General features: G+C 44.9%; 1 protein-coding gene across 1 annotated transcript; it reads left to right on the top strand.

The window, feature by feature from the left end:
• Positions 1–44,927: 44,927 nt before the first annotated feature.
• On the top strand, positions 44,928–59,810 carry LOC123059413 (uncharacterized). The gene is made up of 3 exons (XM_044481992.1): positions 44,928–45,158; positions 56,851–58,456; positions 58,583–59,810. Exons 1-3 carry the CDS (start codon positions 45,028–45,030, stop codon positions 59,117–59,119), a joined length of 2,274 nt encoding a protein of 757 aa, XP_044337927.1. The 5' UTR covers positions 44,928–45,027; the 3' UTR covers positions 59,120–59,810.
• Positions 59,811–72,089: the final 12,279 nt, after the last annotated feature.

The following is a 72,089-nucleotide window of genomic DNA, read 5'->3' as shown; positions in this document are numbered from 1 at the left end:
GAGTGGGAGCTCTGTAGCATTTCTCATATTATATGTAGATGACATACTCCTGATGGGAAATAATATAGAATTTCTGGACAGCATTAAGGCCTACTTGAATAAGTGTTTTTCAATGAAGGACCTTGGAGAAGCTGCTTATATATTAGGCATCAAGATCTATAGAGATAGATCGAGACGCCTCATAGGTCTTTCACAAAGTACATACCTTGATAAGATTTTGAAGAGATTCAGAATGGATCAGTCCAAGAAGGGGTTCTTGCCTATGTTACAAGGTATGAGACTGAGCTCAGCTCAGTCACCGACCACGGCAAAAGATAAAGAAGAGATGAGTGTCATCCCCTATGCTTCAGCCATAGGATCTATTATGTATGCCATGCTGTGTACCAGACCCGATGTAAACCTTGCCGTAAGTTTGGTAGCAAGATACCAAAGTAATCCCGGCAAGGAACACTGGACAGCGGTCAAGAATATCCTGAAGTACCTGAAAAGGACAAAGGACATGTTTCTCGTTTATGGAGGAGACGAAGAGCTCGTCGTAAAGGGTTACGTCGACGCTAGCTTCGACTCAGATCCGGATGACTCTAAGTCACAAACCGGATACGTGTATATGTTGAATGGTGGAGCAGTAAGCTGGTGCAGCTGCAAGCAGAGCGTCGTGGCGGGATCTACGTGTGAAGCGGAGTACATGGCAGCCTCGGAGGCAGCACATGAAGCGATTTGGTGAAGGAGTTCATCACCGACCTAGGAGTCATACCCAATGCGTCGGGGCCGATCAAACTCTTCTGTGACAACACTGGAGCTATTGCCCTCGCAAAGGAGCCCAGGTTTCACAAGAAGACCAGGCACATCAAGCGTCGTTTCAACTCCATCCGTGAAAATGTTCAAGATGGAGACATAGAGATTTGCAAAGTGCACACGGATCTGAATGTCGCAGATCCGCTGACTAAACCTCTCTCGCGTGCAAAACATGATCAACACCAGAACTCTATGGGTGTTCGATTCATCACAATGTAACTAGATTAGTGACTCTAGTGCAAGTGGGAGACTGTTGGAAATATGCCCTAGAGGCAATAATAAAAGTATTATTATATTTCATTGTTCATGATAATTGTCTTGTATTCATGCTATAACTGTATTATCCGGAAATCGTAATACACGTGTGAATACTTAGACCACACTATGTCCCTGGTAAGCCTCTAGTTGACCAGCTCGTTGTGATCAACAGATAGTCATGGTTTCCTGACTATGGACATTGGATGTAGTTGATAACGGGATCACATCATTAGGAGAATGATGTGATGGACAAGACCCAATCCTAAGCATAGCATAAAAGATCGTGTAGTTCGTTTTGCTAGAGCTTTGCAAGTGTCAAGTATCTCTTCCTTCGACCATGAGATCGTGTAACTCCCGGATACCGTAAGAATGCCTTGGGTGTACCAAACGTCACAACGTAACTGGGTGACTATAAAGGTACATTACAGGTATCTCCGAAAGTAGCTGTTGGGTTGACACGGATCGAGACTGGGGTTTGTCACTCCGTATGACGGAGAGGTATCTCTGGGCCCACTCGGTAATGCATCATCATATTGAGCTCAATGTGACCAAGGTGTTGGACACGGGATCATGCATTACGGTACGAGTAAAGTGACTTGTCGGTAACGAGACTGAACAAGGTATTGGGATACCGACGATCGAGTCTCGGGCAAGTAACGTACCGATTGACAAAGGGAATTGCATACAGGGTTTGATCGAATCCTCGACATAGTGGTTCATCCGATGACAACATCGAGGAGCATGTGGGAGCCATCATGGGTATCCAGATCCCGCTGATGGTTATTGACTAAGAGAGTCTCGGTCATGTCTGCATGTCTCCCGAACCCGTAGGGTCTACACACTTAAGGTTCAGTTATGCTAGGGTTATAGGGATATGTATATGCAGTAACCCGAATGTTGTTCGGAGTCCCGGATGAGATCCCGGACGTCACGAGGAGTTCCGGAATGGTCCGGAGGTAAAGATTTATATATGGGAAGTCCTGTTTCGGGCATCGGGACAAGTTTCAGGGTTATCGGTATTGTACCGGGACCACCGGAAAGGTCCCGGGGGTCCACCGGGTGGGTCCACCTGTCCCGGGGGGGCCACATGGGCTGAAAGGGGGTGCGCCTTGGCCTAATGGGCCAAGGGCACCAGCCCCACATAGGCCCATGCGCCTAGGGTTCAAGGGGGGCAAGAGTCCTAGGAGGGTAAGGCACCTCCTAGGTTCCTTGGGGGGAGGGAAAACCCCCCTTGGCCGCCGCACCCCGTAGGAGATTTGATCTCCTAGGGCCGGCCACCCCCCCTTGGCACCCCTATATATAGTGGGGGAGAGGAGGGACTTCATACCTGAACGCCCTGGCCTTTGGTTGCCTCCTTCTCCCTCCCCAACACCTCCTCCACCTCCATAGTGCTTAGCGAAGCTCTGCCGGAGTACTGCAGCTCCACCAACACCACGCCGTCGTGCTGCTGCTGGTGCCATCTCCCTCAACCTCTCCTCCCTTCCTTTCTGGATCAAGAAGGAGGAGACGTGGTTGTTCCGTACGTGTGTTGAACGCGGAGGTGTCGTCCGTTCGGCGCAGGTTATCGGTGATTTGGATCACGTCGAGTACGACTACATCATCACCTTGCAAGCTTCCGCACGCGATCTACAAGTGGTATGTAGATGCAAACTCTCTCCCTAGACTCGTTGCTTAGATGAACTCATAGATGGATCTTGGTGAAACCGTAGGAAAAATTTTAATTTTCTGCAACGTTCCCCAACACCAAGATCACATAAAGCAGTTTTAATATAATTTCTTTTAATGGAGCAAGGTATAGTAGGTACTCCGGGGTCTCCAAGTTTCTTTGGTATTCCACCCTTAAAAGTATAATTAGCAAGAATGGTGGAAATTTCAGCTTCCGGTATCTTTCTTTTATTAGTAATGATATCCTTCATATATTTAGCATAAGGATTTGTTTTGAGCACATCAGTTAATCTCATACGCAAAAAGATAGGCCTAATCATTTCAGGAAAGCGCTCAAAATCCTCATCATCCTTTTTCTTGGATGGTTTCGAAGGAAAAGGCATGGGTTTCTGAACCCAAGGTTCCCTTTCTTTACCATGTTTCCTAGCAACAAAGTCTCTTTTATCATAACATTGATTCTTTGATTGTGGGTTATAAAGATCAACAGTAGGTTCAACTTCTACATCATTGTCATTACTAGGTTGAGCATCATCATTAATATTTTCATTAGGTTCATGTTCATTACCAGATTGTGTTTCAGCATCAGACATAGAAATATCATTTGGATTATGAGGTGGTTCAACAATAAGTTCACTAGAAGTTTGCACAGTTCTATCATTTTTCTTTTTCTTCTTTTTAGAAGAACTAGGAACATCAATATTATTTCTTTGAGAATCTTGCTCGATTCTTTTAGGGTGGCCTTCAGGATACAAAGGTTCCTGAGTCATTCTACCAGTTCTAGTAGCCACTCTAACATCATAATCATTTTTCTTACTATTCATTTCATCAAGCACTTCTTTTCGAGCCTTAAGTACTTGTTCTACTTGAGTGGTAACCATAGAAGCATGTTTGCTAACAAGTTTAAGTTCACCTTTAGTATTAGCCATATAATCACCCAAGCGTCTAATCATATAAGCATTTTCTTTTAATTGTCTACCAAAATAAGCATTGAAGTCGTCTTGCTTAAACATAAAGTTATCAAACTCATCCAAGCACTGACTAGCAATTTTAGTAGGAGGGACTTCAGCTTTATCATATCTATAGAGAGAATTTACCTTTACTACCTGTGTCGGGATATCGGGATCAGGAGGTTCTTCAATAAATAAAGAATTAAGATCATATGTTTCTTCAACAGGCGGTGAATTAGGACCATGTATTTCTTCAATAGGAGGTAAATTATTAACGTCTTCAGCTTTAATACCTTATTCTTTCATAGATTTCTTTGCCTCTTGCATATCTTCGAGACTGAGGAATAGAACACCTCTCTTCTTCGGAGTTGGTTTAGGAATAGACTCAGTAATTGGAGCAGGAGCTGGCTCAGGAGGTGCCCAATTATTTTCATTTGTCAACATATTATTCAATAGAATTTTAGCTTCATCCGGTGTTCTTTCCCTGAAAAGAGAACCAGCACAACTATCCAGGTAATCTCTGGAAGCATCGGTTAGTCCATTATAAAAGATATCAAGTATTTCAGGTTTCTTAAGAGGATGATCAGGCAAAGCATTAAGTAACTTGAGAAGCCTCCCCCAAGCTTGTGGGATACTCTCTTCTTTAATTTGCACGAAGTTGTATATTTCCCTCAAAGCAGTTTGTTTCTTATGAGCAGGGAAATATTTAACAGAGAAGTAATAAATCATATCCTGGGGACTACGCACACAACCAGGATCAAGAGAATTAAACCATATCTTAGCATCACCCTTTAATGAGAACGGAAATATTTTGAGTATATAGAAGTAACGCGATCTCTCATCATTAGTGAACAGGGCAGCTATATCATTTAACTTAGTAAGATGTGCCACCACAGTTTCAGATTCATAGCCATAAAACGGATCAGATTCAACCAAAGTAATTATATCAGGATCAACAGAGAATTCATAATCCTTATCAGGAACACAAATAGGTGAAGTAGCAAAAGCAGGGCCGGGTTTCATTTTATCTCTAAGTGATTCTTTGTTCCATTTAACTAATAACCTCTTAAGCTCATATCTATCTTTGCAAGCTAAAATAGCGGCAGAAGATTCCATATCAAAAAGATAGCCCTCAGGAATAATAGGCATATTTTCATCATCACTATCATCATCGTATTCAGATTCAATAATTTCTTTTTCTCTAGCCGTAGCAATTTTTTCATCAAGAAATTCACCAAGGGGCACAGTAGTATCAGGCATAGAAGCAGTTTTATCATAAGTATCATGCATAGCAGAAGTGGCATCATCAATAACATGCGACATATCAGAACGAATAGCAGAAGCAGGTGTAGGTGTCGCTAACTTACTCATAACAGAAGGTGAATCAAGTGCAGAGCTAGATGGCAGTTCCTTACCTCCCCTCGTAGTTGAGGGATAGATCTTGGTTTTTGGATCTCTCAAGTTCTTCATAGTGATAAGCAGATATAAATCCCAAGTGACTCAAAGAATAGAGCTATGCTCCCCGGCAACGGCGCCAGAAATTAGTCTTGATAACCCACAAGTATAGGAGATCGCAACAACTTTCGAGGGTAGAGTATTCAACCCAAATTTATTGATTCGACACAAGGGGAGCCAAAGAATATTCTCAAGTATTAGCAGCTGAGTTGTCAATTCAACCTTTCCTGGAAACTTAGTATCTGCAGCAAAGTGTTTAGTAGCAAAGTAATATGATAGTGGTGGTAGCGGCAACAAAAGTAAAGACAGCAAAAGTAATGTTTTTGGCATTTTGTAGTGATTGTAACACTAGCAGCGGGAAAGTAAATAAGCGTAAACCAGTATATGGAGAACTCGTAGGCACCGGATCAGTGATGGATAATTATGCCCGATGCGGTTCATCATGTAACAGTCATAACATAGGGTGACATAGAACTAGCTCCAATTCATCAATGTAATGTAGGCATGTATTCCGTATATAGTCATACGTGCTTATGGAAAAGAACTTGCATGACATCTTTTGTCCTACCCTCCCGTGGCAGCGGGGTCCTATCGGAAACTAAGGGATATTAGGGCCTCCTTTTAATAGAGAACCGGAACAAAGCATTAGCACATAGTGAATACATGAACTCCTCAAACTATGGTCATCACTGGGAGTGGTCCCGATTATTGTCACTTCGGGGTTGTCGGATCATAACACATAGTAGGTGACTATAGACTTGCAAGATAGGATCAAGAACTCACATATATTCATGAAAACATAATAGATTCAGATCTGAAATCATGGCACTCGGGCCCTAGTTACAAGCATTAAGCATAGCAAAGTCATAGCAACATCAATCTCAGAACATAGTGGATACTAGGGATCAAACCCTAACAAAACTAACTCGATTACATGATAAATCTCATCCAACCCATCACCGTCCAGCAAGCCTACGATGGAATTGCCAACGCACAGCGGTGAGCATCATGAAATTGGTGATGGAGGATGGTTGATGATGACGACGGCGACGAATCCCCCTCTCCGGAGCCCCGAACAGACTCCAGATCAGCCCTCCCGAGAGGTTTTAGGGCTTGGCAGCGGCTCTGTATCATAAAACGCGATGATTTCTTCTCCCTGATTTTTTTCTCTCCGAAAGCAAATATATAGAGTTGGAGTTGGCGTCGGAGGGCATCCAGGGGGCGTGCCCTAGGGGGGGCGCCCCCAACCCTCGTGAGAAGGGTGTGGGCCCCCTGGTCTTCATCTTTGGCGAGGATTTTTTATTATTTTTTCTAAGATGTTCCGTGGAGTTCAGGTCATTCCGAGAATATTTGTTTTCTGCACATAAAACAACACCATGGCAATTCTGCTGAAAACAGCGTCAGTCCGGGTTAGTTCCATTCAAATCATACAAGTTAGAGTCCAAAACAAGGGCAAAAGTGTTTGGAAAAGTAGATACGACGGAGACGTATCAGGCGGCCAACGCGTCGCTAAACTTTCTCATGGTATGTTTGTTTATCTTCTTCATTGCCGGGTCCTTATCTGGATCTTTATAATCCTTTTCATTCTGGCCCGGGAACAAGAATATCTGGTGCGGCTTCTTTAGGAGGGCGGGCCTCATATTATCTACCTTGTTTAGTTTCTCATCGTTGATGGTGGCGGTTGTCCGTATGATGTAGCCAATTTGATTGTCGTAGCACGCGCGTGCTTCCTCGGGCGTGTTTGGCTCAAAATTGCCGTCATCCACCTCCGTGACCACCAGTCTAGTAGTCCTGAGCTTGTTAGTGTTGGAAATATGCCCTAGAGGCAATAATAAATTAGTTATTATTATATTTCCTTGTTCATGATAATTGTTTATTATCCATGCTAGAATTGTATTGATAGGAAACTCAGATACATGTGTGGATACATAGACAACACCATGTCCCTAGTAAGCCTCTAGTTGACTAGCTCGTTGATCAATAGATGGTTACGGTTTCCTGACCATGGACATTGGATGTCATTGATAACGGGATCACATCATTAGGAGAATGATGTGATGGACAAAGACCCAATCCTAAGCCTAGCACAAGATCATGTAGTTCGTATGCTAAAGCTTTTCTAATGTCAAGTATCATTTCCTTAGACCATGAGATTGTGCAACTCCCAAATACCGTAGGAGTGCTTTGGGTGTGCCAAACGTCACAATGTAACTGGGTGGCCATAAAGGTACACTACAGGTATCTCCGAAAGTGTCTGTTGGGTTGGCACGAATCGAGACTGGGATTTGTCACTCCGTGTAAACGGAGAGGTATCTTTGGGCCCACTCGGTAGGACATCATCATAATGTGCACAATGTGATCAAGGAGTTGATCACGGGATGATGTGTTACGGAACGAGTAAAGAGACTTGCCGGTAACGAGATTGAACAAGGTATCGGGATACCGACGATCGAATCTCGGGCAAGTATCATACTGATAGACAAAGGGAATTGTATACGGGATTGATTAAGTCCTTGACATCGTGGTTCATCCGATGAGATCATCGTGGAACATGTGGGAGCCAACATGGGTATCCAGATCCCGCTGTTGGTTATTGACCGGAGAGTCATCTCGGTCATGTCTGCATGTCTCCCGAACCCGTAGGGTCTACACACTTAAGGTTCGGTGACGCTAGGGTTATAGAGATATTAGTATGCGGTAACCCGAAAGTTGTTCGGAGTCCCGGATGAGATCCCGGACGTCACGAGGAGTTCCGGAATGGTCCGGAGGTAAAGAATTATATATAGGAAGTGCTATTTAGGCCATCGGGACAAGTTTCAGGGTCACCGGTATTGTACGGGGACCACCGGAAGGGTCCCGGGGGTCCACCGGGTGGGGCCACCTACCCCGGGGGCCACATGGGCTATAGGGGTGTGCGCCTTGGCCTGTATGGGCCAAGGGCACCAGCCCCAAGAGGCCCATGCGCCAAGAGATAAGGAAAGGAAGAGTCCTAAAAGGGGAAGGCACCTCCGAGGTGCCTTGGGGAGGATGGACTCCTCCCTGGCCGCACCCTTCCTTGGAGGAAGGGCCAAGGCTGCGCCCCCCTCTCCCTTGGCCCTATATATAGTGGGGGGAAGGGAGGGCAACCATACCTAAGCCCTGGCGCCTCCCTCTCCCTCCCATGACACATCTCCTGAAGGAAATATGCCCTAGAGGCAATAATAAAGTTATTATTTATTTCCTTATTTCATGATAAATTTTTATTATTCATGCTATAATTGTATTAACCGGAAACATAATACATGTGTGAATACATAGACAAACAGAGTGTCACTAGTATGCCTCTACTTGACTAGCTCGTTAATCAAAAGATGGTTATGTTTCCTAACCATAAACAAAGAGTTGTTATTTGATTAATGGGATCACATCATTAGGTGAATGATCTGATTGACATGACCCATTCCATTAGCTTAGCACCCGAACGTTTAGTATGTTGCTATTGCTTTCTTCATGACTTATACATGTTCCTATAACTATGAGATTATGCAACTCCCGTTTACCGGAGGAACACTTTGGGTGCTACCAAACGTCACAACGTAACTGGGTGATTATAAAGGAGTACTACAGGTTTCTCCAAAGGTACATGTTGGGTTGGCGTATTTCGAGATTAGGATTTGTCACTCCGATTGTCGGAGAGGTATCTCTGGGCCCTCTCGGTAATGCACATCACTTAAGCCTTGCAAGTATTACAACTAATATGTTAGTTGTGAGATGATGTAATTACGGAACCAGTAAAGAGACTTGCCGGCAACGAGATTGAACTAGGTATTGGAATACCGACGATCGAATCTCGGGCAAGTAACATACCGATGACAAAGGGACTGACGTATGTTGTTATGCGGTCTGACCGATAAAGATCTTCGTAGAATATGTAGGAGCCAATATGGGCATCCAGGTCCCGCTATTGGTTATTGACCAGAGACGTGTCTCGGTCATGTCTACATTGTTCTCGAACCGTAGGGTCCGTACGCTTAAAGTTACGATGACAATTATTATGAGTTTATGCATTTTGATGTACCGAAGTTAGTTCGGAGTCCCAGATGTGATCACGGACATGACGAGGAGTCTCGGAATGGTCGAGACATAAAGATTGATATATTGGATGACTATATTCGGACACCGGAAGGGTTCCGGAGAAGTTTCGGATAAAACCGGGGTACCGGAGGGGTTACCGGAACCCCCCCCTCCCCCGGGGGGGTTAATGGGCCTTATGGGCCTAATGTGGAGAAGAGGAAGGGGCTGCCAGGGCAGGCCGCGCGCCCCCTCTCCCCCTAGTCTGAATTGGACAAGGAGGGAGGGGCGGCGCCCCCCCTTTCCTATTCTCCCTCCACATCTCCTAGTTGGACAAGGAACGGGGAGGGGAGTCCTACTCCCGGTAGGAGTAGGACTCCTCCTGCGCCCTCCTCTAGGCCGGCGCACCACCCTCCCTTGGATCCTTTATATACGGAGGCAGGGGGCACCCTAGGACACACAAGTTGATCCTCGTGATCGTTCCTTAGCCGTGTGCGGTGCCCCTTGCCACCATATTCCACCTCGATCATACCGTTGTAGTGCTTAGGCGAAGCCCTGCGTCGGTAGAACATCATCATCGTCACCACGCCATTGTGCTGACGGAACTCATCCCCGAAGCTTTGCTGGATCGGAGCCCGGGGAGCGTCATCGAGCTATACGTGTGCTAAGAACTCGGAGGTGCCAGAGTAACGGTGCTTGGATCGGTCGGATCGGGAAGAAGACGTACGACTACTTCCACTACGTTGTGTTAACGCTTCCGTTGCGATCTACAAGGGTACGTAGATCATACTCTCCCCTCTCGTTGCTGTGCATCACCATGATCTTGCGTGTGCGTAGGAAAATTTTGAAATTACTACGTTCCCCAACAGTGGCATCCGAGCCTAGGTTTTATGGTTTGATGTTATTTGCACGAGTAGAACACAAGTGAGTTGTGGGCGATATAAGTCATACTGCCTACCAGCATGTCATACTTTGGTTCGGCAGTATTGTTGGACGAGACGACCCGGACCAACATTACGCGTACGCTTACGCGAGACCGGTTCTCCCGACGTGCTTTGCACATAGGTGGCTTGCGGGCGACTGTCTCTCCAACTTTAGTTGAACCAAGTGTGGCTACGCCGGGTCCTTGCGAAGGTTAAAACAGAGTCACATTGACAAACTATCTTTGTGGTTTTGATGCGTAGGTGAGATTGGTTCTTGCTTAAGCCCGTAGCAGCCACGTAAAACTTGCAACAACAAAGTAGAGGACGTCTAACTTGTTTTTGCAGGGCATGTTGTGATGTGATATGGTCAAGACATGATGCTAAATTTTGTTGTATGAGATGTTCATGTTTTGTAACCGAGTTATCGGCAACTGGCAGGAGCCATATGGTTGTCGCTTTATTGTATGCAATGCAATCGCGATGTAATGCTTTACTTTATCACTAAATGGTAGCGATAGTCGTGGAAGCATAAGATTGGCGAGACGACAACGATGCTACGATGGAGATCAAGGTGTCGCGCCGGTGACGATGGTGATCATGACGGTGCTTCGGAGATGGAGATCACAGGCACAAGATGATGATGGCCATATCATATCACTTATATTGATTGCATGTGATGTTTATCCTTTATGCATCTTATCTTGCTTTGATTGACGGTAGCATTATAAGATGATCTCTCACTAATTATCAAGAAGTGTTCTCCCTGAGTATGCACCGTTGCGAAAGTTCTTCGTGCTGAGACACCACGTGATGATCGGGTGTGATAGGTTCTATGTTCAAATACAACGGGTGCAAAACAGTTGCACACGCGGAATACTCAGGTTATACTTGACGAGCCAAGCATATACAAATATGGCCTCGGAACACGGAGACCGAAAGGTCGAGCGTTAATCATATAGTAGATATGATCAACATAGTGATGTTCACCAATGAAACTACTCCATCTCACGTGATGATCGGACATGGTTTAGTTGATTTGGATCACGTGATCACTTAGAGGATTAGAGGGATGTCTATCTAAGTGGGAGTTCTTAAGTAATATGATTAAATTGAACTTAAATTTATCATGAACTTAGTCCTGGTAGTATTTTGCAAATTATGTTGTAGATCAATAGCTCGCGTTGTTGCTTCCTTGTGTTTATTTTGATATGTTCCTCGAGAAAATTGTGTTGAAAGATGTTAGTAGCAATGATGCGGATTGGATCCGTGATCTGAGGTTTATCCTCATTGCTGCACAGACAAATTATGTTCTTGATGCACCGCTAGGTGACGGACCTATTGCAGGAGCAGATGCAGACGTTATGAACGTTTGGCTAGCTCAATATGATGACTGCTTGATAGTTTAGTGCACCATGCTTAATGGCTTAGAATCAGGACTTCAAAGACGTTTTGAACGTCATGGATCATATGAGATGTTCCAGGAGTTGAAGTTAATATTTCAAGCAAATACCTGAGTTGAGAGATATGAAGTCTCCAACAAGTTCTATAGCTAAAAGATGGAGGAGAATCGCTCAATTAGTGAGCATATGCCCAGATTGTCTGAGTACTACAATTGCTTGAATCAAGTGGGAGTTAATCTTCCAGATAAGATAGTGATTGACAGAATTCTCTAGTCACCATCACCAAGTTAGTAGAACTTCGTGATGAACTATAATATGCAAGGGATGACAAAAATAATTCCCAAGCTCTTCGTGATGCTGAAATCGACGAAGGTAGAAATCAAGAAAAACATCAAGTGTTGATGGTTAACAAGACCACTAGTTTCAAGAAAAGGGCAAAGGGAAGAAGGGGAACTTCAAGAAGAACGGCAAGCAAGTTGATGCTCAAGTGAAGAAGCCCAAGTCTGGTCCTAAGCCTGAGACTAAGTGCTTCTACTGCAAAGGGACTGGTCACTAGAAGCGGAACTACCCCAAGTGATTGGCGGATAAGAAGGATGGCAAAGTGAACATAAGTATATTTGATATACATCTTATTGATGTGTACTTTACTAGTGTTTATAGCAACCCCTCGGTATTTGATACTAGTTCAGTTGCTAAGATTAGTAACTCGAAACGGGAGTTGCAGAATAAACAGAGACTAGTTAAGGGTGAAGTGACGATGTGTGTTGGAAGTGGTTCCAAGATTGATATGATCATCATCGCACACTCCCTATAATTTCGGGATTAATGTTGAACCTAAATAAGTGTTATTTGGTGTTTGCGTTCAGCATGAATATGATTTGATCATGTTTATTGTAATACGGTTATTCATTTAAGTAAGAGAATAAATTGTTGTTCTGTGTACATGAATAAAACCTTATATGGTTACACACCCAATGAAAATAGTTCGTTGGATCTCGATCGTAATGATACACATAATCATAATATTGAAACCAAAAGATGCAAAGTTAATAATGATAGTGCAACTTATTTGTGGCACTGTCGTTTAGGTCATATTGGTGTAAAGCGCATGAAGAAACTCCATGCTGATGGGCTTTTGGAATCACTTGATTATGAATCAGTTGATGCTTGTGAACCATGCCTCATGGGCAAGATGACTAAGACTCCATTCTTCGGAACAATGGAGCGAGCAACAGATTTGTTGGAAATCATACATACTGATGTATGTGGTTCGATGAACATTGAGGCACGCGACAGGTATCATTATTGTCTGATCTTCACAGATGATTTGAGCAGATATGAGTATATCTACTTGATGAAACATAAGTCTGAAACATTTGAAAAGTTCAAAGAATTTCAGAGTGAAGTGAAAAATCATCGTAACAAGAAAATAAAGTTTCTATGATCTGATCGTAGAGAAGAGTATTTGAGTTACGAGTTTGGCTTTCAGTTAAAAACAATGTGAAATAGTTTCACTACTCACGCCACCTGGAACACCACAATGTAATGGTGTGTCCGAACGTCATAACCGTACTTTATTAGATATGGTGCGATCTATGATGTCTCTTACTGATATACCACTATCGTTTTGGGGTTATGCATTAGAGACAACTGCATTCACGTTAAATAGGGCACCATCTAAATCCGTTGAGACGACACCATATGAACTATGGTTTGGCAAGAAACCCAAGCTGTTGTTTCTTAAAGTTTGAGGTTGCAATTCTTATGTGAAAAAGTTTCAACCTGATAAGCTCAAACCCAAATCGGAGAAATGTGTCTTCATAGGATATCCAAAGGAAACTATTGGATACACCTTCTATCACAGATCCGAAGGCAAGACTTTTTTTGCTAAATTCGGAAACTTTCTAGAGAAGGAGTTTCTCTCGAAAGAAGTGAGTGGGAGGAAAGTAGAAAACTTGATAAGGTAATTGTACCTTCTCCCTTATTGGAAAGTAGTTCATCACAGAAATCTGTTCTTGTGACTACTACACCAATTAGTGAGGAAGATAATGATGATGATCATGTAACTTCAGATCAAGTTACTACCGAATCTCATAGGTAAACCAGAGTAAGATCCGCACTAGAGTGGTACGGTAATCCTGTTCTGGAAGTCATGTTACTAGACCATGACGAACTTGCGAACTATGAGGAAGCGATGATGAGCCCAGATTCCGCGAAATGGTTTGAGGCCATGAAATCTGAGATATGATCCATGTATGAGAATAAAGTATGGACTTTGATGGATTTGCCCGATGATCGGCAAGCCATAAAAATAAATGGATCTTCAAGAGGAAGACAGACGCTGATAGTAGTGTTATTATCTACAAAGCTAGAATTGTCGCAAAAGGTTTTTCGACAAAGTTCAAGGTGTTGACTACGATGAGAGATTCTCACTCGTATCTATGCTTAAGTCTGTCCGAATCATGTTAGCAATTGCCGCATTTTATGAAATCTAGCAAATGGATAACAAAACTGAATTCCTTAATGGATTTATTGAAGAAGAGTTGTATACGATGCAACTAGAAGGTTTTGTCAATCCGAAAGGTACTAACAAAATGTGCAAGCTCCAGCGATCCATCTATGGACTGGTGCAATGAAAGTGCAACTATCCCTAGGTGGTTTTGGTAATTCATAACAACATATAGCTCATTGAGCTAATGCTATTCCAAGATGACTATTTCAGGAAAGCTCAATGATTGGCATGGCATGGATGTGAAAGTGGAACCCTCAAAATGCTAAGAACAAGAATTGGCTAAAGCTCAAAGCTTCAAGGACTCTTCATTTTATATTTTAGTGATCCAAGATCACATTGAGTCTTTAGGAAAAGCCAATACTATCAAGGAGGGATGAGGTGTTGCTTAATGAGCCTCTTGCTCCATGTGCTTAGTGATATGCTCCAAAACCCTCAACTACTTTCCCATATCCACATATGACCTAAACTCTAAGCCAAACTCGGTCCTACCGATTTTCCTATCCGGCGCCACCGAGTTTCACTTGTCATTAGCCACTGCCAAACCCTAGCAATTCGGTTCTACCGATAAGGTTCTCGGTCCCACCGAGATGGGGTTGCAAACTCTCTGTTTCCCTTTCGTAACTTTTCGGTCCCACCGAAAGAGCGAATCGGTCCCACCGAGATTGCAATGTAAACTCAGTGTTTCCCCTTTGTAACTTTTCGGTCTCACCGAGTTCCACTCGGTCTCACCGAAAGAGCAAATCGGTCCCACCGAGTTTGCCTGACCAACTCTCTGGTTAGCTAGTTACCAAATTCGGTCTCACCGAGTTTGTGTAATCGGTCTCACCGAGATTACGTTATGCCCAAACCCTAACCGAATCGGTCCTACCGAGTTGCATGTCAGTCCCACCGAAATTCCTAACGGTCACTAGGTTTACATTTTCGGTCAGACCGAGTTTATTTATTCGGTCCCACCGAGATTGGAAAACTGTGTAACGGTTGGATTTTGTGTGGAGGCTATATATACCCCTCCACCTCTTTCTCATTAAGTGAGAGAGCCATCAGAACACACACATCATTCCAACTCATATGTTCTGAGAGAGAACCACCTACTCATGTGTTGAGATCAAGACATTCCATTCCTACCATATGAATCTTGATCTCTAGCCTTCCCAAGTTGCTTTCCACTCAAATCTTCTTTCCACCAAATCCAAATCCTATGAGAGAGAGTTGAGTGTTGGGGAGACTATCATTTGAAGCACAAGAGCAAGGAGTTCATTACCTACACACCATTTGTTACTTCTTGGAGAGTGGTGTCTCCTAGATTGGCTAGGTGTCACTTGGGAGCCTCCGACAAGATTGTGGAGTTGAACCAAGGAGTTTGTAAGGGCAAGGAGATCGCCTACTTCGTGAAGATCTACCGCTAGTGAGGCAAGTCCTTCGTGGGCGATGGCCATGGTGGGATAGACAAGGTTGCTTCTTCGTGGACCCTTTGTGGGTGGTTGCTTCTTCGTGGACCCTTCGTGGGTGGAGCCCTCCGTGGACTCGCGCAACCGTTGCCCTTGGGTGGAGCCCTGTGTGGACTCGCGCAACCGTTACCCTTCGTGGGTTGAAGTCTCCATCAACGTGGATGTAGGATAGCACCACCTATCCGAACCACGGGAAAAACATCCGTGTCTCCAATAGCGTTTGAATTCTCCAAACCCTTCCCTTTATATTCTTGCAAGTTGCATGCTTTACTTTCCGCTGCCAATATACTCTTTGCATGCTTGCTTGAATTGTGTGATGATTGCTTGACTTGTCCTAAAATAGCTAAAATCTGCCAAGAACTAAAATTGGGAAAAGGTTAAGTTTTTATTTGGTCAAGTAGTCTAATCACCCCCCCTCTAGACATACTTTCGATCCTACAAGTGGTATCAGAGCTTTGGTCTCCATTTGCTTGATCTCCATAGCTTTTGGTGGTCATAGCCTTGGTTTCACAACCTAGGAGAGTATGGCGTCTAGCGAGGGAAATTATCACCGTAGAGGTCCTTACTTTGATGGTACTAATTTTGCTAGTTGGAAGCATAAAATGAAAATGCATATTCTTGGACATAACCCCGCCGTTTGGGCTATTGTGTGTGTTGGTTTGCAAGGTGACTTCTTTGATGGGAGAGAACCAAACCGTGAAGCTACCGCGGATGAGTTGAAGATGTTGCAATACAATGCTCAAGCTTGTGATATTCTCTTCAACGGATTATGCCCCGAAGAATTCAACAAAATCAGCCGCCTTGAGAATGCAAAGGAAATTTGGGACACTTTGATTGATATGCACGAAGGTACCGACTCCGTCAAGGAATCCAAGTTGGATGTGCTTCAAAGCCAACTTGACAAGTTCAAGATGAAGGATGGTGAAGGTGTCGCTGAAATGTACTCTAGGCTTGCTCTCATCACAAATGAGATTGCCGGCTTAGGAAGTGAAGAGATGACCGATAGATTCATCATCAAGAAGATCCTAAGAGCCTTGGATGGAAAATATGATACCGTGTGCACATTGATCCAAATGATGCCCAATTACAAAGATCTCAAGCCAACGGAAGTGATTGGAAGGATTGTTGCTCATGAGATGTCACTTAAGGATAAAGAGGAACTTCACAACAAGTCAAGTGGTGCCTATAAAGCCTCATGTGAAGCCCCTACATCATCAAGTGAGAAACAAGACTTCAATGAAGAATTGAGCTTAATGGTGAAGAACTTCAACAAGTTCTACAAGAGTAGAAGCAAAGATAGAAGCTCCAAGTCAAGGTCCTACAATGACAAAAGATCTTCTAGTTGAGAGAGAAACTGTTACAATTGTGGAAGACCCGGACACTATTCCAATGAGTGTACAGCTCCCTACAAGAGAAGAGAAGATTCTCCAAAAAGAAGAAGCAAAGGATCACCACCAAGAGAGAGAAGGAGTAGAGATGATCGTTATGAACGAAGATACTCACGGAGAAGCAAGGATTCGGAAAGGAAGGAAAAATCATCAAGGAGCTACACAAGACGAAGACATCAAGCTCATGTTGGTGAATGGGTATCCGGCTCCGACTCCGACAGCCACTCCGAGAGAAGTTATCACTCCGACTCCGAAGATACTCAAGATGAAGGTGTTGCCGGTCTAGCACTTGTGTCAACCGACTCCTACGACATATTTGACTCTCCAAATGAAGGAATTGGAAGATGCTTCATGGCCAAAGGTCCTAAGGTAACACACCCCGAGTATGTTGATTTCAATAGTGATGAAGATGACTTGTTAGGTGATGATTTGCTTGGTGACAACTCTAGTGATGAATACTATGATGAAAAACCAATTAATCATGCTAATCAAGATAAAACGAATGACAATGATAAGGAGAAGATTGAGGCTCTAACTAAAGAACTAAAAACTCTTAAGTTAGCTCATGACACTATCTTCGAAGATCATCGAGAACTTTTAAGAGCTCATGAGAAACTACGCTTTGAAAAGCTCAATCTTGAGCAAGAGCATGAGTTCTTAAAGGCAATCAATGATGATCTCCGCAAGAAAAGTTCTTCTTACATTGCCAAGCGTTTACTCTTATCCACTTACATGCCTCAAGTCAAATCTAACAAGAAAGATTCTTCCTCTAGTAGTAACAATGATCATGCTAAATCCAATATTGTTGCTTCTAGTAGTTCTCTTGATTCCACTAATGATTCTCTTAGCCAAGTTACACTTGAGCAAGAAAATAGCTTATTGAAGGGAATTATAGAGAAAGGAGTGTACAAGAGCCTTGCCGGGAGTAAGCAATTCGAGGAAATTGTGCGCAAGCAAGGAATGCACCGGAAGAATCAAGGTATTGGTTTTGAACGAAAGTTCAATGCCAATGGAGTTGAATGGGAAGAAGATCAATACCCCAAGACGAAGTTTGTCCCTCAACAAGAGAAGTATACTTCTTTCAAGGGGACACAAGCTCAAGATGATCTTCCACCACAAGACTACGAGCAAAAAGGCAAGGACAAGCTTCAAGAGGAAATTGATGCATTTGAAGAAGCTCCTAAGACCTTAGTCAAGTGGATTCCCAAGACTACTTCAAGTTCCACTTCATCAAGTACGACTACAACTCCAAGGATTCCCATCAAGATGATGTGGATCCAAAAGAAGAAGAACTAGAGAGTTCTTGAGGGTGACTCCGCCAACATACTTCACTCTTATCATTTTGGCAAGAACAAGTGCAATCAACTTCCACATCTTGCACTAGTTCAAGGAGTCACAAACCCTCTTGTTGGTAAGACAAGGGACAAGGTAACCTAAAAGATTTCATGGACATCATCTTTTGTGTGCATCACTCTATGTCTATGGATATCCTTGTTTGTTACTTGTGGGACTAACCCATGTAGGTATTGAAAGTGCAATTCACTCAAATGGATAGCTCCAAGAGATCTACATCAACATTGAGCATCCACATCTTCAATATCTACATGAAGTCATCATCGACAAAACCCAAGGTTAGTTCATCCCTCTTAGGGGGGATATCACATCTAGGGGGAGCTTTACTCTAACACTTGAGCTAAAGCAACTCTAAAGATGTGAACAAATCAATGCTTTATGTAAAAGTGGTAACCCCACTTGAGCTTAAACGATGAGTATGACCTACGATCAAGTGTTCTCACTTGACTCCTAAGTCACTATACTCATATATAGATGACCTAGTCATCGCAAATTGCTCGATAGATGCTAGAATTGGTTGTGCATGCTTTGCCACATATTTCATTTGCTATCTTATTGTGTGAGCATGTTGATTGCATATTTTACTCATTCGGGAACATCCACTTGTTGCTTTGATCGTTCGGCTTTATCTTCCTTTGCCAACTAGATGGACAAGAATGCCTAAGAACCTCCTCTAGCTATCTATGCTTTTCTCGTCTCAAACTCTATTCATGCTGCATCACAAAACTTGATCAAGTCAGATTCGAACCACTCTGTGTGAGGAGCGCTCGGAGTCCCCGATTCGTCATAGACTTAAACTTCCAAAACCTCTTTATGATTCTCGGTCTGACCGATACTCCACTTTCGGTCCTACCGAGTTCATTAAGTTGATCTAGGTTTTCGATCTCGGTGCAACCGATTTGAACTTTTCGGTCACACCGAGTTGCAATAACTGCACACAGTTTTGCATCTCGGTGCCACCGAGTCGTTCCACTCGGTCACACCGACAGGGTCGGGCTATATATAGTGACGGGCAGAATTTTGGAAATTTCTCCGAAACCTCCTCGCCCGCGCGATAGCCTGCTCTGCCTTCGTGGTCTCCGGATCGTCTCCTCGCCGCCAGCAGCCTCCAGTCGCTGGTCTTCGTCGCCGTCAACGGATTTCTGCCCCGCCGTTGCCGCCGTAGCAAGTCCACGCCAAACTAGGGTATGGACTTGATCTTTGTGCTATTCCTCAATCTGATTCCTAGCACATTGTGATCACATTGATTCTTGCCACGATTGAAACACTTCTATCCAGTCAAAACGCTCGTAGATTAGGTTTAATTCGAAAATTTTAGGGTTAGGTTTCCGCCGAAACCATCTCGGACCCACCGAGTTGAAAAACTCGGTCCCACCGATCTGGCTTTTGCCATTGCACAAGTGAAACTCGGTCTGACCGAGAATAACTTATCGGTGCGACCGATTTTGGAATTCTGTGAAACCCTAGCAGTCTCGGTGCCACCGAACTGTGACTCGGTCTGACCGAGTTCACCAGTTCTGGTGCCAAAACTGCTTCGGTGTCACCGAGTTTGAAAATCGGTAGATCCGAGATGCTTTCTGTGGAAAACTAAAACTAAGTTTTTGAATTAATCTTTTGCAAAAATCTCTGCTTTTTGTGATGCTCATCCACTCTATCTCTTCTATAATCTATTCACAGGGTCAGCAGTCAGTTTGCAACATGTCTGATCAAAGTGACAGCCAGAACCTCTCAGAGCAGCAAGTTGTGATGAGTGAGGGCACTAGCCCCTCAAGTTCTTCTGATGGTGGCAGCAGGAGCACCCCAGCAATCTGCCTAAGGCTGCCACACGACAAAGGAAGAAGAGAACGTCTGATTCTGAGGATGAAGACTATGTGGCAGAGGAAGAGGCCACCTCCAAGAGAGTTGAGCCAGCTCAAGGCTCAAAGCCAGGCCTGAAAGTCAAGAGGCCAGCAGGCAGGCAGCCAATGTCAAAGGCTAGAGCCTCAACTGAGAAGCCTGCACCTGCTCCCATTGAGCCCATTGCTGCTGAGGGCAAGAAGAGGAAGGAGAGAGTAAAGAAGACTGTAGCCAAAGTGCTTGGGAGAGCCTCCATCATGGTAGAAGAGGAGGAGGAAGAAGAGGTTGCTGCACCAGCACCCAAGGCAGCCAAACTTATGGGAGATGCCATAAGGTCAGGAACAGCTGCATCCAAGCCCAAGGAAGCACCCAAGGCTGCATCTAAGCCTAAGACAACTCCAAAGAGAAACACAAGGAGTATACCTACTGCAGAAAAGAACAAGGCCCCAGTGCCTGGAGCTATTGAAGAAGAAGAAGAGAGTGTCCTTAGGAAGCTCAAGCCCAAGATCCCAGACCACAACGATGCTCATCCTGTGGCTGAGGATATGAAGCTCAGGAGCGACTCAGGGCTCAGGAAATGGTGAGAAGCAGATCCATATGCTTCTAGGAGAAGGACTGCCGTGGATTACAGATTTCATACCAAGGAGCAACAAGATTTTTATGAGACTGTTTGCTTGACAAGAAGCCAATCGTTTGTGACATGCGATGGGTCGACTGGACCTATATCAAGGAGAATGAAGAGCACTACCAGGAGTTCAGGACAGCTTCAGAGCTTGTGGAGTAGAGGACTTTGTTGGGCAGAAGCTCACAAAGTGGAACGAGGAACTCATCATGCAGTTCTACTCCACAGCTCACTTTTATCCAGATGGGAGGATTACATGGATGTCAGAGGGTACAAGGTACCAATCTACAGTGGCTGAGTGGGCACAGATCATTAATGCCCCAGAAGAGCAAGATGAGGACTTGGATATCTATGCCAAGAAGAAGATGGACCATAACTCAATGTCCAACATGTACAAGGAAATTCCCAATGAAGCTCTTGACACATTCAAGTTTGGCTCAGTGCATTATCTGCTATCAGGATTGCCTACTATCAATTGGATACTAAGGCACACTCTGTTGCCTAAGTCTGGAGATCACAAGATGATCAGAGGTCACGCGATCAATTTGCTACATGTGTTTGATGTGCCTCAGAAATTCAAGGTCATGAGTCTCATTGTGGAAACCATTAAGAGGACAGCTGCAGATCAGAAGAGGAGCTGTGGATATGCCCCTCAGATTCAGGAGCTCATCAACTCCAAGATGGGCACGGGCGTATATTTGTTGGATAAGGAACACCTGCCCATCCGTCCAGATTTCGAGGACAATGAAGTTGTGATGACAGAGAATGAGCCATCGTCTGCACAAGCATATGCAAAGAAGGAGAAGGCGAAGAAGGAAAAAGCTGCCAGGATGCCTACTCAAGAGGAGGCATCTGACTATTTCTTGAAGACCAAGCAAGAGCAGCTCAGTTACTTGATTGCATCCACGCTGAGAATTGAGCAAAGTCTGGCCAACCTCACTAAAAATCAGCAGAGCCTAGAGAGGATCATGGAACAGAAGTTCTATGACTTGGATGTCAAGGTAACAGAAGTTCAGTCTGTAGTGGAGCAGCTCCAAGAGGACATGAATGAGAGGAGAGGCAGGACCACGACTCATGCGTTTGCGAGGGTGCCACGAGGTCCGAGGTCGTCTGCACTGCCAGTTGCTGACACCAGAGCTACAACGTCTGCACCAGCTACAGCCTCAGCTCCAGCGTCTACTTCAGCTCCAACTCCAGTGACTACTTCAACATCTACAGAAGCCTTCGTCCTTCGAGTGATCCGGACTCCACCACCACCTAAAGATCAAGCCTGAGCGTCGATCTAGTGCTATGCATTTTCTAGGAACTTTTTGGTAACTTGTTGCCAAAGGGGGAGAAGATGTATAGATCATAGGCTTCGAGAGAGAATGTTGCTTTTCTCTCTTGTTTTATTTGGTGGTTTCTTCGAACTTTGTTTGCTTTTGAGTGCTTGATACTACGTCTTTATGTTTGTGAGACATCGATGATCATGTGTTTGATCATAAGCTACACTTAATGCTTGCTTAAATATTATCATTCTATCTATCATTTGTGATCATTCACTACTCTTGGTGATGAGTGCATGCATTTCAATCTTATCATTTTGAGCGCTCCACCAAGATGTATGTGACATGGAAGAGTAACCCATGACTCTAACTCTTTGTGCATTTGTAGTCCAAAGCAAATTTTAAAATATGCACAAATTTAGGGGGAGCTCTTACTTATCACATACTTCTCAAAGCAACGATATATTTCATGCTTATTATCTTTTGTCGAAGCTTTGATCTATATGTTGTCATCAATTACCAAAAAGGGGGAGATTGAAAGTGCAACTATCCCTAGGTGGTTTTGGTAATTCATAACAACATATAGCTCATTGAGCTAATGCTATTCCAAGATGATTATTTCAGGAAAGCTCAATGATTGGCATGGCATGGATGTGAAAGTGGAACCCTCAAAATGCTAAGGACAATGGATTGGCTTTTCCCCGGCAAGGTCACTATTCACGGCGGCAAGCTTTCCCCGGCAAGGTTACTGTCACGGCGGCAAGCTTTCCCCGGCAAGGTTACTGTCACGGCGGCAAGCTTTCCCCGGCAGGTTACTGTCACGGCGGCAAGCTTTCCCCGGCAAGGTTACTGTTCACGGCGGCAAGCTCTTCCCCGGCACTGTTCACGGCGGCAAGCTTTCCCCGGTCATTGAGTCCATAGGAAAAGCCAATACTATCAAGGAGGGATGAGGTGTTGCTTAATGAGCCTCTTGCTCCATGTGCTTAGTGATATGCTCCAAAACCCTCAACTACTTTCCCATATCCACATATGACCTAAACTCTAAGCCAAACTCGGTCCTACCGATTTTTCCTATCCGGCGCCACCGAGTTTCACTTGTCATTAGCCACTGCCAAACCCTAGCAATTCGGTTCTACCGATAAGGTTCTCGGTCCCACCGAGATGGGGTTGCAAACTCTCTGTTTCCCTTTCGTAACTTTTCGGTCCCACCAAAAGAGCGAATCGGTCCCACCGAGATTGCAATGTAAACTCAGTGTTTCCCCTTTGTAACTTTTCGGTCTCACCGAGTTCCACTCGGTCTCACCGAAAGAGCAAATCGGTCCCACCGAGTTTGCCTGACCAACTCTCTGGTTAGCTAGTTACCAAATTCGGTCTCACCGAGTTTGTGTAATCGGTCTCACCGAGATTACGTTATGCCCAAACCCTAACCGAATCGGTCCTACCGAGTTGCATGTCGGTCCCACCGAAATTCCTAACGGTCACTAGGTTTACATTTTCGGTCAGACCGAGTTTATTTATTCGGTCCCACCGAGATTGGAAAACTGTGTAACGGTTGGATTTTGTGTGGAGGCTATATATACCCCTCCACCTCTTTCTCATTAAGTGAGAGAGCCATCAGAACACACACATCATTCCAACTCATATGTTCTGAGAGAGAACCACCTACTCATGTGTTGAGATCAAGACATTCCATTCCTACCATATGAATCTTGATCTCTAGCCTTCCCAAGTTGCTTTCCACTCAAATCTTCTTTCCACCAAATCCAAATCCTATGAGAGAGAGTTGAGTGTTGGGGAGACTATCATTTGAAGCACAAGAGCAAGGAGTTCATTACCTACACACCATTTGTTACTTCTTGGAGAGTGGTGTCTCCTAGATTGGCTAGGTGTCACTTGGGAGCCTCCGACAAGATTGTGGAGTTGAACCAAGGAGTTTGTAAGGGCAAGGAGATCGCCTACTTCGTGAAGATCTACCGCTAGTGAGGCAAGTCCTTCGTGGGCGATGGCCATGGTGGGATAGACAAGGTTGCTTCTTCGTGGACCCTTTGTGGGTGGTTGCTTCTTCGTGGACCCTTCGTGGGTGGAGCCCTCCGTGGACTCGCGCAACCGTTGCCCTTGGGTGGAGCCCTGTGTGGACTCGCGCAACCGTTACCCTTCGTGGGTTGAAGTCTCCATCAACGTGGATGTAGGATAGCACCACCTATCCGAACCACGGGAAAAACATCCGTGTCTCCAATAGCGTTTGAATCTTCCAAACCCTTCCCTTTATATTCTTGCAAGTTGCATGCTTTACTTTCCGCTGCCAATATACTCTTTGCATGCTTGCTTGAATTGTGTGATGATTGCTTGACTTGTCCTACAATAGCTAAAATCTGCCAAGAACTAAAATTGGGAAAAGGTTAAGTTTTTATTCGGTCAAGTAGTCTAATCACCCCCCCCTCTAGACATACTTTCGATCCTACATGCAAGAATCTCGGAGTTGGAATATACGCTTTGATAAGTTGATCAAAGCATATAGTTTTATACAGACTTGCGGTGAAGCCTGTATTTACAAGAAAGTGAGTGGGAGCACTACATCATTTCTGATAAGTATATGTGTATGACATATTGTTGATCGGAAATAATGTAGAATTATTCTGCAAAGCATAAAGGAGTGTTTGAAAGGAGTTTTTCAAAGAAAGACCTCGGTAAAGCTGCTTACATATTGAGCATCAAGATCTATAGAGATAGATCAAGACGCTTGATAAGTTTTTTCAATGAGTACATACCTTGACAAGATTTTGAAGTAGTTCAAAATGGAACAGTCAAAGAAAGATTTCTTGCCTGTGTTGCAAGGTGTGAAATTGAGTAAGACTCAAAGCCCGACCCGGCAGAAGATAGAAATAGAATGAAAGTCATTCCCTATGCCTCAGCCATAGGTTCTATAAAGTATGCTATGCTGTGTACCAGATCTATTGTATACCCTACACTGTGTTAAGCAAGGGAGTACAATAGTGATCTAAGAGTAGATCACTGGACAGCAGTCAAAATTATCCTTAGTGGAATAAGGAAATATTTCTCAATTATGGAGGTGACAAAAAGGTTCGTCGTAAAAAGTTACGTCGATGCAAGTTTTGACACAGATCTGGATGACTCTAAGTCTCGATCTAGATACATATTGAAAGTGGGAGCAATAAGCTAGAGTAGCTCCGTGCAGAGCATTGTTGACATAGAAATTCGCAAAATACTTACGGATCTGAATGTAACAGACCCGTTGACTAAAATTATCTCACAAGCAAAACATGATCACACCTTAGTACTCTTTGGGTGTTAATCACATAGCGATGTGAACTAGATTACTGACTCTAGTAAACCCTTTGGGTGTTGATCACATATCGATGTGAACTATGGGTGTTACTCACATGGTGATGTGAACTATTGCTGTTAAATCACATGGCGATGTGAACTAGATTATTGACTCTAGTGCAAGTGGGAGACTGAAGGAAATATGCCCTAGAGGCAATAATAAAGTTATTATTTATTTCCTTATTTCATGATAAATGTTTATTATTCATGCTATAATTGTATTAACCGGAAACATAATACATGTGTGAATACATAGACAAACAGAGTGTCACTAGTATGCCTCTACTTGACTAGCTCGTTAATCAAAAGATGGTTATGTTTCCTAACCATAAACAAAGAGTTGTTATTTGATTAACGGGATCACATCATTAGGTGAATGATCTGATTGACATGACCCATTCCATTAGCTTAGCACCCGATCGTTTAGTATGTTGCTATTGCTTTCTTCATGACTTATACATGTTCCTATAACTATGAGATTATGCAACTCCCGTTTACTGGAGGAACACTTTGGGTGCTACCAAACGTCACAACGTAACTGGGTGATTATAAAGGAGTACTACAAGTGTCTCCAAAGGTACATGTTGGGTTGGCGTATTTCGAGATTAGGATTTGTCACTCCGATTGTCGGAGAGGTATCTCTGGGCCCTCTCGGTAATGCACATCATATAAGCCTTGCAAGCATTACAACTAATATGTTAGTTGTGAGATGATGTATTACGGAACGAGTAAAGAGACTTGCCGGCAACAAGATTGAACTAGGTATTGGAATACCGACGATCGAATCTCGGGCAAGTAACATACCGATGACAAAGGGAACGACGTATGTTGTTATGCGGTCTGACCGATAAAGATCTTTGTAGAATATGTAGGAGCCAATATGGGCATCCAGGTCCCGCTATTGGTTATTGACCAGAGACGTGTCTCGGTCATGTCTACATTGTTCTCGAACCGTAGGGTCCGCACGCTTAAAGTTACGATGACAGTTATTATGAGTTTATGCATTTTGATGTACCGAAGTTAGTTCGGAGTCTCGGATATGATCACGGACATGACGAGGAGTCTCAGAATGGTCGAGACATAAAGATTGATATATTGGATGACTATATTCGGACACTGGAAGGGTTCCGGAGAAGTTTCGGATAAAACCGGAGTACCGGAGGGGTTACCGGAACCCCCCCCCCCCCCCCCCGGGGGGGGGGGTTAATGGGCCTTATGGGCCTAATGTGGAGAAGAGGAAGGGGCTGCCAGGGCAGGCCGCGCGCCCCCTCTCCCCCTAGTCCAAATTGGACAAGGAGGGAGGGGCGCCGCCCCCCCTTTGCTATTCTCCCTCCACATCTCCTAGTTGGACAAGGAACGGGGAGAGGAGTCCTACTCCCAGTAGGAGTAGGACTCCTCCTGCGCCCTCCTCTAGGCCGGCGCACCCCCCCCCCTTGGATCCTTTATATACGGAGGCAGGGGGCACCCTAGGACACACAAGTTGATCCTCGTGATCGTTCCTTAGCCGTGTGCGGTGCCCCCTGCCGCCATATTCCACCTTGATCATACCGTTGTAGTGCTTAGGCGAAGCCCTGCGTCGGTAGAACATCATCATCGTCACCACGCCATTGTGTTGACAGAACTCATCCCCGAAGCTTTGCTGGATCGGAGCCCGGGGAGCGTCATCGAGCTGTACGTGTGCTAAGAACTCGGAGGTGCCGGAGTAACGGTGCTTGGATCGGTCGGATCGGGAAGAAGACGTACGACTACTTCCACTACGTTGTGTCAATGCTTCTGTTGCGATCTACAAGGGTACATAGATCATACTCTCCCCTCTCGTTGCTATGCATCACCATGATCTTGCGTGTGCGTAGGAAAATATTGAAATTACTACGTTCCCCAACATCTCCCTCCTCCCGCAGCGCTTGGCGAAGCCCTGTTGGAATCCCGCTACTTCCACCACCACGTCGTGCTACTGGATCTCCATCAACCTCTCCTTCCCCCTTGCTGGATCAAGAAGGAGGAGACGTCGCTGCTCCGTACGTGTGTTGAACGCGGAGGTGCCGTCCGTTCGGCGCTAGGATCATCGGTGATTTGGATCACGACGAGTACGACTCCATCAACCCCGTTCTCTTGAACGCTTCCGCGCGCGATCTACAAGGGTATGTAGATCCACTCCTCCCTCGTTGCTAGATGACTCCATAGATTGATCTTGGTGACACGTAGGAAAATTTTGAATTATTGCTACGTTCCCCAACAGTTAGGAAGCCGTCGCCTCTTTTCTTTCGTTTCTATACCGGCTCCGCTCCCTGAGGCAGCGCCGGTCTCAGTCTCAGCGCCGGTCTCAATGCCGGTCTGAGTCTCAGTGCCGGTCTCAGTCTCGTCGGCAAGGCTCTACCGCCCGGTAGACGTCATCGCAATCACCAGAACCATGTCCTTCATCGTTGCTAGCCATGTTTCCTACGATTAAATCTAGTAAATTAATTCTAGACCTAATAAAATGAATAAAGACATAAAAAGGCCTATTGTTTTGCAGGAACGTTGACTCCTTCCCCGTGCGGCAAATCCTGGGCACTCGATATGTCCTAGTTTGTAGCACAAGTCATGCCGAAATTCAAGGAAAAATTTGGCATGACCTTTGCTAAAAAGTGGACAAATTGAGAACCTGAATTTTGCCGGAACGGAAATGAATCAACATTCCAGCAAAACATAGGCCACTCAGCTTCATTCCCTGGAAACAACAAAAGGCCACTTGGGCACAATTGAACCACTTCAATGTCGATTATGATCAATGAGCAAACACAATTGAGGATTTTTCATATATCATGACCACTTCAAATTTGCATCTCCTAGTGTTTGACACTTCAAGAAAATCTACACAAATCCCATGTTCTCTGAAACTCAATTCAAAAACCAAATATAGATGGATGAACCCTAGAACTCAAATTATGAACCTAGAACTCAAATTATGTCCTAAATTTTTGTCCTAATAAAAATTCACTAAAAATTAAGAACCTACTAGACTTGCAACACTAATAGAAATTTATATTTTTATATTGATTTTTTTCTCTAAACTAAATCCTACCACCCTAGTTAACATCTAGTTAAACCTTACTTTCCTAACATTTGTAATTAAACACTACAACCCTAACCCTACTGTCCTAGTTAAGCATATACAATTTTTTCCTACGGCGAGGGAGGCAGGGGCGTCTCTGTCAAATTAACCTAACTAATTAACCTAACTAAATTCTTTTCCTAACTAATCTAGAGAGAGAGGAGGGGTGGGGGCTTACAGAGGATGGCTCTGATGGTGGCGCGGGAGGCAGGGGCGTCTCCGGTGACGGTGAGGGAGGCAGTTGTGGCGAGGGAGGATCCGGTGGCACCGACTGCTGCTCCGGTGGCGTCGACTGCGAATCCGGTGGCGTTGATGTGGCCGCACGGCTCCGGTGGCGTTGGGGGCGGCTCCGGTGGCGTCGACGGCGCGCGGCTCTGGTGGCTCCGGGGGCGTCGACGTCGGCAGGAGACGGCGGCGAAGTGGGGCGACGGCGAATCGGGCAGACGGCGGTGGGGTGGGTCGAGGGATTTGAGGGAGAAGTGGTGGCCGGGGGGAAAGGGTTTTTTGGTTAAGTCAAACTTAGCGGTAGCTCTTTTTGCGAAACACGCTATAGCTAAGTTAGCTATAGCGATTTTCACAAAACGCGCTACTGTTATAGCTATGCAATTTCCTTCATCTTTCTTATTTCCTTTTCTGTTTCTACAGCGGGGGTCTAGGAAACGCGCTGCAGCTACATTAGCTATAACGCCTCTTACGAACAAACGCTACTGCTACGCCTTTCTCCTTTTTTCGCTTTCTCATTTATTTTCCTCTACATTTTATTTTTTTCCTTTCTCCTTTTTCTATTTCTTTCTTTTTCATTTACTTTTCTATTTGTTTTTCATTTTATTTTATTTACATTAGCAGTAGCGCTCTCCGCGCGAAACACGCTGCTACTTATGTCCTAGCGGTAGCGTGCTTCCCTCAAGACCGCTACTGCTATGCGTAGCCTATCGTTTTAGCAATGGGAATACTAGTGGTAGCGCTTTTTCATGCGCACGCGCTACTGCTACTATTGTGTCTGTAGCGCGGTTTACGAATGCGCGCTACTGCTATTTAGCACTAGCGCCCATTTTTGACACGCACTACTACTAAATTTCTGTGTGTAAGGTTTTCCGTAGTAGTGTATCGACAATCACTCCATGTCATGCCATCCATCCAAGTCAGGGAGATAGTCCCCGAGCTTAGTGAAATGCTTCAGGTCGAGACGCTGAGCGGCTACACGTGTTCGGACGTCTTCCCGCGACATTTGTTCTTCTTCGTAGAACATCCCTGTTTTTCCGACGACCTCCTTCATGATGATTTGGGCAAGTTCGCACTGGATGTGATAGAACTCAGATCGAAGTCGATGATCCTCGATATCTCCTAAGTTCTTTGCCCATTGCAGAATATGGGCATCGCCGGATGTAGGTGACATGCGAAGGTTCTGGTGATCCCGTCTGTACTCCAGCATCTGGTGTAGGACATAGAATCCATCATTAAGAGACTCATTCGGTTGCTGGATGCAGAAGAAGTCGGTCTTATGGCCGAAGGTGGGCCTGCCGTCCTTTTTCTTCTTGTCCTTGACCTCTCCACCCCGTGCGCCGTAGTAAAACATAGCACTGTCGAGAACAGACTTGATGTGGGTGTAATCCTTTTTGTTAATGTTCTTCGACGAGTCCAAGTAAAGAGCGTGGGAGTATCGGGGGTAGAGGATGGTGAGGACGACGCGCCCGCCGCTGCGCAAAATAAGTACACCTCAAATTAATTAGCCTCCACCGTGCAAATGAATGATTGAAATCAAAGGAAGGATATCCGTGCGGATGACTTACATGGGATGATAAGGCACAAGAATCGCCTCCTTGTCCTTATTGGCAAGCATGAAATTGACGATGTATCCCCTCACGTATTCACAGTGCTTTGCACAGACTCCCAAGAAGGCCTCGTGCATGAAGTACGGGTCAGCGACACAGATATGAGGTATCTGCTCAACCCGGATGAGGTAGTTCATGTGCAAAGCATAAAGGCGGACAAACGCAAAATCCAGCTTCTTCAAGTGAAACATGTCGAAGATGTAATCGAATTGAAGGAAGAACTTCTCCGCGGGGAATGTGTCGACGTACGACAATCCCCGCGGCACATTAACCACGTAGAGTGGGTATCCTGGATTTTTTGAGGCGATGAGGCCTTTCTCTGTCCACAGCACATCGTTATGAAGTCTCCTTAAATCGCTAAATCTGGCCCGCAGCGCTGCTTCAGGTAGGATTGGTTGACCAGGGATATGCCATTTTGCCGCACCGGGGATATCTATATGGTCTTGAACCCGAGGCTGCTAAGGCGGCTCGATCATAGAAGCATCTTTTTTGCCTTTCCTCTGTCTCTTCCTAGACTTCTTTACTACCGGAAGGTTGTCCATAATACGTTCAGACTCCGGAGGCGGCAATTCAGGCACCGACTCATGACGCTCAAACCCTAAGTAGGCGCCAATATTGACATACTCTTGAGTGTCATCCTCATCCTCATCCTCATCTATGACGATGTCACCAGCGATGACTAATGGAGTAGACGAGGTGTTGATGTTCATAACTAACTGCATGCTCGTGGATGTGCTCCTGGCCGCCTCCAGACAAAGCAGACTCTTTGGCCACAACAGGACCCAGCCATTGCAACAATCACCAAGACGCCATGGGGTCTCGTCATCATCCCCCACTAGTACCAGAGGAGCCAAATTCTCGTGGCCCGGTTTGACACCGGCCACGGAAACCTTGAAGACTTTCGGGGGGATCGGCCGGCTGTGGAACAATGGTTCCTTCGCCTCCATTATCGTCGCCTTTCCCACGTCTACCTTCTGGTCGGCGATGGTGTACAATATGGTGCACGGGGTTTCGTCGCCCTGCAAAGAAAAGTCTGCGACGTGAGACATCTAAAAGGCAACGAAAACGGGGGATTATACATTTATTGAAGGGGGGCGGTGTGACAGATACCGTGAGGGCATCGAGCTCAGCCAAAGACGAAGCACCGCCGAGCATGCCCGGTGCCGGAGCCAGTGTCGGAGTAGGTGCGGAAGCCGGTGCGGGAGCAAGTGCAACAGTCAGTGCGGGAGTAGGTGCGGGAGCAGGTGCAGGAGCCAGTGCCGGAGCAGGTGGAGGAGCCGGTGCGGGAGCAGGTGCAGCTGCAGGTGCTGGTGCAACGCTAGTCGAGCTACTCCTGAGGAAGTCGGCAAGGGGAAAGTCCGCTGCATTTTTTTTGGACTTTGCCTGCTCCAATTGAAAACGACTGGAATCAACATAATAGACATATCTACAAACACCTGTTTTGCGGCAGCTATCTGTTGGGGAACGTTGCAGAAAACAAAAATTTCCTACGGTTTCACCAAGATCCATCTATGAGTTCATCTAGCAATGAGTGATCGGATGCATCTACATACCTTTGTAGATCGCGAGCGGAAGCGTTCAAAGAACGGGGATGAGGTAGTCGTACACGACATGATCCAAATCACCGAAGATCCTAGCGCCGAACGGACGGCACCTCCGCGTTCAACACACGTACGGTCAGCGTAACGTCTCCTTCTTCTTGATCCAGCAAGGGGAAGGAGAGGTTGAGGAAGATGGCTCCAGCAGCAACACGACGGCGTGGTGATGGTGGAGCTGCAGTACTCCGTCAGGGCTTCGCCGAGCACTATGGAGGAGGAGGAGGTGTTGGAGAGGGAGAAGGAGGCAACCAAAGGCGTGGATGAAAAGCCCTCCTTCCCCCACTATATATAGGAGGGCCAAGGGGGGGGGGCGCCGGCCCTAGGAGATCCAATCTCCTAGGGGGCGGCGGCCAAGGGAGGTTTCCCTCCCCCCAAGGCACCTAGGAGGTGCCTTCCACTAGTGGGACTCTTCCCTTTTGTGAACCCTAGGCGCATGGGCCTCTTGGGGGTGGTGCCCTTGGCCCATGTAGGCCAAGGCGCACCCCCAACAGCCCATGTGGCCCCCGGGGCAGGTGGTCCCACCCGGTGGACCCCCGGGACCCTTCCGGTGGTCCCGGTACAATACCGATAACCCCGAAACTTGTCCCGATAGCCGAAATAGCACTTCCTATATATAATTCTTTACCTCCGGACCATTCCGGAACTCCTCGTGACGTCCGGGATCTCATCCGGGACTCCGAACAACATTCGGGTTACTGCATATACATATCCCTACAACCCTAGCGTCACCGAACCTTAAGTGTGTAGACCCTACGGGTTTGGGAGACATGCAGACATGACCGAGACGACTCTCCGGTCAATAACCAACAGCGGGATCTGGATACCCATGTTGGCTCCCACATGCTCCACGATGATCTTATCGGATGAACCACGATGTCGAGGATTCAAGCAACCTCGTATGCAATTCCCTTTGTCAATCGATATGTTACTTGCCCGAGATTCGATCATCGGTATCCCCATACCTCGTTCAATCCCGTTACCGGCAAGTCACTTTACTCGTACCGTAGTGCATGATCCCGTGACCAGACACTTGGTCACTTTGAGCTCACAATGATGACGCATTACCGAGTGGGCCCAGTGATACCTCTCCGTCATACGGAGTGACAAATCCCAGTCTTGATCCGTGTCAACCCAACAGACACTTTCGGAGATACCCGTAGTCTACCTTTATAGTCACCCAGTTACATTGTGACGTTTGGTATACCCAAAGCACTCCTATGGTATCCGGGAGTTACACGATCTCATGGTCTAAGGAAAGGATACTTGACATTGGAAAAACTCTAGCAAATGAACTATACGATCTTGTGCTATGTTTAGGATTGGGTCTTGTCCATCACATCATTCTCCTAATGATGTGATCTCGTTATCAATGACATCCAATGTCCATAGTCAGGAAACCATGACTATCTGTTGATCAACGAGCTAGTCAACTAGAGGCTTACTAGGGACATGTTGGTGTCTGTTATTCACACATGTATTACGATTTCCGGATAACACAATTATAGCATGAATAAAGACAATTATCATGAACAAGGAAATATAATAATAATGCTTTTATTATTGCCTCTAGGGCATATTTCCAACAGTCTCCCACTTGCACTAGAGTCAATAATCTAGTTACATTGTTATGAATCGAACACCCATGGAATTCAGGTGTTGATCATGTTTTGCTCTAGGGAGAGGTTTAGTCAACGGATCTGCTACATTAAGGTCCGTATGTACTTTACAAATATCTATGTCTCCATCTTGAACATTTTCACGAATGGAGTTGAAGCGACGCTTGATGTGCCTTGTCTTCTTGTGAAACCTGGGCTCCTTGGCAAGTGCAATAGCTCCAGTGTTGTCACAGAAGAGTTTGATTGGCCCCGACGCATTGGGTATGACTCCTAGGTCGGTGATGAACTCCTTCACCCAAATTGCTTCATGTGCTGCCTCCGAGGCTGCCATGTACTCCGCTTCACATGTAGATCCCGCCACGGCGCTCTGCTTGCAACTGCACCAGCTTACTGCCCCACCATTCAAAATATACACGTATCTGGTTTGAGACTTAGAGTCATCCAGATCTGTGTCGAAGCTAGCGTCGACGTAACCCTTTACGACGAGCTCTTCGTCACCTCCATAAACGAGAAACACTTCCTTAGTCCTTTTCAGGTACTTCAGGATATTCTTGACCGCTGTCCAGTGTTCCTTGCCGGGATTACTTTGGTACCTTCCTACCAAACTTACGGCAAGGTTTACATCAGGTCTGGTACACAGCATGGCATACATAATAGAACCTATGGCTGAGGCATAGGGGATGACACTCATCTCTTCTATATCTTCTGTCGTGGTCGGACATTGAGCCGAGCTCAATTTCACACCTTGCAATACAGGCAAGAACCCCTTCTTAGACTGATCCATATTGAACTTCTTCAATATCTTATCAAGGTATGTGCTTTGTGAAAGACCTATGAGGCGTCTTGATCTATCTCTATAGATCTTGATGCCTAGTATATAAGCAGCTTCTCCAAGGTCCTTCGTTGAAAAACTCTTATTCAAGTAGGCCTTAATGCTGTCCAAAAGTTCTATATCATTTCCCATCAAAAGTATGTCATCTACATATAGTATGAGAAATGCTACAGAGCTCCCACTCACTTTCTTGTAAACGCAGGCTTCTCCGTAAGTCTGCGTAAACCCAAATGCTTTGATCATCTCATAAAATCGAATGTTCCAACTCCGAGATGCTTGCACCAGCCCATAAATCGAGCGTTGGAGCTTGCATACCTTGTCAGCATTCTTAGGATCGACAAAACCTTCCGGCTGCATCATATACAATTCTTCCTTAAGGAAACCATTAAGGAATGCCGTTTTGACGTCCATTTGCCATATCTCATAATCGTAGAATGCGGCAGTTGCTAACATGATTCGGACGGACTTCAGCTTCGCTACCGGTGAGAAAGTCTCATCATAGTCAACTCCTTGAACTTGTCGATAACCCTTAGCGACAAGCCGAGCTTTATAGATGGTCACATTACCATCCGCGTCTGTCTTCTTCTTAAAGATCCATTTATTTTCTATGGCTCGCCGTTCAACGGGCAAGTCAGTCAAAGTCCATACTTCGTTTTCATACATGGATCCTATCTCGGATTTCATGGCTTCTAGCCATTTGTCGGAATCCGGGCCCGCCATCGCTTCTTCATAGTTCGAAGGTTCACCGTTGTCTAACAACATGATTTCCAAGACAGGGTTACCATACCACTCTGGTGCGGAACGTGTCCTTGTGGACCTTCGAAGTTCAGTAGCAACTTGATCTGAAGTTTCATGATCATCATCATTAACTTCCTCTCTAGTCGGTGCAGGCACCTCAGGAACATTTTCTTGAGTTGCGCCATTTTCCGGTTCAAGAGGTAACACTTCATCAAGTTCTACTTTCCTCCCACTTACTTCTTTCGAGAGAAACTCCTTCTCTAGAAAGGATCCATTCTTGGCAACAAAGACCTTGCCTTCGGATCTGAGGTAGAAGGTATACCCAATAGTTTCTTTAGGGTATCCTATGAAGACGCATTTTTCGACTTGGGTTCGAGCTTTTCAGGTTGAAGTTTCTTGACATAAGCATCGCATCCCCAAACTTTTAGAAACGACTGCTTAGGTTTCTTCCCAAACCATAATTCAAACGGTGTTGTATCAACGGATTTCGACGGAGCCCTATTTAAAGTGAATGCGGCAGTCTCTAAAGCATAGCCCCAAAAAGATAGCGGTAAATCGGCAAGAGACATCATAGATCGCACCATATCTAATAGAGTGCGATTACGACGTTCGGACACACCATTACGCTGAGGTGTTCCAAGCGGCGTGAGTTGTGAAACTATTCCACATTTCCTTAAGTGTGTGCAAAATTCATGACTCAAGTATTCTCCTCCACGATCTGATCGCAAAAACTTGATTTTCCTGTCACGTTGATTCTCAACCTCACTCTGAAATTCTTTGAACTTTTCAAAGGTTTCAGACTTGTGTTTCATTAAGTAGACATACCCATATCTACCCAAATCATCAGTGAGGGTGAGAACATAACGATAGCCACCGCGAGCCTCAACACTCGTTGGACCGCACACATCAGTATGTATGATTTCCAATAAGTTGGTTGCTCGCTCCATTGTTCCTGAGAACGGAGTCTTGGTCATCTTACCCATGAGGCATGGTTCGCACGTGTCAAATGATTCGTAATCAAGAGACTCTAAAAGTCCATCTGCATGGAGCTTCTTCATGCGTTTGACACCTATGTGACCAAGGCGGCAGTGCCACAAGTATGTGGGACTATCATTATCAACTTTACATCTTTTGGTACTCACACTATGAATATGTGTAGCATTACGCTCGAGATTCATTAAGAATAAACCATTCACCATAGGAGCATGACCATAAAACATATCTCTCATATAAATAGAACAACCATTATTCTCGGATTTAAATGAGTAGCCATCTCGAATTAAACGAGATCCCGATACAATGTTCATGCTCAAAGCTGGCACTAAATAACAATTATTAAGGTTTAAAACTAATCCCGAAGGTAAATGTAGAGGTAGCGTGCCGACGGCGATCACATTGACCTTGGAACCATTCCCGACGCGCATCGTCAACTCGTCCTTTGCCAGTCTCCGCTTATTCCGCAGCCCCTGCTTTGAGTTACAAATGTGAGCAACTGCACCGGTATCAAATACCCAGGAGCTACTACGGGTACTAGTAAGGTACACATCAATTACATGTATATCATATATACCTTTTGTTTTGCCGGCCTTCTTGTCCGCTAAGTATTTGGGGCAGTTCCGCTTCCAGTGACCACTTCCCTTGCAATAAAAGCACCCAGTCTCGGGCTTGGGTCCATTCTTTGGCTTCTTCCCAGCAGCTTGCTTGCCGGGCGCGGCAACTCCCTTGTCGTCCTTCTTGAAGTTCTTTTTACCCTTGCCCTTCTTGAACTTAGTGGTTTTATTGACCATCAACACTTGATGTTCCTTCTTGACTTCTACCTCTGCTGATTTCAGCATTGCAAATACCTCAGGAATGGTCTTTTGCATCCCCTGCATATTGAAGTTCATCACAAAGCTCTTGTAGCTTGGTGGAAGCGACTGGAGGATTCTGCCAATGACCGCGTCATCCGGGAGATTAACTCCTAGCTGAGTCAAGCGGTTATGTAACCCAGACATAGTGAGTATGTGCTCGCTGACAGAACTATTTTCCTCCATCTTACAGCTGAAGAATTTGTCGGAGACCTCATATCTCTCGATCCGGGCATGAGCTTGAAAAACCATTTTCAGCTCTTCGAACATCTCATATGCTCCATGTCTCTCAAAATGCTTTTGGAGCCCCGGCTCTAAGCTGTAAAGCATGCCGCACTGAACGAGGGAGTAGTCATCAACACGTGTCTGCCAAGCGTTCATAACGTCTTGGTTCTGTGGGACGGGAGCTTCACCTAGCGGTGCTTGTAGGACATAATCTTTCTTGGCAGCTATGAGGATGATCCTCAGGTTCCGGACCCAGTCCGTATAGTTGCTGCCATCGTCTTTCAGCTTGGTTTTCTCTAGGAACGCGTTGAAGTTGAGGACTACGTTGGCCATTTGATCTACAAGACATATTGCAAAGATTTTTAGACTAAGTTCATGATAATAAAGTTCATCTAATCAAATTATTCAATGAACTCCCACTTAGATAGACATCCCTCTGCTAGTCATCTAAGTATAACATGATCCGAGTCAACTAGGCCGTGTCTGATCATCACGTGAGACGGACTAGTCAACGTCGGTGAACATCTTCATGTTGATCGTATCTTCTATACGACTCATGCTCGACCTTTTGGTCTTCTGTGTTCCAAGGACATGTCTATACACATGCTAGGCTCGTCAAGTCAACCTAAGTGTTTGCATGTGTAAATCTGCCTTACAACCGTTGTATGTGAACGTTTGAATCAAACACCCGATCATCACGTGGTGCATTGAAACAACAAACTGTCGCAATGGTGCACAGTTAGGGGGAACACTTTCTTGAAATTATTATGAGGGATCATCTTATTTACTACCGTCGTTCTAAGTAAACAAGATGCAAAACATGATAAACATCACATGCAATCAAATAATAATAGTGACATGATATGGCCAATATCACATAGCTCCTTTGATCTCCATCTTGGGGCTCCATGATCATCTTGTCACCGGCTTGACACCATGATCTCCATCATCGTGTCTCCATGAAGTTGCTCGCCAACTATTACTTCTACTACTATGGCTAACGCGTTTAGCAATAAAGCAAAGTAATTTACATGGCGTTTCTCAATGACACGCAGGTCATATAAAAAATAAAGACAACTCCTATGGCTCCTGCCGGTTGTCATACTCATCGACATGCAAGTCGTGATTCCTATTACAATAGCATGAACAACTCATACATTACATATAGATCATTCATCATTCATCACAACTTTGGCCATATCATATCACAAAGCACTTGCTGCAAAAACAAGTTAGACGTCCTCTAATTGTTGTTTCAAGTTTTACGTGGCTGAAGTAGGGTTCTAGCAAGAACGTTTTCTTACCTACGTGAAAGCCACAACGTGATTTGTCAACTTCTATTTACCCTTCATAAGGACCCTTTTCATCGAATCCGCTCCAACTAAAGTAGGAGAGACAGACACCCGCCAGCCACCTTATGCAACTTGTGCATGTTAGTCGGTGGAACCGGTCTCACGTAAGCGTACGTGTAAGGTTGGTCTGGGCCGCTTCATCCCACAATATCGTTGAAGCAAGATAAGACTAGTAGCGGCAAGAAAGTTGACAACATCAACGCCCACAACAAATTGTGTTCTACTCGTGCAAGAGAACTATGCATAGACCTAGCTCATGATGCCACTGTTGGGGAACGTTGCAGAAAACAAAAATTTCCTACGGTTTCACCAAGATCCATCTATGAGTTCATCTAGCAACGAGTGATCGGATGCATCTACATACCTTTGTAGATCGCGAGCGGAAGCGTTCAAAGAACGGGGATGAGGTAGTCGTACACGACGTGATCCAAATCACCGAAGATCCTAGCGCCGAACGGACGGCACCTTCGTGTTCAACACACGTACGGTCAGCATAACGTCTCCTTCTTCTTGATCCAGCAAGGGGAAGGAGAGGTTGAGGAAGATGGCTCCAGCAGCAACATGACGGCGTGGTGATGGTGGAGCTGCAGTACTCCGTCAGGGCTTCGCCAAGCACTATGGAGGAGGAGGAGGTGTTGGAGAGGGAGAAGGAGGCAACCAAAGGCGTGGATGAAAAGCCCTCCTTCCCCCACTATATATAGGAGGGCCAAGGGGGGGCGCCGGCCCTAGGAGATCCAATCTCCTAGGGGGCGGCGGCCAAGGGAGGTTTTCCTCCCCCCCAAGGCACCTAGGAGGTGCCTTCCACTAGTGGGACTCTTCCCTTTGTGAACCCTAGGCGCATGGGCCTCTTGGGGGTGGTGCCCTTGGCCCATGTAGGCCAAGGCGCACTCCCTATAGCCCATGTGGCCCCCGGGGCAGGTGGCCCCACCCGGTGGACCCCCGGGACCCTTCCGGTGGTCCCGGTACAATACCGATAACCCCGAAACTTGTCCCGATGGCCGAAATAGCACTTCCTATATATAATTCTATACCTACGGACCATTCCGGAACTCCTCGTGACGTCCGGGATCTCATCCGGGACTCCGAACAACATTCGGGTTACTGCATATACATATCCCTACAACCCTAGCGTCACCGAACCTTAAGTGTGTAGACCCTACGGGTTCGGGAGACATGCAGACATGACCGAGACGACTCTCCGGTCAATAACCAACAGCGGGATCTGGATACCCATGTTGGCTCCCACATGCTCCACGATGATCTTATCGGATGAACCATGATGTCGAGGATTCAAGCAACCCCGTATGCAATTCCCTTTGTCAATCAATATGTTACTTGCCCGAGATTCGATCGTCGGTATCCCCATACCTCGTTCAATCCCGTTACCGGCAAGTCACTTTACTCGTACCGTAATGCATGATCCCGTGACCAGACACTTGGTCACTTTGAGCTCACAATGATGACGCATTACCGAGTGGGCCCAGTGATACCTCTCCATCATACGGAGTGACAAATCCCAGTCTTGATCCGTGTCAACCCAACAGACACTTTCGGAGATACTCGTAGTCTACCTTTATAGTCACCCAGTTACGTTGTGACGTTTCTTATACCCAAAGCACTCCTACGGTATCCGGGAGTTACACGATCTCATGGTCTAAGGAAAGGATACTTGACATTGGAAAAACCCTAGCAAACGAACTATACGATCTTGTGCTATGTTTAGGATTGGGTCTTGTCCATCACATCATTCTCCTAATGATGTGATCTCGTTATCAATGACATCCAATGTCCATAGTCAGGAAACCATGACTATCTGTTGATCAACGAGCTAGTCAACTAGAGGCTTACTAGGGACATGTTGGTGTCTGTTATTCACACATGTATTACGATTTCCAGATAACACAATTATAGCATGAATAAAGACAATTATCATGAACAAGGAAATATAATAATAATGCTTTTATTATTGCCTCTAGGGCATATTTCCAACACTATCGCGGTTGCGACTGTCTCAAATGATTTCTTTTCAACAGCAATCTCAACCTTCTTGTCGATGTTTTCTTCAGTTAACCTCCGTCTTTCCTTTCTCTCCTCCGTGGTCTCACGGTAGTACTTCTTCCACATGGCTCCGTCTCTGACATCGTGCACGCGTCCATACGACGGTCGAGTATCCACCGGGAGTCCTTTCAATATATTCAACGCCTGGTTGAATGGAGTGTCTCACTTGGGCCTCGCCAACGCCTCAAACGGCGAGTCGCTTTCGGCCACAATCCTGTGCTGCTCTCTCTGCAAAAGGCACAATGATCGTTTACAAATATGACTAACGTGCAGTTGAATTGATTAGAAACTAAAATTACCAGAAGTCTAATGAACTTCGTCGTGACCGCGTTCTTCTCGAAAACCTTCTTCACTGGGTCTCAACGGTGCCGGGCCCTAAGGACGTCACGCTCCTGCGGGATGGTGAATTCCGCCAAGGGGTCTGGAATGCCCAGACTCGCGGCTTCCGCGTCCTCCTTGGCCCATATGGACCTCTTCCCGCCGTAACCACGGCTTCCGAGGTGGTGGCACCCAATGTTCTTCTGTTGAAGCCCCTTCATGTACTTCGACTTTTTTTTGGCAGCTTCGGCCTCGCAAGCCGCCTTGAATATTTCAAAGTGCTCTATTGTGATTGTCGGATTATCCTTTACAATCTCGGAGTAGGGTTCCTTTTCATTGACGATCCGACATTTCACCCTTGCTTTCTAGGCGGCCAACGCTTCGCTAAACTTGCTCATGGTGTATTTGTTTATCTTCTTCATTGCCGGGTCCTTATCTGAATCTTTATAATCCTTTTCATTCCGGCCCGGGAACAAGAATATCTGGTGCAGCTTCTTTAGGAGGGAGGGCCTCATATTATCTATCTTGTTTAGTTTCTCATCGTTGATGGTGGCGGTTGTCCGTATGATGCAGCCAATTTGATTGTCGTAGCACGCGCGCACTTCCTCGGGCGCGTTTGGCTCAAAATTGTCGTCGTCCACCTCCGTGACCACTAGTCTAGTAGTCCCGAGCTTGTTAGGAAGTCGTCTCCTCTTTGCTTTCGGTTCTATACCGGCTCCGCTCCCCGAGGCAGCATCAGTCTCAGTCTCAGCGCCGGTCTCGATGCCGGTCTGAGTCTCATCGTCGGTCTCGATGCCGGTATGAGTGTCAGCGTCGGTCTCGATGCCGGTATGAGTGTCCGCGCCGGTCTCAGTCTCAGCACCGGTCTGTGTGTCGGTCTCAGTCCCTGATGCGACCGGTGGGCCCAACAACAACATCGGTTGATTGTTGGCAAGGCTCAAAAATTCATCTGCCGCCAGGTAGACATCATGGCAATCATCAGAACCATGTCCTTCATCGTTGCTAGCCATGTTTCCTACGATTAAATCTACTCAATTAATTCTAGACCTAATAAAATGAATAATGACATAAAAAAGGCCTATGTTTTGCAGGAACGTTGATTCCTTTCCGGTGCGGCAAATCTCGGGCACTCGATATGTCCTAGTTTGTAGCACAAGTCATCCGAAATTCACGGAAAATTTCGGCATGACTTTTGCTAAAAAGTGGACCAATGGAGAACCTGAAATTTGCCGGAACAGAAATGAATCAACATTCCGGGAAAACATTTGCCACTCAGCTTCATTCCCTGGAAACAACAAAGCCACTTGGGCACAATTGAACCACTTCAATGAAAAGATATAACATGAGCAAACACTATTGAGGAATTTGCATATAACATGGCCACTTTAATGAAAAGATATAATCAACAATAATGGAATATGCAAATGAACATCAATGACATATATCATATAACAACAATCTTGTTTTTTGTTTACATAGCAACAATTAGTTTAACCAAGTTTTTGAAAAGAAAAACAATTCTATTTTTTATAGCTAAATGCCATAGCTACTGTTTTTTATTTATAGCTACATACTTTTGTTTTTTGTCTAAAGCTAAAATTCTAGGAACTCCATTTTCTCTAACCCTTCTGACCTCACCAAAATTTCCACAACAAGACCTTATTACCTACACCCAATTTCTTCAAAAATATTCAGGTCCATAGTCCAAATAATTCAAATTCCATTTGAATGAAATTTGGAACAGATTCAGGTCCATAGTCCAAATAATTTTTTATAGCTAAGTGTTTTTTGTTTATAGCATTTGTTAATTTAAATCTAAATGCTATTATTATTTACATACCCTCTATTAATTTAAAGCTAAATGGAATTACTATTTAGGCATTTTCATAAAAAAAATTCCCTAGCTAATTTCCTAAAAAAATTGCTAATCATTTTTCCTAAATGCTAAAAAATGCCTACTGCCCTAAACAAATCTAGGGTTCATATGAACACCTAGGGTTCATATGAACATCAACACAGCATCAACATATATATGAATTGCCCTAGCAGAGAGAGAGAGAGAGGAGGGTAGGGGAGAGGAGAGGTGGAACCTTACGGTCGGCAGCGAAGGCAGGCTCTCGCTCGGGCGGCGGAGGTCCTGGGAGGGCTCAGGCGGCGGTGGTGAGGTCGAGGGCGGTGGCGGTGAGCTCGAGGGAGGCGACAGTGAGGTCGGCGGCGGCTGTGAGGTCGAGGGCGGCCTCGGACGGCGGCGGTGTGGTCGAAGGCGGCCTCGGGCGGCGGCGGTGTGGTCGAAGGTGGCAGGGTGATGACGGTGATGGAGCAGTTGGGGGAGAGGGGGGAGGACTTAGCGAAATTTTGAGCCCGCGCGGCCGGGGGTTAAGTCAAACTAGCAGTAGCGCGTTTTGTCGAAACGCGCTATAGCTAAGTTAGCTATAGCGTTTTCCTGCGAAATGCGCTACAACTATTCCTTTCTGTTTTATTTTTCTTTTTCTTTTGTTTTCTTTACATTTTCTTTTTTTTCATTTATCCTTTTTCTATTTCTTTCATTTTCATTTACTTTTCTACTTATTTTTCTATTTATTTTCTTTTTCATAGCAGTAGCGCTCTACAGCATAAACGCGCTGCTACAAAGTTTTTAACAGTAGCGTGCTTTTGGAAGAACCGCTACTACTATTCCTAGCCTACCGGCACCAGCGAGGGAATTATAGTAGTAGCGCTTTTCCGCGCAGACGCGCTACTGCTACAACAATAGTTGTAGCGTGTTTTTTTAACAAGCGCTACTAATAAGTAGCAATAGTGTCGAGCTTTGACCATCGCTACTGCTATACCTCTGTGTATAAGGTTTTCCCTAGTAGTGGGGGTTTCTTTCATTTAAGTGTTTTGTCTAGGTTCACGTATTTGGCATTGTTTTCTGGGGTCACCACACTCATTTCAATCCTCCTAATTACCTTGCCACATTAGATTTTTTTGCCTACATGGCAGCCTTAGACCTCTTCCAATGGACAGGTGCTTAGATGAGGTGCTAAGCGCATTAAATAGCTTAGCAACTATAGTCCCCAATGCATAGGTGCTTAGGCCCTGTTTGGTTAAGAAGTCCTAGGACTTTTTCTAGTCCCAACTAAAAAGTCTCTAGTCCCTCCATGTTTGTTTCCAGGGATTAAAAAGTCTCTAATCCCTCCCTAAAGGTTATTAAATGACATGTAAAAGACCATGTTATCTCTAGTATACAGAAAAATAACAACCAAACAACACCATGGGGCGACGAGACAATGGGTGCAGAGAGGGGCATTGTTGGAAAAGTCTCGAAAAAGAGGAGAGAGTTTTCTTCATTTAGTCCCCAAAAGCAACTTTTAGTCCCTAATAGTCCCTCCTATTTGGTTAAAAAGTCTCTAAGAGGGACTTTTTCTAGTCCCTACATCAAAAAGTTCCTGGAAACAAACACCCCCTTAACTTGTTGTAGCTAAACTCTTTCATGCGATGATGAGGTTGCTTCATTTAAATGTTTTCTCTAAGTTCACGTGCTTGGTATTGATTCTTCCTAGAGTCACCAAATTCATCCATCTCCTCTTAATTGTCTTGCCACATCACATTTCCCACTTATATGACAGGCTTAGCACCTATACAAGGTGAAGCATTGGGAGGGGTCTTAGCATCTGTATAAGGTGAAGCATTGAAGGGAGCCTAACACACCGGACCGGAGGGAGCTTTACACCTTTATTGCCCTCGTAATTATTGATAACTGTAGTATGGAACAACGCCATGGACACGCTGCGCACGAATACCCAGCGGCCTCGCCTCCTACGTAATCTATTGCTCGATCAAGGTGCGGTTACTGCACAAAAAAGTAGAATTAGTGAGCAGATGAGTGAGGACTGAGGATAGGACACCCTCGGGAAAACAAAACATAACACGCTAGCTCGGCTGATATTGTATACTAGTACGATCCATTGTGACAACTGACAAATTAGGACTTAAAAATAGGCTGTTAGGATTAAGTAATGACGACCCACGCTTGCAGTCCTGGTCAAGATCTAATATCGATCTCATCAGCAGCCAATAGGCTTGTATTGTAATCACAGGCCATGTTATTGCTTAGTCCATCTCCTCTCCATCTTGCGGATACATAACATCGCTGCATTGCAGTAGCGACCTCAATCAGCTCTGGAGAGAAACAACGGTTGGCCATGAGTGCAGGGGTTGCGGATGGTCGGAATGCCGTATCAATGGCTACGCGGCATTTTTGGGTGGGCTGGCGATGTTAATCAGAGGGCTAGGCTTTCTGGTAGTTACCTGGACCACCGTCGTTCTTCTGGGTGGCTTCGTCTCCCTACTGCACAAGAAGGATTTTTGGTCTCTCACGGTGATTACACTCATACAGATATCGAGGTTAGTTTTACTACTTAGTTTTCTTGATTAATAGCTTCTTAGGTTATGTCCCGTGGACTATAAGAACACTTCTCTGCCTCCACTCAAATACAGTAGGAGTTACTCGAACATATTTGTATTGAGTTCCAAACTAATCCTTAGCGATTAGCCATTCACGAGCTTCAATTGTTATTAATTATATATCATAGTTAACTAGAATATTTCCCCGTGCGTTGCTGCGGGATTTGAAAAATTAATTTTTGATACATTCTATATAAACAAAATGATCTAAATCAAAAGTTGCTCCTTCCGTCTAGGTGCATAAGTCACATTAGACTAGTCACAGTGGGGAGTAACTTGGAGTAATAACATACATACGTTACTATTCTATGTTACTACATCTATAGTAGGAAGTAACATATGTGTTGTGTCATGCATCACTTCATTTATTAGGTTGTAGACTTATCTTTTCTTGATATGTGTGATGTTACAGTAACTACCTATGTTACGGCATGCCTCTCTTTCTTCATTAACTACATGCCACATCATCTATTTTGCTTATGGGAGTAACATCACTAGTAACATCACACTTTTCAAGATAATTTTGCTTATGTGGCACATATTTAATGATGAGAGAGGTGATGGTGGTAACTTAGCTAATTACTGTAATATCACACATACCAAGACAACGTGAGTATATAGGCTAATAAATGAACCATAACATGATCGACAACACACATATGTTACTACCCACTGTGAAGATAATAATATAGCCTAGTAAAATGTGATGTTAATAGTCTAAGTTACTCCCCAATGTGACTAGTCTAAAGTGTGATGTTACCATCTATATTACTCCCACTGTGGGTAGTCTTAGAAGGAGCATCGTGACCTAGGTGGCTAGAGATTGGACGAGTAGGAGTACCATGGTCAGGAAAACTTCCAATCACAGCGCAGTTTTAAATGGAAGCAAAATCAGCATTAATTTACTAGTTATAGGAGTGAATGCATGCAAAACCGTTTTCAGCACCTTGCCCAACGGCCAGCCACGATGCATGCAGTGGTTGTTTTCATACGGGCGTCTCCTTTTCCTGGTTTTGGTAGGCAGCAGTACGAGGCAAGGAGGGAAACGAGGGCCGAATTTAATGGGAATATCTGATTTTCGTACGGTAACTTATACACTTAGACAGAGAAAATATTATTTTTAAAAGTAATTATATCTGAACAAAGAGTATGTATGTACGTTGGACTATTCGTGATGGGACAATTAAATTGGGGTATGCATGTGCTAAAAAATAGTTCTAGTGAATGATGACGTGACACATTTGATAATGTGAAGGGCTGCATGTTGAGAGAATTAGACTTAGTGAGAATCAACTATTTATGTATTATAAATTCCTAGATTCACTGTCAAAAAAAGAGATTAACTCCGATGCAAACTTAGCAAAGGAAGAACTATTGGATGCAATAACTATTTACAAAGAAACATAATCTAGAAGAAGTTTGTACCACTTGCCAAAAGTCAGGCCAGTCGGTCGTGGTTTGTACCACTTGTGTGCGGCGAGTCAGGGTGGACATAGCGAGCGAGCTTTTTGGTCTGCCTGTGGCCCGCTCATGACCGGACCGATTGGTCCGAGCTCCCTAGAGAAATTGGCCAGCCCGGATTGCAAAAAGAATCGCAAAAATAAATCGCATTATCCTGGATTCAAACTCCCGATCCACCTCTAATGGATGTACGTACCTAACCACTCGAGCTGGCCAGCGCTAGTGACGAGTATGTAATGCGAAATACTTTAGAACAAACAACATCGACCGATCTGCTTGTTACCCCTTTTTTCAAACATTTAATGAAAAATTTGAATACTTCTAAAAAAGATTCTAAAGAACTTTGTAAAGAACATAAACAAGTTTCGGAAAAATTGCCCAAATTTCGGATTTTTAACCAAATTTCAAAACAGGAAGAATGTATGAATATGTGCAAAAATTTAAAAAAAGGAAAAAAAATCACTTCAAATTTTTTCTCAAACACGAACAGGTTTTTTTTTAAATGTGACCAATATTTGAATTTGTGAAAGAATTTCCAATTGGGATTTATTCTGAATTTCAAAATAAAATTTGAAAAGGAACTTATTTTGCAAACATGAACATTTTGGACAAGAGGGAATATATTTTTGAATCTGTGAAAAAATTGAAACTCTGAACAAAATATGAAAAACAAAACGAACATTATTTAAAATTTGGGGAAATTTTGTGAATCTGTGAACTAAATTTGAAAAAAGGTACATTTTTTGAACTTATGTGCGTTTATTGAAAAGGAGAACATTTTTAAAATAATTGATTTTTCTTTAAATCCCGAATTTTTCTGAAATTATGAGCAAAATTTGAAAACAGGATGCTTTTTGAACTTATCAGCCTATTTTGAAAGGCAACGATTTTTTAAATATCAGGATATATTTTTTAATTCTGACCAAAAATTAAAAACGGGAACATTATTTGACATTCTGAACCTTTTATTTAATTTCGAATAATTTTAAAATTATGAAAAACAAAAATAGATACAGAAAAATAGAAGGAAAAGCATTTAAAATAAAAAAGAAATAAACAGGAAAAGGAAAAAATGACAACGAAAAAAGAATCAGATAAGTAAAAAACCCGGACAAAACCATAAAAGAAACAGCAGGAAAACATAAAAATAAAAAAACCATACATGAAACGGTTGGGAACCTTCTAGAGCGTTTAATCGCTCGCCTCGCCATGTCTATGCGTGTGTCGTAGAGGGTTTTCCGTTTTGTACCACCTGTGCGGCATCGCTATTCCTCGCTTTCAGCGAGTCAGGGCGTCTGAGTCGCTGAAGCGCGCGAGGGTCTGGCCCGGCCCACCCGCGTGGGCAACACCAGCCTGCTTCTCTGTTTTTTTGGCCTTGTTTTCTGGTTTTCTTTTTTTCCTTTTTTGTTTCTCCTTTTGTTTATACTAGGTTAACATATCCTAATATAAATATTACAAAAAAGTCTCTTCAAAACACATATGAAAAAATGTTGAATAAGTCTTAAGAAATGTTGAACAAGAATTTAAAAAAAAAGTTGAACAACTATCTAAAAAATATTGAATAGGTATTATAAATGATGTACTAGTATTTGAAAAATATTCAATAGGTATTAAAAATGATGAAGGGGTATATGAAAAATGTTCAAACAGTATTTTGAAATGTTGAACAATAATTTGAAAAATCTTGAACAAGTATTTGAAAATATTGAATAAGTATTAAAAATGTCGAACAAGTATCAAAAAAATGGTGAATTGGTATTAAAAAATGTTGAACAAGTATTTAAAAAATTTGAACAAGAATTTAGAAAATGTAGAACAAGTATTTGAAAATGTTAAATGAGTATTAAAAATATTGAAATCATATTTAGATAAAATTGAAATAGGTATTAAAAATGTTGAACGATATCTAAAAAATGTTTAACTAGTATTTGAAAAAGTTGAATAAGTATTACAAATGTTGAACAATTATTTTTAAAAATGTTGGACAACTATTTCGAAAATGTTTAAATAGTGTTGGGACAATGTTGAACGTGGATACACTTGTTAGTAAAAAAGTTTTTTTTATATGTACGAAAATGTAGAGTGAACACGAAAACAAACATAAGAAAACACAAAGGAAAAACAAAAAAATGGAGAAGAAAAAAGAAAATCAAACAAAAAAGGAGAAAAAAAGAATTAAACAGATCTGAGAAGAAAGTAAAAAAGAATGGAAAAACGGAGAAGAAGAAAAATGGAATAAAAGAGAACAAAAAAAGTAAATGAAAAATTGGAAAAGACCGGCTCGGTGGTATCTAGTAGATATTTTTTGAGCATCAGTACAGACACAAGCGCTCATATACACGCGCATACACTCATCCCTATGAACGCGCACACGCACATCCTACCCCTATGAGCACCTCCGAGAGACTGAGCCGGCATATCATCTTGAGATACGAAGTCACCGTAGGCGCCTCGTCGTCGACGGGAACGTCTCCTCCCACTGAAAGCGCATCGCCGGAAATTCTGACATAAATCCAGAAATAATGCGAGCACCAGGATTTGAACCCTGATGGGTTGGGGATACCACTATCCACCTAACCAACTCAATCACAGGTTGATTCGCGTATCTAGTAGATATTGATCCTACAAGTAACCAGGAACATGAGATGGGCGGAGTGGTTAGCTGTGCCAGGTGAGAAGACTGGAGACCGGGGTTCAATTCAATGGGACACCTCGTTTATTTCCGATGGTTTGAATCTATGCGAGCTATACGGGCCGGCCCGAAACTGTTCATGTCGACGCGAGAGATTCTGATAGACTCGCTTAATACGAGAAATAGGGGAGCGAGCGCCGGTTCTCGTACTGGCGCCCGAAGGCGATTCAACTGGGCCGACCCAGCAAGATTCAATCGCTACAGAGGAAACGCCAAAAAGACAGCGCAAAAATGGTCTTCGGCAAGGGTCGAACTCACGCCGTGACAACTTTCTAACCACCTGACCTACCACGCTCAACTGACCAACTACAGGGACAACTTTCTAAGTACATTTGTACCCCCGCAAACGTTTACTGTAGCACTTTGATTTAAATTTTGGAAAAGGTTCACGAACAATAGAAAAGTTCATTTGTTTTAAAAAAAATCAATTTTGAAAAAAAGTTCACGATTTTGAGAAAAATGTCTAGCGATTTTGAAAAAGGTTCATCCATTTCAAAAAAAAGTTCACAAATCTTGAGAAAAAAGTTCACATATTTGAATAAAGTTCATCAAAATTCAAAAATGGTTCATCGATTCTGAAAAAAGTTCACCAATTTTAAAAAAGTTCATCAATTTTGAAAAATAGTTCATGCATTTGAAAAAAGTTGATCGATTTTGAAAAAAGTTCACAAAAAAAGTGGAAAAAGTAAATCAAATTTGAAATAAGTTCATCGAAATTGGAAAAAGTTCATCGAAATTCAAAAAAAGTTCATCAAATTTGAAAAATAGTTCATCGAATTTGAACAACAGTTCATCATAATTCAAAAAAAGTTCATCGATTTGAAGAAAACGTCCATGTATTTGCAAACCAATTCATCACACCAAGACAAAGAAAAAAACGAAAAACTAAAAAAGGAAAAACTAAAAAAGGGAAAAGGAAGAAGAACAAATAACAGAGGAAAAGGTATGTTCGAACCAGGTGTTGTGCGGCGGCCGAGTGGTTTGCCTAGCGGTCCTTGATGCGGGATGTTGCTGGTTCGAAACCTAGCGGCAGCCCCCATTTTTTGCAGATTAAGACAGAAAAGAAAACATTTTAGATGGGCCGGCCCAGAGCATCGCGGGGGTGTGCGCCCGTTTGCGCACATGCCTGTAACGGGCGCAACGGGCGCCGTTTAGGAAACGCCGAGAAATAGCGTTCGCGCCACTTGTGTGCGGCGAGTTAGGGTGGACGAGCTGAGCGGGCTTTTTGGCCTGCTCATGACCGGACCGATTGGTCCTAGCCCGCTAGAAAAATTGGCCGGCCTAGATAGTAAAATAAGGCCCGCTCAGCACCTCAGTCCGGTCCGCATTTTAGCCGTACCGCTCGGTCGGACCGAGAACTGCCGCCGGCGACGTGGGCTCTGCCGTCGAGAGGTGAGCATCCTGGGTCGGGTCAACCACTTGAGCCTCATTCGCCTGTCCGGCCTCTGCATCACTGCATGCATGGCGGCTACACGTACATGGTGTTCTAGTTCGCCGAGAACAGCGTGCTCAGGGAGTGGCTCCACGACCATGGCGGCGAGGTGCTCGGGGGGAGCCAGGGCGTGCAGGTTGCGCTGGACGTGGCAGGCGGGCTCAACTACCTGCACAACTGCACCGACCATTCGTACGTGCATTAGAGTCAAGAGCAGCAACTTCCTCCTCGACGCATGCTACCGTGCCAAGCTCTCAAACTTCGGCCTCGCGCTTGCGATCACCGCCGACATCGAGGACGACGCCCTGTGGATGACCCGGCACGTAGTCAGCAGCGGCGGCGCACTCTCTGCGATGACCACGGCGTCAGTTAACAGTTGGTGTCAAAGTTTCAGAATAATTCAGTTTCGTCAGTCATAGCTGTAGCTGTTAAAGTTCAGTTTCGTCAGTTAGGATTTTCTTCAGTTAGTGAAATAAGTCAAGCAACGGTTTGGTTATACTCCCTCCGTCCGAAAATACTTGTCATCAAAATAAATAAAAAGGGATGTATCTAGAACTAAAATACATCTAGATACGTTCTTTTTTATTCATTTTGATGACAAATATTCCCGGACGGAGGGAGTAGTTTGTTAAGTGTAGCCCATCGCTTTAATCGGATCGTGGTGCGTTGGGATTGCAGCGTTCACGTCTCGGCTCGGCTGTGGCCTGATTTTCCGTTTTCAGTTAGCTCTATACTCAGCGGAGATAGTTGATCTTCGGAGTCGAACAAGAGACGCCATCGAGATTGGCAGCAGCAGCAGCATTGTCTTCCAGCTTATACATGCTGCACGCCTATCCATGAATGACGACGCACGCATGTGGGGCATGCAGGGCCCGCATGCAACTCACACTCCTCCTTCGCCGTCGCTCGGTCCTGACCGAGCTTTCGCCTCGCCGGTCCGGTGCATGGAAAAGGGACCACGGCGCTGCCTAGTCCGGTCCTGTCCTGTCCTGTCCGGACCGCTGCCGGCTGGTCCAAGCGGCGGCGTGGTCAGGGTCCGGACTATGTCCACCCTTAGGCTTAGGCTGGTCATAATGGTATTATCATAGGTAATATTATGCATACCAACTATGTAATTTTGATGAGGTGTCATAGACTTTTTTTTTGAATAAAGACACCCAAAGGGCATCTTAAATCTGATTATTATCGAGGAAAACAAATGCCAGTACAAAGGATAGACAACTGGACGTAGAACGGCCAGTAAAAAATAAAATTACAATAAAAAGCATACTAGTCTTCTTCTTCCTCTGATTGTACGCTGCCCGCCGGTGATTGAAAATTGCACTGAACCAACAGCAAAGAAAAGCAAAACCTGCAAAAGCCCTCGCCACACAAGGCTTTGAAGACCGCAATAGCCACTCGCCCCTTGAGACGAGATCTAAAAGTCGTTGAAGCAGCATCGGCTGGAGCATCACCCCAAGCAGAACAAGCTTGCAATCCATCACCACCAGATCAGAGGATTGGAGAAACCGGGTTAAGCCACAGAACAACACAGAAGAAGATATCGTGGTCGCCACACCAAACGCCAGCCAAAAGTACTCCTTGAAAGACACACCAACTGCCAAGGTCTGAAGGGAACCAACCGATCTGGGGACACAAACTCTCACAGGCCCTTCGCCGGCGCCGGATCGGACGTCGTCGAGGTAGGGAGAGACCGGAGAGACTTTATTCCAACACGCCATCGTCGCCACCACCTCGTCGATGCCACCAGAGAAACAAAAACCTAAGAAAAATAAAACAAGACGGACGGGTCCCCACTCCTCTTGCCGCCGACGAGGCCGCCGGACGGGAAAGAGGAGGGGGACCGAGGCGGCGGCAGTAGTTGTGGCGGCGGCGGCGGCTTAGGGTTAGGAGAGGTGTCATAGACTTAAATGAAGAAAGAGAGGGTTGAGTATCATATCATAATATTGTATTATAATAAATGCTATGTTATTATGTGTCATGCATGACAATAAATAAAGTACTACATGATACTAATATATGATACTACGCCCTGTCATTGTTCCCAGTGCCTAGAGGCTTCAGACTCCCGCGCCCTGTTGCGCCCGAGTAGGGGATAAGAAGGGGAGCACTATTTTAGGAACTCGCCAATTATGGGAGTATGTTCCCTAAACCGCGGGATAACCTGATCATATCGTATCTCTTCAAGATGGCTACCAAACTATTGGCCATCACTTACCTATATAAGGGGAGATGAAGCCTTGCCAGGACAATGCCGCGTGGGAGCCACGTATTCGTAAACTGGCTGGGTAGATAGGGAAACTCTTACAAATCCGCTCGAGCCATGTATTCTCTTACTGATCAATAAAGGTAGATATACAGGAAGTAGGGCTATTACCCATCCATGAGGCGTGAACCTAGGTAAAACATCATGTCACATCCATCGCCAACGAGATCCCTTCGGGCACCACCCCCGTCTGTCTCTACTCACTTCCATAAGTGTCTCCCGGTTGTAAGATTGGCGCTGCATTAATCATCTACATTTGGCGCCCACTGTGGGCCCGAGCGGATTTCGTCACCAACAACCTTTCCTACATGGAGCTCTCCTAGAGTGACGGACGCATTAGGCCGGGGGCTAACCCTCCGTCAACTCCTAGGGATATCGACCTCAACCTTTCTTCCGAGATGAAGGAAGCCTAGCGGTGAACTCGCCCTCACATGATGTTTTGAGTTTTGCCAAAGCTAGCTCTCCCTTGGTCCAGAGCACGGTCTTCCAGCACACCAACCCGAAGAAGCCCAATATGGGTGGGGGTCTCCTACTGTAAGGGTACCCCTGGCAAACCAACTTTTTTGGTTACCACGGGGCAGATACCAAGCTGCATTATAAGGATTTGCACCAGATTGCCCCGTCGAAAGGGCACGCCTTGCCAATCCTGACCCCATGCAAATTGGGGAATCACCAAGGGGTTCTTCATGCACATGGTTAGATTGTCTGGGAGAAGGTTTCTGGAGATCATCAACCCGGGACAAGCGCCTCAGATGAGATCAGGAGCCAATGTGTTGAGTTCCCTCTCGGTGCCCAGTGACCGATTGACCTCACATTTTTGTGTGAGGATCACCCACAAGGTTTCAGCTGGCCACCAGAATATCCCTTCGTCATTTGGCCAATCATCAAAAATCACATTCTAATGGAAGCTTTGGTTCATCAAATAATGAAACATCTTAGATGACTGCCTGCCTTTCAACATACTTATCACATGTATCTTGGAGTCGCTAGTTGTCAGGAGAGGTCACCTCCGGCCCCAATGACTTCCTATTGTGCGAGGTGTTAGGATTGTCCCCCTATAGAGACCTTGGCCAGATTCTCCTCATTGTATGTCTCGGAGAGGAAGGAAATAACCGGACAACACATGTCTTGTTTCATGTCATGGAAGCCAAGATGACATTTACTACCTTCCTGGGACTAACTTGCACTAGTCTCGTTGAAAGCAGTAGTGAACCACACCCTTGTGTGCCTAAAAGACATGGGACTACCATTCCTTGAGGTAGTGCCCGAGGGGATGCCAGTTCGGCTACTCCAAAGGACCGATTTTGGGACATTACTCCAACTCCGACTCCCAACCATATCGAGGGGTGAAACCCCGCACAAGCAACCGACACAAGAGGCAAAGGTCAAATATCCTTGTTCGTAGAGTGCCGGTTCCTTGTGGGAGCTAAATCCTAGGGGGTTCCAGTTCCTTCGAGGTTGGCCAACCCTCTACTTAAGTCAGTTCGAAGGAGCTCCTCTTTGGGGTAACCGTGTTCCCGCGCTTTTTTTCACATTTGTAGGCTTTTGATCTTTATTTCATTACATTGTAGAACGGATTCTCCTATGTCTGGTAGCTAGTGATGGAGAATCAGTCTAGCTCGATCGTTGCAGTCAGGCAGGGCTGATCTCCGTCCGCCCCACCCCAGAACCCCTTCTTCGGGTTGCCGGGGTAAGGGTGATTTTGATTCCAAGATCACCGTGTGCGAGTGGCTTGTTTGGGTATTGGGACCCTTCCTCTCAGTGACTTGCATTTGGTTAGCCTGAAGGGGAGGCTCAGGCGGTACATATTTGCCGAGAAAAAGGGTGAGGAGACCGGCACCTTGATTCTTTGTGAACTGGCGACCTAGCACGCCGAGATCGCATGTGTCAACGCGAGGACCCAGGAGATGAGGGATTCTTGCAAGTACTAGGTAGGAGATCATGAAGCGTACCACTAGACACATCGCCCCTTGGAGAAGTAGATTCTAAGTAGCATGAAGTAACTATAGTTGAACTCCCGTCTCCTCACCAAACCTTGAGCAGTCTGTCTTATGTGCAGTTCATCTGGGTGTCGCGGGTGCAATGCCTTTAATGCATTCACATGTACGGGGAAGTGCTTCCGTCGGTGGATTACTAGATCAGGTCACTAGACTTGGGACTCATGACTAGGGTTTCCAAAACCCTTTGGTCAACCAATCGTATCTGGCGACAATCTTTCACTTACTCATTCTCACAAGAATGCACCCTTTCACTTATGCAAACTGTTGGATTCTACGGAGGATGCGTCGACTGCAAATTAAAATTGCGACCTGCAGAACATCTAGGATCACGAATCATTACCACTAGGAAGCGCGTCTCCAGAGTCGTCTCCTCCTTGTCGATCTCCCACATAGCCGATCGGGTCCCGTGAGCAGGTTTGCCAGAGCGGCGCAAGTGCACCACCTCTGACGGTATCCGCGTGTGTAGGAGGAACGTTGTGCGACGGACTGCTAGGTCCGATTATGCAACCGGTGATGAGTGAAGGTGGCTAGTTTCAACACATGCAAAGCTCTAGTGATGGCGCCGAAGCGATCAATCGAATGAGTGTGGTACACCTCCACTATATATAGGCTTCCGTCGCGCGTTCAACACTTGGGCCTCGCACGGGCCCTAAAGCCCAAAGTCTGTCCAGCTTGAATCCGAGTCCGAGTAGGATTACATCTAACTCGTGGAGATGGATCCAACCTCACAGGTTCCTCCCATTAAGTGCGCGATCCCTTATGTTCAAGTCGGCGTGGTCGCTGCTCGGATCACTTCCGACCTACTCGGTTGGTAGTGGGCTCTAGCTAGGCATGCCAACCACCATGTAGACCATGAAGCCGGTTGGCGAACTTGTACAATATGTCACACTTATGTTCCATTTGCCACATGATATATGTTGTCGGGCTCAAGGTGAGTCTGTCATCCTTGTGCTAGCCCGACCTTTTTCTCGTTACAGTGATGCCGACTACAAACCAGACTATCTCATAATCCGTGTCGCATGGCCATACTTCTCTTGGTCGGGTCGCACGAGGGGTCCAGAGTATATCTCTACTGATCGGGGCAAATCACATCTTACTCGACCATGTCTCGCAGCATGGGTCTGGACAAGTCTGAAGCCTACCTTTATAACTACCCAGTTACGGAGTAGCATTTGGTCGGCCCAAAGCAGGGTTGTCACCATCCCGAGTACGTGCGTCAGCTTAGGTCTTAAGACATAAAACGTATGTTGTACTAGAGACTCACAGATGACATATCGCTGCATCTCATAGTTAGGTATGTTCGACTCAGACCTTATCTCGACTTGGATCCGACTATGTCAAATCCAACTAGATATCGATCCTTCCGGACCCACATTATCCGGTTAGCATCTAATGCTTCATGAAGGCATCACCACCGTCACAGTGTGGCTGATTAGGAAGCACCGGAACACGTGTATCTTCGACAGCGTGCAGCCGTCCGCAGAGTAACTCATCCGCGACGTCAAGCAGGAAGCGCTGACTTGGGCACAGGCGGGTGCCAAAGGGCTTAACAATATCATCCCTGTAATCTAGCCCTAGTGTATTGGGGCTGAGCAACCCCTTCTCACCTGCTCATCGGAACCCTAGGCTACGCCCAAACGTGTACATAGCTCCTGCGTTGCCACTCTTGTTTTCTACCCTCCCTATCAATGGGACGATATGCAATTTGTGTATTCGCGAAATAAAATATATCTCCTATTGATTCCAGATTGAATTTAAATTTGAGCTTTACAACACAACAGGGTGGTCGATAACTATGGGGGTGAGAACTGGAGCTCATTTGCGGCGTCATCAAGGGGATTGAATGCGGTACGCTCAGTATTTGCACGGGGCAGGATGGATGATGACAATATAAGAGCTGTACTGTTGGTTAAGCAAATTTTAGGATGTATTGCATTCTGGGTCCAACTAGCGACGTACGCCATTCTATTATTATGCAGTGCTGCTGTTATCTTTCATGCGGGGCCGTTTATCGCTATCGGGGTTTCCCTGTGGCGTTTAAAACAGCATGATTACGGTAACTCTGATGGAGATTCTAGCACAGCAAACATGAAGCCGGCCCTTGATGTCTTGTACATCATTGTTGTGGTCCAAGGTGCAATCATTAACTACAGTCTAATGCTCAATGCTCTTGTGCCGAAAAAGCTAGTGGCCGTAGTGGCCAAAATATACGGCTTCGAAGGTCCAGGTGTCGCATTAGTTAAGAAATACATGATAGAAACAAGGAAGGGATGCGCGAAGCACCCGTCGTTCGCCAAAGGAAGGAACCTGGTGACATATGCTGTGGACCTGATGGCGCATGATAAGTTGCCTCAAGACTACCTCTCCGGGTTGAAGATCCTGAGAACAATCCTCGGACCACTGGACCAGATGAAATCGAATAAGTTTAAGGAGCAGCGCATGCTAATAAGACAGCTGATCTTGTACGCACCATCCAGCCACATCTTCCGCCGCCTGTTGGTCCTATCAAATCCGAGAGGCTACCCATATGGCACAGAAAAGAGTGCACAAAGAGAGATGACCAAGCACGCAGCGAGTATAGTGGTGCACATAGCAGACGGGGCCAGTGAGGAGCAGATTCCCCAAGTGATCCAGTGCATGTCATCACTGATGGGCACATTCGAAGAAAGTGAGCATTATCCCGAGGAGGAGGACTACCTGAAGCGGTTGTGGGAATGTCTGCATGTTCTTTTTTTGTTCGCAGCCGACGAGAACAATTGTATACTCATCATCCACGCTCGAGGTTTGCTCACCAAGATCCTGACGCCTCTAACCTCCGACCACTACCACCAAAATAATCATGAAGATTGGGGGGACGTACTAGCGGAATCACTGAAACTGATTAACCGGCTCACGACTGTTCATGGTCATGGACAAACCCTGCTTCGGGATATCTCAACCAACCAGGAAGCAGTCGAGCCAATGAACAGGATTCTCGGGTGTGCTGAATGTGATGATAAAGAACAGAAGGCATTGATCATAAGGATTTTCACCGAACTACACGTGCAGGTGCAGCTCCCAAACAGAGTAAATTTCATCGAGATGCTAGCAGACATCTACACTTACACTGCCGTCGGCTCCACCAGAATACCTGGGCCAGCCAGAATAGCGGCACTTGAAGCACTGGCGAAGCTATGTTCCCGAGATGGAAGCAATGCCAGGATTATTTTACAAGTAAATGGTTCTGCAGTTTACTCTTTCACAGGGGATCTTGACGCTGCAAGTAATGGATATTGCAGATACCATATAAGTGTAGCGGAAATCCTACAGCATGCTTGTCTCCATTACACTAGGGATGATGAATGCCTCGGAGTACTCAAGGGATCCATGACTTACGTGATGCCAAAGGTACATCTCTGTCCAATAAGATTAAATATAGTAAAAGTTCTTGGATGCTTATCAATTATCATCTCTTTATTATCTATACATGTCAATTAAAGACTTACAGGAGAAACATACTCTTACCATTTGCAGGTGCTCACCAAAATACTTACAGGTCAAGAAGGCGCTGCTTCGCAAAATAATTGCCAGCACAGGATAATTCAAAAACAGCAAATAGAGAAAGCTCTATTATCCCTTGGCGTGACAGTACATGAGATGTTCATCAGTGCTGATCAGGATTTGGCTGTTCATTTTGATGGCGCAATTGGTGAATTTAGCCTTCCGGTGAAGCTCAGGGAGATGGTACAAAGAAACAGTGACCCCACGGCAAGTTGCCTTATTATACTTAAGCTTATCAGCAGAATGGTCATATCGATGATGAAATGCAGAGGTAGCAGATACCCCAAGCCAGACTTGGAGAGCTTGGTGGATGCACTGTGGAAGGCTTGCAGCAGAAAGATGTATTTTATTGACAGCTCCATGGATTTCGCAAGCGGTGACCACGCAGCGAAGCCTCACAGGATTCTGGATTCATTTGTCATAGAAGCAATGGAGCTTGTTCGCAACTACAGGGAAACGGAAGTCATGTCGCCCCATACCATTGTCGGTGGGGAGCTCTCATCCAATTAAGACCTTATCATTCGCCTGCTTTATTTAATATTTGTGTTGAGCGTTCATCTTATAACCATGTCAAGAATCAACTATGTTATGCCATATCTCAGTGTATCTCTGAAACTAGTACCATGTTAAGATTCAACTATGCTATGTCATATACTCAGATATGTCGGTGTACCTCGGAAACTAGTATTTACCATGTTAAGATTCAAGTATGCCATGTCACTCATATCTCAGTCTATCTCGGAAACTAGTACCATGTCAAGGATGAACTTTTTTGTGTCACTCATATCTCAGTGTATCTCTGAAACAAGTACTTGTTGATTGTGCAGGGCAACGATTTTTTCTCTAACTAGGCGGGCAGGGGCTGTTCCACCACCAGGTCGGCTGAGAGAATCGAAAAATAACGGAGGTATTTGTTGGAACTTACAATTATCTGCCAGTGCAATGGAGGCCGCTCGTGACGGCGAGCTCCTAGCAGCAACTTGCCCGGCTGCGTGTACGCGGTCGGTGGGATGGTCGGGGGGAGGAGGTGAAGCCGGAGGCGATCCCGGGGGAGCCGCGAGCGCTGCTAGGGTTAGCCGCAGGAGTGCGCGAGAGGCGACCCAGAGGGTGGAATCTGTAGAGGAGAGTGCGAGGGGTGGGACGCACCTGCGGAGGCAGCCGGAGGAGATATCGCCCGCGACGCGAGCGCCATGAGAGAACACAGAGGGGGTCGGGAGAAGAGAACCCGAGAGCGTGGGCGCGTGCGTGCTATGAAGAAAACAGAGTCCGTGCACTCAGTGCGCGTGGCGTCATATAAGAACAGTACCCTGTTCGTTCTCATATTTGTTGTACCTTTGGGTTTAAATTTTTTTTAGGGTGGATCCTAATTTTCTCAGCATGAAGTTGTTGTTTTTGTGATACTAGCAAACATGCCCGTGAGGTAGCAGCAGGAGACAAAAAATTTACGCGCTAGCCCAATAAGTATGACTCAATACCTCGACATATGAGCATCCTCTATTTTAAGACGGTGGTTTGTCATGTTGCCACTTATTTTTCTTCCCACCCCCGCTGATGATGGCCGCGATGTCTACATGATCGCAATGCATTCGATGTGGTAAATACACTTGTAATTGAGTCGCGCAAGGGAATGTCTAAAACTTTAGAAACAAATCTCATTTGCCACATACTACTCCCGAATCTCTTCCCACCCTCACTGATGATGGTCGCGATGTCCACATGATCGTAATGCATTTGACGTGGTAAATCCCAAGACAATTAGCTTGCCACTGCACGACATATTTGTCATTATGTCACGCAAGGCAATGTTTAAACTTTAAAAACAACTCTTAACGGCCACGAACTACTCCCGAATCTCTTTCCACCCTCACTGATGATGGCCGCAACTGTCCACATGATCGCAATGCATTTGACGTGATAAATCCCAAGGCAATGAGCTTGCCACTTCACGACACACTTGTAATTGTGCCGCGCAAGGGAATGTTTAAAACTTTAAAAACAAATCATATCAGGCATGATCTACTCCCAAATCTCTTCCCACCCTCGCTGATGATGGCCACCATGTCCACATGATCGCAATGCGTTCGACGTGGTAAATCCCAAGGCAATGAGCTTGCCACTACACAACACACTTGTCATTCTGTCGTGCAAGGGAATGTAAAACTTTAAAAATAAATCTCATCAGCAATGAAACACTCATGAATCTCTTCCCACCCTCATTGATGATGGTCGTGATGTCCACATGGTCGCAATGTATTCGATGTGGTAAATCCCAAGGCAATAAGCTTGCCACTGCACAACTCGCTTGTCATTGTGTCACGCAAGGGAATGCCTAGAACTAAAAAATCTCATCGTCCATGAACTACTCCCGAATCTCGTCCCACCCTTGCTAATGATCGTCGCGATATCCACGTGATCGCAATGCATTCGACGTGATAAATCCCAAGGCAATAAGCTTGTCACTTCACGACACACTTGTCACTGTGTCGCGCAAGGGAATGTTTAAAACTTAAAAAGAAATCTCAACGGCCATGAACTACTCCCGAATCTCTTCCCACCCTCGATGAGGATGGCCGCGATGTCCACATGATTGCAATGCATTCAACGTGGTAAATCTCAAGGCAATGAGCTTGCCACTGCACAACACACTTGTCATTGTGTCGCGCAGGGGGTGTTTAAAAATTTAAAAACAAATCTCATCGGCCAAGAACTACTCCCAAATCCTATACATAATTTTTTGGTTCCAGGTGTTTCATCATTTCTTTTCCGAAGTTTCAAGTGTTTCTTGGTGATCTCGTCAGGATGCCTCATCTCTTTCCGTTGTCAAGGTTGTTGGAAGGAAATTGTTCAAAATTTCAACTCGTATCTTTCCATCTTCACTTTCTCGCAATCACCCTTTTATTTCTGGAGTTCTTCCCGGAGGCTCGGCACGGTGGTTGTTCATCGTGGATTATTCAATTTTCGTTTGTTCATCAAGTTTTTTTTTGCCAATCTTGAGGTTTTCCCTCTTTCTCAAGATTCTGATCTCCAAGCTATTCTACTTGGCACCATCATTAAGGTATTCAAGTAGCCTTTCATCATGATTTCCTTTGAAAAGTTCAAGCATTCCTCTACTTGTATTCCAAAGTGCAAGTTCTTTCTCCCCTTTTCTTCTAGGAGTTGTGATTTATCACTTTGCGTTTCCTATCTAAGCTTGAGGTTGTGGAAGAAGTTGTGTTATATCGTTTAGGAATCATGAGGAGGCATGAAAAGAAGTTTTTTGAGAAGGGTATCTTTTTAGCCTATTCCATAAGTCATTCCATAAAGAATTTCTAGCAATGAGTTATCTTGGGATAAATTTTACCTAAAGCCTTCCCTAGGAAATGTTGCTATTTGTGGTGCTTGATGATCCAAGTTTCGTTTTTCCTCTTGTTGAAAGAAGTTTTGCATAATTTTTCTGTTAGTGGCAGGTTTTGTCCAAATGTTTTCGGATGTTTTCCATAAGCACATTGGATGTTAATCTTTTGGTTGTTGAATTTTCAACAACTACGTTCAAGCCTTCCTCGTAAGATTGTTATTTCAAGTTCTTTGTGCTACAAGATGTTGGATTCTCATTTTTTTAGTTCCAAGTATATAGTTATCTTTCATTTGTTTCGGAGGCATCATGTTATTGCTCCCTTCAAAGTTCTATCCATCTTCTCAAGACCATGTTGTATTCCTTGTTTCTTTTTTCAACCAGAGTGCTTTCAAATTCTTCTTTTCATGTCTTTTGTAACTTTGGCCTCACACGTTTGTCAAAGAAGCAACTTAGTTTACCACTTCATCTTGTCATTCCTAGATCTCGTGACGAGATCTCTTATAAGTGGGGGAGAGTTGTAACAGTCTGTGACCGGTTCCCTAGATTCTTTCTATATTACAACTATTATATTGGGTATTTATTGATTCATCGCATTTATCATGTCATCATCCGTGTTGCATCGCCAGTCCTTTGCCGTTGTACCGGAGTTATCCGGGTGCTTTTATATAATTGACATATAGTCAGATGTCAAATTTTGTAAAAACATTTTAAATTTTGCAGAATTATGAATATTTTCAAGTTATACAAAAAAATCCCTTAACAACAAACTTATGAATTCTAAAAATTGCATACAATTATTCAAAAAAATTATAATTAAAACAATATTTATTTATTGTAATTTAGGAAATATTTTTATCATTCAAAATTATAGAATTATTCCTATAATCAGATATACTATTCTATTTATATGATTGTTTCAAAAATAATACGTCTACCTTTTGAAATTGATTGAACATTTTGCTAAATGATTTTTTATGTATAATATAATTAATATTCATAAAACATGAGCGTTGAACTTTATTTTTATTACTATCATTATAAAAAAATAAAAAGAAAGCTAACATGTACTACATGGGCCATACAAACGGCAGCCCATTTAAACATACAGGCGTTTTCCTTTACAAGGGTCATTATCCTTATTGCGCATCAGAATTGTTGTGGTGTTGTGGCTGTCACAGCCGGCTTACTAGTAAACATTATTTAAAAAAATATAATTCAATTAGCAAACATTCTTTAAAATTAGTGAACATTCTTCAAATTTAAGATTTTTTAAATTTATATAACCCTTACCAAAACAAAACCCACCGTCTTGTTTAGGTATTTAGAAGAACAGACCGATTGAGCATTTGTTTTCTAGAACTAGCCGACCGAGTGGTTTGAAGCTTTTGGCCTAGCCCAACAGGAGATAGACATGGGTGACGCGTCTGTAGGCGTCACTACAAGTGATACATAGCAGCAGCAGCCAAAAACGGCGATTGCTATGTTTTGCTCATTGCGACATCTAGCTCCGCCTCACCTCTGGTGAGAGGCAAACGGGCCAGGACATTGTTGTACCATTTGGAAGCGGTTTTGGTACGTTTTGATGGAACGATTTCAGACCGTCATCCTTTTTCTCTCTTTTTTCTATATGCTTTTTGTTTAGATTTTTATCAGTTATTTTCGTTATTTTCGAATTTATTTTAGCATTTTCAGGTTTTTCATTTTATTTTATTCAAATACATGTCAATTATTTTAATAAATTTTATATAATGTTTATAAACATAAGAGACATAATCTTGATACACATTGAACATTTTTTAAATACTTGTTTGAATATTTCTTGAAATGTAACTTTTTTCAAATAAACAGAGATTTTTTATTAAAATGGAAAAATTAAAAAAAATAAATACTTTTTAAACATGTAAACATTTTTGAATGGTCATGAACATTTTTCTTAGTTGTCTGAGATATTTTACAATTACCATAACAAGACTAAAATTTACTTACACTCAAGAAATTATTTTGAAATGCGAGAATATTTTTTAATGATACAAAAATAAATAAATGCTACGACGATATTTTAAGTAATTTTGCAAACAGAAATTACGCTTTGTTAACATTTTTCCAAATACGCGACATATATAAAAATTTAAGTAAAGTAATTTTTGAAATGCGTATATTTAAAATTTTGTTTTGATAAAAAAATACATTGAAAAGTTATTTTCCTAGTTTGGCAATGCAGTTTTTTCAAAACCATAGTAAATGAAAACCTCAGTTTTAGAAACCACATTATTTCTCAGTTTTAGCAAAACTATGGAGATGTTTGGGAAATACAGTATTCCTCAGTTTACTTGGTTTGACCATTGCATGCATCGTGTAGCTGAACCAAACTCAGCTGCACTAGAGGACAAGGAGTTACAACGACCTGATCAGCTTGTGCATGCAAACAGCTGCCGCATGCTTGTTAGCTTGTAGCCTTGCGACTCCTGCCTGCTAGGATCTGTAGTATAGTTATCTACTCATCTCTTGTATCCCTGGCCGGATAGAATCGATCAGTGTACGACTTCTCCAATGATCGATCGATCTAAGCCTCGGCATGCGCGTGTTTCCACCCGGCGTCGTAGTATTGTACGACTGTATACTGTGTGTAGGATCATTGACACAATGAATCATACTACGACTGTATGCTGTGTGTAGGATCATTGACACAATCAATCCGGCTAGCTAGCTAGTATGCCGCGTACGGCTCTCTCAGGACGTCAGGATCAATCAATCAACTTCCCATTCTAATTTATCTAAAGCTTCTTGCATTGGCACAATTGGCAACGGATTAAATAGATCAACGGCGGAGTCATCAAGTGGAGGCCAGTCGTAGGAATGGCAGAGTAGTCGATGTAGAAGAGCACGTGTTTTTCTTTCCAGGGTGGCTGCAGAGAAGACGGGGCAATGGAGGATAAATGACGGTTGGAAGAAGTCGAGCAAGCGTTTCTCAGTTTACGAAAAAGAGATCATGACCTCCTTTTAAAATACGGCAAAAAAACCATATTATCAAATATATACTACGCTTTATAAAACTGAAGTATTAATTAATGCCAAACACGTCAAAGTATTTAAAAACCAGTGTTTTTTTCTCAAAACCATGGTATCCTTGTAAAACTTCAAAAATACTGAGCTGCCAAACGCAGTATCTGTAGACAAAAGTAAGAAACAGAGAAAAAAGAAAGAAAGAAGCAAGACGAACGAACAAAACTAACGTTGTTGAAACTAATCGGCCGCCCACTACAGCTCACTAGAGCCGAGCGCTCCCTCTTTATCGGAGACAGTAGCTCGGCTAGCCATCTGGCTCGTCACGCTGACGTGATGCGCATGTTTTCTTTTCTAGTTATAATTTGAAAATATACATGTATTTCAAAAATTAATATATTGAAAAATTTAACAGTGTTGTTAAACCTTTTTCAGATATGTTTGTACGTGACGTTTAAAAATTATGCACGTGTTTCAAAAAATGTTTGTAATTCAGGAAAATATTTCATACCATCAAAAAATGTACGTGACATTAAAAAAAGTTGACATGTTTCAAATAATGTTCATGAAACTTTTCAAAAAAATTATACAATGTAAAAAAATCAGTGTAACTCAAAAACACTGTTTTGTGCCATTTAAACAAATGTATGTCATATTTGAAAAATGTCCTGGCGTTTAAAAAAAATGTTCATGACATTTATCTTAAAACGTTTATACAATGTCAAAAAATATTTGCGTAGTTCAAAAAATGTTAAGACATATTAAATTATATTTCAAACATGTTTTTGAAAAATGTTCTATATGTACCAAAAAAAGGTTGTGCATGTAATAAAAAATGTTCAACGTGCATTGGAAAAAGTCTTCATTTATTTGAAAAGAAGAAAAAACTAACTGGAAAACAGAAAAGGCCAAAAATCCAAAGAAAACAAGTTAAGAACAGCAAAAAAAGAAAAAGGATAAAAGTAATGATGAGAAAACTAAAAAAAGCCAAGCAGAAAAAGGAAAACCAAAAAGGCCAGCAAAAATGGAAAACCGGAGCAAAAGCACGCTAAAACATAAAAACTAGCACGAAAAAGAAGGATTGTGCTACCTGTGCATACATGAAAACAGCTTGTTGGGCCGGCCCGTTTTGTGGGATCGCAGAGGCGAGATGTAGTTCTGCCTCACAGGAAGCAATAAATAGCCTTGGTGTCACGTAGCAAACTTATTTTTTGCGAATATGTAAAAGCATAGTGTATGATTGCATTGATAGAAGACATATAATGTAGCAGATACAAAGGGCATTGCACGGACACGAACGCCAGGACCGATGTGAGTGGGAATGCAAAGAACGCGTATGAAAAAGGGATGCGCAACCCCAAAAGGACAAACTATTATGTCTCTGGGATCAATTGTCCTAGCCTCGTCACTCCAGCGTCATCCCACGAACGAGTGTCATCTTTGATGATGTCGGCGAGACGTTGCACGGGTCGTTCGTCGCTGTTGAAAACGCAGCCATTGCAAACATTTCCAAATCCACCAGGAGGTGGGGATGGTGATAGAAATCACGACGCAAAGAGGTGGGAGCATCGCCTCGCGGCAAGTTGAGACGTAGACGCTCCCACAAAGGCAGTGGCAGTACACTTAGAACCCTTTTTGACAATCTCATATCACTTGGCACCTGTCGTAAGTAAGTTAGTAACTAAAGAAACCATTTTGATATCCTTTTTAAGGAGCTCTATATTTTTTTTGCGAGGAATGCGAAGAAAGTGTTAGACACAAGGCAAGTCGCGAACACCCTTAGAGTTTTCATTTTCCGAATAAACAAATACTATATCCTTTTTCTTCCGGTGAATATCCTAAAGACATACAGCCTGATACCGTGATACGCTGAACATTGTCACTGCGTTCATTCAGCGGGATCGGTTTGTTCTGCTAAAATCAGAAGAGCAAAAAATGTTCCGTGACCCCTTCCAGCTCTTCTGCTAGCGGCCGTGTCCCCCGGTCCAGAGCCTCTGGCGTGCGTGCTCGGCGCGTGAGAGGGGGAGACAGCACCGAGGCAGGCGGGCTATGATGACGGGCAAGACACGAGCCAGACCGTACCGTACGGGCGGCATCTATCTCTCGCCCGCCCGATGCAGCCCGACGAGAGGAAAGAAGAAGGCTCGCCCTGCCTGCTGCCACACGGCGCAGGCAAGGCAGGCAGGCCAGAAGAAAGAAACGGAAGCGTGGCCTCCTGCTGTGTGGGCGCCGCGGTAGCTTCAGGCCCATTCTCCGACCCGGGCAGTAGCAGCAGGGCGACGACACAGGTGTCAACCAGGCCTGCGCGTCCCGCAGGAATGGCTGGGCCACTGACGCCCCTGGGACGACATCCTCAGCCTTTTCTCAGAAAATCGACCAGCGGCATCTCTCGCCTCGATCGCTCCTCGCGCGTGCTGCCTGTTCGCTCGATCTCAGAAAATGTTCAAAGGTAATTCCTGTTCGCTCGTCCGGCGCGGGTTAAAACGTGTCCGTTTTTCTTCTTTCGGCGGGAGCGGCACGAGTCACGTGAGAGGGCAGGCGCGAGGCGTCACGCTGTCTATACTTTGTGTACCCGCGAGTTCCTCTATAAAAGGCCGTCTCCATATTTCGTGTGGGTCAATGCGTGCCTCTTTTCACATGCTTGTATGGACCCAAATAACACCTGTATCGGCAGTGGATTACGGTAGAAATCCTCTCAAGGCAGTTGGTGCTCCCGTGAGATTGTACTATCACGGTGTTCATCTTGACCGCGCTCATTCTGAATGATTATAGGTGTAGAGGATTGATAGGATGCAAATCCCTCCCTACAACCGGAGAGGGAGGAGTTGGCAGAGAAGTCCATCGGTTGGAGTTGGGATGCGGCCGGGGTTAGAGATGGGTTTAGGGTTTGGGGTAGGGGCGACCGGGTGGGTGGCAGAAGTAGCTGTAGTGGCGAGTAGCAGCGATGCGGCAAGAGGTGTGTGGTAGGCGGAAGCAACAGAGGCAAGACGAGGGCATCTTAGACAGCGGCACAACCAGTAAAGAGGGGATGTGGCACGGTTTCACGCCTAGCTTGGATCTTCTCATGCAACTCGGGTCGCTGCTCCGGCGTGAGCAAGGCATAGATGGTGATCCGACGCCTCGGCATGGCTAGCAACAGACGGATTGGAATGTGGCAGTGGTCAGTGGAGGGGGAGGAGGGGAAAGAAACGGGCTAGGGTTGGGATGCCACTATTCAGCTTAAATAGTCGAACTTGATCCCTCTGGCGGCACGCCGGAGGGGCACCGGACGGCACCATGAATGCCCTCAGCGAAAAACAAAGAATGCACCGTCAAACTCATTTTCACGTGGATCTATGTGGTCAGTCCGACGTGGTAGTGGTGTTCGGACACGTCAGGATGTGCCATATCCGCCCCACATATGAGTAGGATATGTCAATTGCCGGTCATTCTGGGCATTTGGGACAGATATAGGGTGTCCGGTAGTATATTCTCTAACTACTAGGTGACCTCACAAGCGATTCTTCCTCGCTCAACAAAATGTTTTTCATCATTTATTTATTCAAATCACTCAAATTTTTCTGCGGGAAAAATCACACATATAATGACTAGGTATTATATAAAAACTTTAATTTTGATGCAAAAAATAGTAGCATTGACATGTGACAAAAAGGGCCATAGATTTCATAAATCCGTTGGTGCTCTCCGGAGCGTGCTCTCCTACGCGCGAAAATATTTTTTGAAATGTCAAAAAAAATTCAACAAAGATTCAATGAGTTATTTGTCACATCCAAATGCTACATACAAATTTGTAGGGAAAAATATAAAACATTTTGGCCTGTGAAAAAAATATACCAAATGTCACCCTAAATTTGTTTTTTTTCACTGATGAAATGCCGTTGCTCAATTTCGCATGAAAAATTGCAAGGATGCTTGGTACGCTAACACAAACATCTACAAAAAAAATCAGAATTTTTGAAAAACATTATCTACATTTTTGTTTACTATTCACACGGGAGCACGCCCTCCTGAGAGCCAAAACACCATTCTCCATAGATTTTTGGAATATGGGTACACCCATACTTCCTCCGTTTCACAATATAGTGCGCTCATATTTCTCGAGATCTAAGTTCTACCATAAATTCAACCAACGCGACCAACTGTGGTGGGAGCAAAAATAATACCACTGAATTCATTATTTCAATACAAATTCAGTGGTATAATTTTTGTTCTCGTCGCAGTCGGTCTCGTTGGTTAAATTTATGACCAAATTTAAATCGAAAAGAGCGGACGCATTATATTGTGAAATGCAGGGAGTATCTTCGGACGGAAAGTTTATAACCTAATTGTTTTCGGCGGGAATAGCATTTTGTTGTTGTAAGGCCAACTCCACCGCGCGACCCTATCCTGTCCGGCCCCGTCCGTTTGGGGTAAAACGGACAAACGAGGCGGCCCAACGCGCGGGAGCAAACGGACTTTTGTCCGTTTTGTGTCCGCTTTCGACCCATCCACGGTTCAAGTTTGCGCCGCTTTTGGGGTGAAACGGACACCACGCGGACGCGCGGGTCGTCTGCGCGTGTCCTCCCCTGGCCCGCCCGCCGGTGGCACAGGGCGGGCCTTTTTCTATCCGCCCCCTCCACTCTTCCTCACTCTTCCCCTCGCCGCCGCCGCCGCTGCCATTGTAGCCGTGCAGTTCGGATGGGAGCTCGCCCAGCCCCTTCCCCTCGGCGCCGCCGAGCTACCCAACCACGGCCACCTGGTTTGCGCACCCGCCGGCCGGATTTGGGGCGGATCCGGTCGGTCTTGAGCTCGGCCGGCTGTGGGAGGTCGGGCCGCGCCATGGACAGGCCGGGCACCTCGCCGGAAGGCCCTGGCAGGGCCGCAAGGCCACATGCAGGCAGTGGCTCCTCCTCTAGCCGCTCGGATCTGCACCGTCGGTGGTCCGTCGGCAGATACACGAATGGCGGTCGGCCGGGCTCGGTGCTTGCCCAAAAACTCGTCGGCGCACCGTTGCCACTCATTAAGTGCGACAACTGCCCAAGGATGGTCGTGCGCCGCGTGTCTACAACGCCGGAACATCCCAGATGGGTGTTCATCAAGTGCTTAAACGACGGGGTATGCGCTTTTTTTAGCTTCGGTCTGTGCTCTAGATTTGACTACTTGTGCTAACTTCAAATTTTGTTGTGTAGAATGGATGCAAGTTTTGGTATTGGGAAGAAGAGTACATCGATATATTGATAGAGCGAAATTTAGTACATGTTCGTGCACTTTTAGCTAGCATAGAGGCTGTAAATGAGACAAGTGCACTTGTTGCTAGATTAGAGGCTAGACACGAGACTAGGTCTGAGAAGCAACATCTACTTCTGGCTTGAAGAAGAAAGGAGGATGGCAGATCGAGCCTCCCCTACAGATCAACAATGAGTGCATCGAGAAGGCCCTAAGCCAACTCAAGGGGGCAGTTATGGAAGTTGGCTATGTTCTAAAACGTATTCTTGTTGTCTTTATTTTCTTTGGCCTTACTTTATTTGTCAAAATGTGATGATGTATTGTCATGTAGCAAAAATGAATGATAAAAAAGTTAAGGACTTGCAAAGACAAATGCACGCGGACAGAATGCGACCGGGATGTGTCCGCGCGCTGGGCGCACGGCCATCGCATCCCAGAACACGTCCGGATACGACCCCAAATCCTTACCAAACGGACAGAATCCGGATAAAACGTTTGGGGTTGGCCTAAAGTCACGCTAGTACTACTCTAGAACCACATGCACATGACTAGTTCTTTCAGATGTTTAAAAACGTCTGTAATTACCATCATTCCATAATTTAAATTAAGGAGATGCGATCGTGCTGTCGGGGTAGCAGTAAGCAGGTCGACGAGGGAAGGCGAGAGACTGCTGTGCGCAGAGCAGCAGGCTGGGTGTTTCGACCGATGAGATCAGCTGGCACCCGCCGGTTAATTCCGTCGGCAGGGCCGAGGCGAGGCACGGCTCGCCGCTCGCACCCGCCCGCGCCTGCTCCACTGGCGTCGGCGGCAGGGTTTAGTTATTGCGGTCGCCGTCAGGACGCGGCGGGGTTAAAAACGCCAAGGACAAAAGAAGCAGCGACGCGCCCGGTCCCCTCTGCGGCCTGCCCGCGCGGGGCTCGATGCCGCCCCGACCCGCCCAACGCGCCACGCATTCATCTCCTCGGAAACCGCGCGCTGCGCCGATGGGTTCGATTCGAACCCAGCGATTTCAGCAGGCTGGGTCGGGTCGGTCGACTCCTCGCGCTCGCTGCGCCTGCGCCTCTCTGCGTGCGCCGAAAGCTGAAGCTCGCGCGGGACCCGCGCCGGTTGGGGCTGGCTCGTCTTGGCCCTTTTTGTACATACGTAGAAGAAGATGCCAAGGCGCGGGCGGGGGGAGATAACGGTGTCTGAGATGCTCTGCATGTTCTGGACGGAACTAGCTGCAGGAATCTGTAGGACTACTCCGGCCATTACCCTCTTAAATGGATATAGTCCCACTGTTTCTGAACAAATTTCTTTTAGAGACTTTAATAAAGGACTACATGAACGGCTGATACTCCGCTAGCTCTCTTATGAGATTTTTCCTTCCTCGGTCCTGAGTTGGCTCCTGGCGCCGCCTAGCTTTCGAATTCGTGTCTCCACTTGACGTCAATATACTCAGGTGGCTTGTGCTCATGGGCCGGATATGGAAGGCGGATAGGCTGGCTAGCTGCGGTCTTCCTCACCGCGCGTGCTGCAAGCTGTGTGACCAAACCGATGAGGATCTTCAACTTATGATGCCCGGCTGCTCCTTCGCCCCACAAGCATGGTACTCCCTTCATTTCACAATGTAGTGCTTTCTCTAATCACGTGCTTCAATTTTGACCGTAAATTTAACTATCAAGACCGATTGCGGCAGGAGCAAAAATTATATCAGTGAATTCGTATTTGAAAGAAGTTTTCAATTATATAATTTTTTTCTCCCGCCGCAGTTGGTCTTGTTGGTTAAATTTATGGTCAAAGTTGGACCTCGGAAAACGCGGGCGCACTATATTTTAAAATGGAGGGAGTATCAACTTCTTCTGCCCCACAGCCTGTGCCGATTCACGATTCACCCCGGCCGATGCACCGCATTGACATCATTGAATGGTGGTCGCTCATGGTGGCGGCGGTGTCACA

This window comes from Triticum aestivum, chromosome 3A (assembly GCF_018294505.1).
Source record: "Triticum aestivum cultivar Chinese Spring chromosome 3A, IWGSC CS RefSeq v2.1, whole genome shotgun sequence".
In the NCBI taxonomy this organism is placed as follows: Eukaryota; Viridiplantae; Streptophyta; class Magnoliopsida; order Poales; family Poaceae; genus Triticum; species Triticum aestivum.
Note: the sequence above shows the minus strand (reverse complement) of the source record. Positions and strands in the feature narration are given on the sequence as shown.

What these genes read in the sequence shown, in the direction of transcription:
- LOC123059413 (XM_044481992.1), top strand. Translation starts at nt 45,028, where the DNA reads ATGTTAATCAGAGGGCTAGGCTTTCTGGTAGTTACCTGGACCACCGTC. An exon ending in ACACTCATACAGATATCGAG is followed by an intron (nt 45,159 to 56,850) that starts GTTAGTTTTACT and finishes ACAACACAACAG; the next exon opens with GGTGGTCGATAACTATGGGG. An exon ending in TGACTTACGTGATGCCAAAG is followed by an intron (nt 58,457 to 58,582) that starts GTACATCTCTGT and finishes TACCATTTGCAG; the next exon opens with GTGCTCACCAAAATACTTAC.